At 38.3% G+C, this 60948-nt stretch overlaps 2 pseudogenes; one reads left to right on the forward strand and one right to left on the reverse strand.

Moving 5' to 3' along the window:
• Positions 1–13259, forward strand: part of LOC122136811 — a 30784-nt pseudogene extending 17525 nt beyond the window's left edge.
• A 22122-nt stretch (positions 13260–35381) lies between these two features.
• LOC122136812 lies at positions 35382–49775 on the reverse strand (annotated as a pseudogene).
• Between the last annotated feature and the right edge of the window lie 11173 nt (positions 49776–60948).

Below are 60948 nucleotides of genomic sequence, written 5' to 3' on the forward strand. Positions count from 1 at the left end.
TCTGATTTAAAAATGTCACTTTAATAAATATATTTAAAAATATATGTACTATCAGTTTCCTATTTGTGATATTATTATTATTATTATTATTATTATTATATACAGTAAAATAATAAATATATTATTAATTAATAAACAATGATAATACAGTTGTCTCTGAACATTTAAGCCGAATTCTTTTTCGAAGGGTATTTATATGCACCAAAACTAAAATTGCCATGTTTAAGTAAAAATATGTACCTTAAAGATACTAATATGCATCTTCTTAGATCTAAATGAGGGTACCTTTGCCAGTAATATTTTCTGTAACATTTTTTTTGTGATAAAAGGAGGAAGTTTTGACATGAAAGCTACAAAAAGATGTAACTGTGGATAATCTTAATTTGTCATAATGTCAAGATTTGTTGTGGATTTGTAATGAAGTGTGTGAAAGTTGACTTTGCAGTTGTAAAATGAAGAGCTGGATGAATGTTTTTGGCTCAGCCATCTGGAGAACTAGGGCAACTAATGATTTGATGACTAATGAGAAATGAGTAATGAGAACGTTGAATGGTAATGAGAGGCCTCCCTTTGTTTAACGGTGTGTGATTTGGTTTGCTTTTATGTTGTGTATGCTTTCTTCAGCATTTTCCTCAGAATGTTCATAATTTTTAACTGTCCTTCCCAGTTTGTATAACACCAAAAACAAACAACATGGCTTACAGAAATCCACTTAGAAGAAGTGTAGGCTATAATCATACAACGTCCATTGTATTCACATATCTGTCAATACAGTTTTTTGTTTGTTTTGAGAGACTGAGAGTTGAGTTTTGAAAAATGGTAATCGACAGCATGCTACATATGTTGCGGATAGAGCTTAAAGAAAAATTAACGAGGGCCGTCATATGACGTTGCTAAAAAAATAACATTATTTTGTGTATTTGGTGTAATGAAATGTTTCGAAGCGGTTTAAGGTTCAAAAACCACATTATCTTCCACATACTGTACATTATCGTTTCTCCTCTATGCCCCGCCTTCTGAACTCATCGTTGTTTTTTTTACAAAGCTCATCGTTCTAAAAAGCGAGGTGTGCTCTGATTGGCCAGCTATCCAGTGCATTGTGATTGGCCGAATACCTCAAGCGTGTGACGGAAATGTTACGCCCCTTACCATACTGTGATGAAAAAAACCCATTACAAACGAGGCATTTGTTGCATCTAGTGGGGATATAATTACGGATTATAATGACTTATACTGTGTTTTTATGTGTTGCGTTGCATCGCGCTATGTAAACATAAAACCCATGTCTGCATTTGTGATCGGCAGAAAACAACAAAACAACAAGCGCTACTCTACACTGCTCAAAACTCACGTTTGAGTAGTCAGTGGCAAATCCTTTAAATATGAAAACATACTTACAGGCTATGAGTCAGCATTATTTGTCAGAACACCGGCATTGTAGGATACTCTCACAGGAAACAGTCCTCGTCCACACATCTGAATCTTTGGTTTGAACTGTTCCGGAACAGTGTTGTAAAACTTTAACTTAACCCACAATATGTCAACATTATTTTACTAATCTACAAATATGCTTAACAAGCATCACTTATAATAAGTGGACATGGCATCCCTTGAAGAGCACACTCTGTAAAGCAACTTTCCAAACATAAACAAAACACAGTGGCCCTGTCGACGGGGCTTTAGTTAAAATCGCTGGACATAATGAGTCTTTGGTCATTGTAATATTATAGGTCAAAAAAAGCGAATACCAAATGCACGAGATGCAAAACACTACTGTGGTTACCACTGTGTCAGTCATCCTAGTTTTTTTAGTTCTGTTCTATAACACACGAGAACTGTAATTTTGGAGATTCACCTCCCATATTTAAATGTGGTTGAAACGCTACAGTGGGGTATGTGGCCATTGATTAATTCCTACACACTGGTAATGATATTTTAATGCAACATTTCAGTTCATTACAACCATCAGGCATTGTTTCTCTGCCAGCATAACATCCTTCATTTTAGTTTAACCTTTTCATGCCTTGCCCTTAGCTTGTTTAGATCTAGAAAAATTGCAAACATAAACACATATTCACATCACACAGTAAATCACGCTGTCTCTCTGATGGGTCTTGATGAGTGTCTGTCGATGTTTGTGTGATGCATATGTGTGTTTGCTACTGAGCTAACTGAACACTCTTGTGCTTACGGCTACATCTTCAACGATCTGTAATGACATCCCATAGAGTTCTGCTTCATCTACACACACACACACAAACAGTCTGCACAGCTGGCGAGAGGTGAATCTAGGGACTGGAGGAGGAGAATGTTTTACTGGCAAACATTCAGGTCAGCGTTTCATACAGACACAACAGCTGTTCTTAACTAGCACTACAGATGTAATCACAGTAATAATGTCTCGAAAATAAAACAAAGAAAACAACCGCTGAACGAATTCTGTGGAGACATGTAACACCCATTTGCAAACAAGACAGGAAAATTAATGTTTATTTTGTTTTTGTGTTTTTTTACATGGCGTGCATGTTTTTGGATTGGCAGAGGAGAGTAACCATAAATGAGAAGGACTTGTCAAATTGTTAAATAGAAAAACAGACAAAAAAAAGAGACAACAAGAGTGTTAAGAAAAGAGCACACACACATACAAATACACAGAGGCTGAGATGCAGAGCAGCTGTACAGTAAACACGGTTTCTGGGTGTGTGTGTGTGTGTGTGTGTGTGTGTGTGGTGTGTGTGTGTGTGTGTGTGTGTGTGTGTGGGTGTGGGTTTATTGAGCTATACCTTGGGGGCAAATCTGTCCAGAGAAGGAGCTAAATCTGGTATGAACAAAAATTTGACAATGTCCCTTTGGGCATATGTATGAAATATAATAATAATAATAATACATTATTATTATTATTTCAGACATTATTACATTAAATTTTATTACACTTTTATAAAAATAATTTGACATTTTGTTGTTATTATTACTCTTTGGTTAAAGAGATTTCCCCCTCCAAATGTGTCAAGAAAAAGCACCATATAAATGGCATACATTATTATTATTGTTGTTATTATTATTACATGGAATGCATGGAATACATAATAATACATGGAATGTATTACTATTTGTAATAATTTAAATTCAATTTATATGTAAGGAATGAAAGGAAAATAATTCATACATAAAATAAATTATTATTATTAGATAGATGATTCCAATTAACTTGTATTACCAATTTTTGTTGTTATTATTCTCATCTATCTACTCTCTCTCTCTCTCTCTCTCTCTCTCTCTATGTATAATTATATATATATAATAAAAATGCGTGAATCATATTTTTTGTGAAGGTAAAGGTGTACTTGTTTTTTAGAGTATGGTTAGGGTTTTGGTGATTATTGATGGGGTTTATGTAAAAATAAAACAACTGAAGTCTACGGTATGTTGTCACTTAATAGCTAAGTAAACAAGTTTATTTTAGAAGCTGTTGGTATGGAGAACAGAATAAAAGTGCTTCTGTGTCCCTGTGGGCTAGCACACTCAACTTGGCAACAAATAACAAACAGGCAATATGACGATAGAAACATGCATTTTTTTTTTCATTCCAGTCTGTCTCTCTGAACACTTTTTATTAGTTTCATCTTATCCTTATTTGCACTTCATCTAGGAAATTAGATTTGACCATTCTTTCCTGGCTGTGGTTGACATGACCTGCCAGAGGAATTGTGGGACATGCAGCTCAAAAGGTGGCTCCTGAGGCCAGCCCATAATAACTGATAGCTTTGATCAGTGCCTTCAGACACTCATTGTCACTGTCACACTTCCTCTCTCTCTTTCCCTCCCTATCGCTCTCTGTCTATGCTGGATTTGTTGTCCTCACTCAAGGGAAGGACAGAAGATGAGGAGATGAATGCAAAGTTCAACAGGAGAGACAGAGAGTATGCCCAAATTTTAGACAGTGGCATTTCACAACCCCATTCAAAGTAACTGATTACATAATATGAATTTTCTATTATGTATCCAAAAATATTATGATCTCACCTTGACCATCTTCTCTATTTTCAACAACATAAATGAACTGAAACTGATTGCACTGCCAAACAAATTAGCCAGTATTACACAAAATCAAATTAATATTATGGGTTTAATTTCTGTGATTAATGACAATTAAATCATGCAATTCAGTTGAGAGGTCATGTGACAACAACATGCATGATACTGTACTAATATGCTACTGAAATAGAAATGTATTATCGAAATGTAGTAATAGTTAACTAAAACCATAGAAAAACATTTTGACTGGCTAACTGGAAAAATTTTTTTTAATTAAGATATAAACCTTATTTTATTTCAGCCTGTTTTCCATTTAGTTACTTTTTCCACTTAATGGTTCTATATATCCTATATGTGTTTAAAGTACTATATACTAGAATTACTAAATGTAACTAAAATTAAAAGTTAAAATTAAAAAGGAAAATATAAAAATAATAATGTATTCAAAATATTAATAAAAAATATAATTAGTATCTCAATGATACTAAAATAACACTGGTGATGACCTCATCACTTTGCATTAATGGTGTCCAGTTATTATCTTGGAAATAGAACACATTAAAATTGCACTGAGACATTAAAAATCTCTGGTGTATTATTTTTGGTTCATTTCCATACACTGGAAATGTAAGAAACTCAAGTTGGACACATGTGGGGGGGAAACACGAGCACTTCTGAACAAACACTGAACTGAGCTGAGTTATGACGGGGGCGGTTGTGTTTTTAGAGCTGTCTTACAGAAGCATTTAGTTTTGTTTGCATCGAGTCCTGTTTTTTTTTTTTCCTGTTTATTACTGTGAAGCTGCTTTGAAACAATCTGTATTGCATAAAGCGCTATAGAAATAAAGGTGACTGTACTTGACTAAGCCCTGGGACAAGAGTGGCTTAGAAAATTCACAATGTGTACAGTATACAGTGTACATACTTTATTCTGCAGAAATAGTATGAATGCTAATGTTAAAAATGCTATTCTGAACACAGCCAAAGAGTTAAGAATTTACTGTGCTGGAATTAAACACAACTGGACCTCTCCCTTCCTGTTCATGCACTTCTAGAAACATCAGTCCTTTTGTATCTCTGCACTGCTGCTAGACCCACTGTACATCATTTTGTATGTTACACAGCATTCGCAAGCGCCATTAGCAGTGTTTCCCCTCTTTGAACATCAGCTTTATCGTAATGAAGCCTTTTCATCCTGACCCCTCACTGTGCTTTGTGTTCTGCAGGGTCCTCGTATTATGATAATGTGCGGCCCTCGGGTCGTATCCATTACTGTGATGCTGTGCTCATCCTGCACCCCCCCCCCCCCTTTTTGGATATCAGCAGACCAGAGACGCTGGACAGCATCCCTAAGAAGGTCAGAATCGGCCTCCTCTTATGTCCTTTTTTGTCTTTTCTGCTTATCTTAAAAAAAAGAGAACAGGTCAGTATATACTTGAAACAGTGCATGTGGAATGACCTATAAGCTGTAGTTGTAAACACAACACATACTTGCAGTATTAGTCTCTGGGGTGCGTGTGAAAAGTCACAATGTAATCATTGTCGACTAATAGAAGTATTTGTTGGGGTGGGTTTTAGGCCCTTGTGTGGGTGGGATGGTGGATGCGGCAGGGTGTGTGTGGGGAGTGTGTGAGGCAAAAAAAACCCAACCTAAACACAGATGCCAACAATTATGTTTGATGAGGTGTGGAGGCCGAGTCGCTGAAGGTTTTCAATGATATTTTGGTCTGATTGTGATTTGCATTCTTTTGAGTATATGCTGGTGAGAAAAGATTTTCCGATGATATAGGAAAAAAAAAACGGAAGTGGGCAATATTTTGAATTATTCCATGGTCTGTCTGAATACTGGATTTATTTTTTGGTTCATTTCCATACACTGGAAATGTAAGAATCAAGTTGGGACACATTGTGGGGAAACACGAGCATCCTGGAACAAAACACTGAACTGAGCTGAGCTATGACTATTGTGTTTTTTAGAGCTGTCTTACGTACGCCACGCATGGTTTTGCATCGAGTCCTGTTTATTACCGTGCGTTTGCTTTGAAACAATCTGTATTGCATAAAGCGCTATAGAAATAAAGGTGACTGTACTTGACTAAGCCCTGGGACAAGAGTGGCTTAGAAAATTCACAATGTGTACAGTACAGTGTACATACTTTATTCTGCAGAAATAGTATGAATGCTACTGTTAAAATGCTATTCTTCCCTGAACACAGCCAGCAGGAAGAATTTACCAGGCTGGAATTAAACTGACCTCTCCTCCCGTTCAGGCACTCTTAGAAACATCAGTCTTTTGTATCATCTGCACCGCTGTATGAACCACTGTACATCATTTCTCTTCTGTATGTTACTAATAAAAGCATCTCGCAAGTTTCATTAGCAGTGTTTCCTCCCTCTTTAACATCAGCTTTATCGTAATGAAGCCTTTTCAATCCTGACCCCCTCACGGTGTTTACAGGTGCTGCAGGGTCCCTCAGGATTATGATGATAACGCAAGGCCTCTGGCTGCATCCAGGACTGTAGATGCTGTGCTCATTTACTTTGATATCAGCATGACCAGAGAAGACGCGTGGACAGCATCCCTAATAAGGTCAGAATCTCCTCTTATTTCCCTTTTTTTCTTTTCTCTTATCTTCAAAAAACGAGACAGTGTCAGTATTAGCACTTGAAACAGTGCATGTTGGAATGACCTTATAAGCTGGAGATGTTAAACACACACATATTTCTGCGGTATGATTAGTCTCGCTAGTGAAAACACAAATGTAATTGTTCGCACTCATATAAGTATTTGTTTGTAGGGGTGTTTAGCACTGGGAGTGATGACGGCATTGTGTGGATTTACAACAAAACACAACCTAAACACAGATGCCATCACTGGTGGGTTGATGAGGGTGTGAGACCTACGCGCTGAATGTTTCCCCAATGGGTTTTTTGATTTGAAGTCTTTTGAGTATATGTCTGGTGAGAAAAAGCATTTTCCAGATGATATAGAAAAGAGGGGCACATTATGAATTCATTCCATGGTCTGTCTGAATACTGATCTTGATTACTGGCAGGCATGCAGTAAAAACCGCTAATGCACAGGTAGTTCCAAGTCAGTTTAATCACCGCTCCATATTAATGCACCGCTTTAATTGACGACACAAACACACACACAGAGCGAAAGAGAGAGAGGTAGGAGATCACATTTGCACATAAACTTGCTGTCAATGCTTCCTATCTGTAGCCACAAAATAGCCTTAATACTAGATCGCTATATTATATTAATACATTATAGGTGTAAAATCGTCGTTTTTGAAGTAATGTAGAATTGTCTGTAGAGAGAGATCTCAGCACGCTGCGTAACGCATTACCACAACTATTCTCTCTTCTAGATCGATCAAACGACCATTAATTAATTAATTAATTCAAAATAAAACTGATTTCCACCGTATTATTTATTTTCACCGCTTTATATGGTTTCTGAACTGTTAAATGCACACTTGTTTGTGCCAAAATACCTGTCTTTGCAAGTATCCGTGTAAACATAGTGTAATTTGTGTGTCATGCCTCATTCAGACTCGTCAAATTCAAATCTGATTTTTTGTGCAAATCTGATTGAAATCCAAATGGTGTCAAAAAGTATTCACATTCATTACTCAAGTAGAAGTATATCATACTAGGTAATAAAAAGAGCTTTGTAGAAGTTGAAGTAACAACTCAAGCTTTTACTCAAGTAAAAGTGTAAAAGTACTGGTTTCAAACTACTTAAAGTATAAAAAGTAAAAAGTAATGTAAGGGGAAAAATTCCAGCTAAGAACAAAAGCTTAGGTCGCTACCACTGCCCCACCTCCCTCAAAAAACATTTTTTCTAAAGGCCATAGCCATAATGACTATAATGTTATATTAAATGTTCATGTTGAAAAAATTTTTGATGCACTAGGGTTACCTGTTTCAGCCAGTATATCCCCATTGAAAATGAACGACTTTAGTACAATGCAAATACATTAAAGAACTAGAGATAAGGATGACCAGTTGCCTATAAGTACATTGTAATGGTGCAAAAGTCAAACTTCAGGAGTGCATGTCATCAAAAAACCTTCCAAGCTTAGCTGCAGGAATCTGCTAGGGCAATGGGACAAGAAAATTAAGAAATTTGCTCACAGGCTTAGTAAACAAAGCACCCCTTGTTACATTTAATATATGCAATAAATCTTAAGTGCTGTACACGAATGAATGATTAACCGTGTAATTAATCAAATAATAAAAATGAAAATCGCCTTATTTACCTGATACCTTCTTAATTGATACCTTCCCTGTATCTTCGTCCTACATACCGCCTGCTATAGGGGCTTCTTCAAATGGTTAAAAAACCAAATTCGATTTTTTTACTTGTGTATTATCAAAATTCGAATTATATTATATTAATTTAAATGCATAATTTCAGTTCAGGCTGAAGAGTAGCTTTTTGTTAGATATTCTCCGAGGTCACAAGAGAGGTTTCTATCGAAGCAACATATTACTAAGATAACGCTTACAGAAGCATGAGTATTATGACTATTAAGTGAATAATATTTAAAATAATGTTTATAAACCAATTATACTAAGTTGCTTAAACAATGATAAACAAAACAGCATCATGTTGTGCATGCATAGTTTAAATACAAAGCTGGAAAGCCAATCATTAATAATACATTTTTTATTTAAAAACATGAGAGGTATGGAATGGGGAAACCCACCATAACACCCTCGATATGTTTTTAAAAGTTGAACGAGGGGATAACGAGTTACAAAGTTGGTATAGCCACTTATCACAATACGTCATCGTCAACGCAAACACTATTTTTTCAAACGCCCGCCACCAACTGCCTACAGTAAAATGAATTTTCGGAGGAGCAGAGAAAGCAATCCATTTGATAAATGAGCCAGTAGTGAGAAATAATAACTTTAAGAAATATATATATATTTTTGATAAACGAACCCAACACTGGCTATGTCCCGGCCATGCATACTTAGCCATATGTAGGTGCTGAAGTGGATCAATGACAAACCAATAGGGTGTCGGAATGGCATATGTTTATACTTCTCATCCAACCACAATCAAATCTACACTTCATCCGGATGGCGCATTTATCTGATAGTTTTTTTTTTTTTTTTTTTGAATGAAGACATGCCGGAATGAAACAAATCGAAATGAAATAGGAGTAACGAGGCTATTTTAAAATGTAAGAGTAGAAAGTACAGATAATTTGCGTGAAAATGTAGGGGAGTAGAAGTAAAAAGTCGGCTGAAAAATAATTACTCCAGTAAAGTATAGATACCCTAAATAACTAAACAAATAATTTAACAATACTATACTTACCCCGTTACTTGAAACCCATTCATAAATACATTAATACAAATATCACCAGAAATACACAACAAACTACATAATAAACCAGTTTCGAGCACATCTTGAAAGATGATTCATATGGCGGTTTGAATTTCCTATTCAAATCACATTCTGGAAATCCATTTCAGTCAGATCATATTTAGGGGTGCTTTTTTCATGTTTTCACACCACCATAAAAACATGAAGCACATAGGACATTTCATAGAAAACATGCTGAACGTCTTTGGGTTTTTAAACAAGCTTGTGTTGTTGCAAACTGCAAGTCAAGCAAAAAAGGACAATTTGATCTGGGCAGCTCCTAAAGTGACAGCAGTCTAATATTCCTGCTGTCTGTCATTCATGTTAATCAAACTACAAAAGAGAAACAACAAAAGAGAGAAAATTTCTCACAGCTCTTGACTAAATCACTTTTATTACTTTAATAAGAAGAAATCTATATTTAATTTACACAATGAACAAGTTACACAATGAGAAGAATATGCAGTGTGTTTTTATATAATCAATGTATGTAGCATTATTTATTTGTTCTACTATAATTTTTTGTCCTATTGCTTGTAATTAGTTTCTTATTCGTATTTAATTGCTGACTGTTTACTTGTTTTTAGTGAGCTCAAGTTTTTTTTTATTATTATTATTATTATTTAGGCTAGTATTAGTTTTTTGTGATATTGCTGGTATTCTGAAATTTCTATGGAATCAAAATTGTTGATATTATAAAGACCTTATTTAAAGCAAAAATAACTAGATTGTGATATATATCGTTACCATGAAAAAAAAATTACTTATATTGTGATAAGATTTTGGTCATATCGCCTACTCCTAGTAAGTTTTATAATTTTTTTAAAGAAATTAATGCTTTTATTTAGTAAGCATGCATCAAATTGACCAAAAGTGACAGTGCCATTTTTTAATTTTTTAATTTTTAATTTTTAATTTTTTTTTTTACAATTTTACAAAAGATTTTTATTTCTATTTTTTTCTATTTGAACTTTCTGTTCACCAAATTAAATGTATCACAAATATTACGCAGCACAAAGGTTGCCGACAATGATAACAAAAAATGTGACACTAGAACTGAAAGTAATGATCCTGGAAATTTACCTTTGTATCACAGGAATAAATAACATTTTAAAATACATTAAAATAGAAAAAACAGTTATTTTAAATAGTAATACTATTTCAAAATATTACTGTTTATATTGTATTTTGAATCAAATAAATGTAGCCTTTGTGAGCATGAGTCTTTAAAAAACAACATAAAAAAAAAGTCTTACAGAACCTAAACATTTGAAAAAATATAACTTTTTTTAATTATAAAAAGAGTGATTTAATTTTGATGTAATTATACCAAAATTTCTCCAAAAGCCTTTAATTTGCATCACTGTTCATCTGCTAACCCTTGTTACAGCAGACACACTGAATGTCTTTACACCAATGACTTCAGCATCTCACCTCTGAGGCCACAGAGGCGGAGCTAAAGGCCATTGTGGAATGTTGAGAGGCAGGCGGTGACTTCCGATTGGCCAGTTAATGGTGGCATTTAAGGTTAAAGATCACAGCACTGTCTGATGGATGGCTGAACACATTCAGAACCTGTGAAATGGAGCCATAGCTGAGATAGCTGAACCTTTGCAGGGGCTGGTGAACAACACACATGCACCATTCTCACACACACAAACTGTCTGTATAACTGGCTTTGGATGGTTCTGCATTAGCAGGAATGTTCCTGAAAGGGTCTTACCAGGGTCATTTTAAGCTATGCTGATGTGAAAGGAGATTTAAAGCTGTTGTTGTTTACTACGCTGTTGTATAGCTAATTGGTTAAAAACTGTTGTAAATATTGTGCAATTTGATTTAGATGTACATGAGTGTCGCGTGTTTGTAAGTAATCATACAATTACTGGTCAAATTGCTTCCCTAATTCTCTCTCAGATGTATGCACCAACTACATTATGCACTCATTATGTGCACATAAACAACAAGGAGCAAAAGCAATGTGCCACAGAATCACTGTATCACAGCATAAACAACTATTGCAAGTATCGACTATAAAGTGAAATAAAATATTTAAATGTTACTCCCAAAATTTAGCTATTGCATGCATTGTTAGAAGCTGAGTAAAGAAGGAAGAAAGGAACAGTTGAAACAGTAATATTGCAAAATATTAATACAATTTAAAAGAACAGTTATTTGAATAAAATTTATTCCTGTGGTGGCAAAGCTGAATTTTCAGCATCATTACTCCATTCTTCAGTGTCACATGATCCTTTTGAACGGTAGTGTAGATCAGTAGGCAGGATGGATTGATTTTATCTAACATGACTTACATATGACAGATTCTTTCTTTCCTTCTTTCAGTGGCGCAGGTGGAGGCTCAAGAGTATTGTCCAAATGCAAAGTTGGTGCTGGTTGGCTGTAAGGTTGGATATGAGAAACAGATGTCAGCACCTTACGAGAACTGTCCAAACAGAGACTCATACCTGTCACTCATGAACAGGTGAGCGCTGCATACACACTCTCACACACACACAGGGACTTGAAACATGAAGAGACAAAGAGAGCTTGTGTTAGGAGGACATTAGTGTTTATTCGGCTGCTGCTACACAAACAATGAGAACAACGACCCAAGTACATACCTTTACATAGTCTGGAATCTGCTACAAGTTACCAGTACATATACCTAATAGCTTTCATTTTGAGACAAAAAAGAGGTGTGCAAACTGTAAAATCATTTAAGAGGGCATGTTTTTGGTTGTTTTATTAAGATTAAGAGCCCTGCCTTCATCAATGGCTATATGACAAGGGTACTGTTTTAAAATAGGTTTAGAGTAGGAAGTATAGCATCTTACACATACTGGCAGGTTGGACTGATGGTACAGTTTAGAAAATGTCATGTCAGCTGCTCTTATATTGTTTTGGCGAAACCATTTTTTAAGCGTGGTGCACCAGGCACTAAAAGAATGCTCTATATTACACACAGAAACTGAACGAAGAGAGAGGCAGTAGAAAATGTTCCCTCTATGTACGTCAATGCTCTGAGCGGGTCGAACTCGCTGTAGTCAACATGTCATTATAAAACACATAGTTTCTCTCTATAATTCGCTCCTGCTCTGTAATGAAAAGAATAGACGTCACTTCACATAAAAATGGTGCAATTCTGTGTCCCCTAACCTGTTATTTTTGAAAGCATTAGAGGCACACGATTAAATGTTTGTTGGAGAGGAACCCTATAGGATATGTTCATGTACTTGGCTCAGCGATGGAACCTTTTGGGTTGTTAGAAAAAGAAATTACATTTTAGCAGAGTGGTTCATGTATTATTTGTGCACCCTTTTCGGAAAAAAAACAACTGACATGAACAAAAAGCGCAGAAGGGAGGGGAATGAAAAAAACAGTGAGTGGCGTGTTTATTTTTGCTTTGACATTGGGTCAGCAGCTTTTACTGTAATTCATATGAACACACCAAAAAGAGTTTCCATTAAAGAGCGTGAGAGAGAAAGGAGTGACAAGGAAATTGAGAAATGAGAACATAAATTCGCTCTGATAATTCTGACACAGTACATTTAAGCTGACTTGTTTCTTTCCATCTGTCAGGGGGAGTTTGACGAGCACGCGAGCTGGGTGCAGTTGCGGGTAATATGTGGAATGTTCGATCCCGCTATGGTTGCGTAAACAGTGTTCCGAGGACGTCTTTTCACATCACCACACTGGTGTCCGTCAACGTGACAGAGCCATCCCGAGCCTCAAGAGAAGCGCCTCGCGCCGCGCTCTCAAGCGCATAACTAATCGGGGGCCTCTAAGCTCATACCAATCATCTCAACCCGCCAGTCCTTCACAAGCCGCTACCCCTTGAACCACCAACACGCTCTGACCCTCAGGGAGGACAGAGCCAAGAGGCTGCGACAATCATGTAGACTAAATGCACACACAGTACATCATATGGTTGTTGATGAATATGACTGACTGTAAAAAAAAGACTGTATTTATGGGAGAGTCATAGTGTCCCCCCATATATGGCCCCATGGGAGTGTACAGCTGTGGTGAATACATTATACAGAGGAGTTCTAATTTATTAACTTCAGTTTGCTTTTATTTTTATCATTGTGGTATTGCTTAGCTGACCTAAGTGTCACAAACTGTGTAAAGCAAATGCAAAAAGAATAAAAAAAGGGGTTGGATATTACAGTGTGGTGGACAGCTTCAATTTACCTTTACTGAAAAGACCACTTCTTTTTGTGGGTTTTGTTTTTTCAGTCTCATGCTTAATTTTCTCTCTTGGTCACACTTCTCTAGAGATCACAGATCTGTAGCAACTCATTTGTGTGGAACTAAACCCCTGGAATTCTGGAGTTCTGAGAATCTTTCCCCAGCTTTAGCCATGAGTAGCGTTAGCAGAACAAAGACATCGATGACTTCTGCTGTTCGCTGCTTTACAATGTGTGGACAGCACCATCAGTCCATGCTTCTGTGACGTTACAAAGACTTCATTCACACTATAGTGAAACACCAACGCATGTCTCTGATCTAAGGATAGCCTGTATATATTTTTGTGAGGCAGAATTTCTGAGTTAATGTGAAGAAGTTTTGAGTTTTTTTTAGGTTACATCAAAGGATAGGGAGTTGGGCCAAGCCAAATTTAGAATTCTGTCATTATTTAATCACCCGCATACCCGCATGCCATTTCCAAACCTGTATGACTTTCATCACTGTATGATTAAAGAGCACAAGGACACTTTTTCAGTGTATTTACTTCTGTGAATCCACAAAAGAAGAGTGAAGTCATGCAGGTTTGGAATGACATGGGGGTGAGTAAATGAGTAGATTTTGACAAATTTCAGTGGTGGGGGTAAACTATCCCTTTGAACTCTGTTTATTGCAATAGAAAATAAATTCAAACATGTCATTCATTTGTAAAAACAAGCTCTGTACAGTAACATAGTTTACTCATTTTGAACAATGCAGTGACAATGACAGGTGCCACTGGGGTAAAACATTACACTGTAATACAATATTAAAATACCAGCAGGGCGTGGGTGTCAAAATAGTAGCGCTGAAAGTTTGATACAATGTGGGAGGATTTCGATATAAGCCAAGAGGAGACTGATTTTCCTTTGCTAAAGTAAGGAAACTTTGCTTCTTTTAATCCTGTTTACAAACGTTGGTTTTCACGAGGCTCACCGGTGCATATGCAATGCTGACCTTATACATCATCCTCCCAGAGTTGCTTCTGTGTAGAATTGTTGTCGCAAGCTAGATTAAAGTGATTATTATGTTTTGAATATGGATATTTTTCTTACAAAAATGCATCGATTTGCTACAGGAGGCCTTTGTTCACCCCCCGGAGCTAAGCCGGGGTGAGGTGGTGACACTTTTTTTTTTTTTGTTATAGAAAGCGGCGCTTTTTAAAAATACACTTCTTTGTGGACTGAAGCGCTGCAACACACCCTGCTTGAGTGCCATTAAACCAGCTTGAGAAAAAGAATCAAAGACCAATTTTTTTATATAACTCCGACTGGATTCATCTGAAAAAAGAAAGTCATATATACCTAAAAGTGCCTTGAGGATGAGTATTTATGACTACTTTGTCATTTTTGGGTGAAGCTAACCCTTTAAGGGAGCATAACATTTTCTTGTAAGTGACTTTTTCAGTTCAATAAAGACATGACAGAGAGCTTAGTTTTATGTACTCACATGCTGTGGTGACATCCGTTTTCCTGTGCGTGCGCTCTGGTACTGATGTGTGCGCTTAGAAAACCCATCTATAAGATATGAGGCAACCTTTTAAACTTAATAACGAGCTATTATTAATCAACATAACCCCTTTCCCATTCAGCCCAATAGACCTAAGAATCAAAACCAAACCTGTTTTTTTAGCAAGTACAAAGTATCAGAGGTAGGGCTAATGGCTTTAAGCCCAACGTCCCTATTCTGGAAAATGGGGCGGGGTAGACATCAGCAGCTCAGTTGCATTTAAAGAGACATACACGAAAACCTGTTTCTGCTTCCACTAAAAATAGGCTTTTTCAAAACAATATATTTACAATCTGGGGTATTTTGAGCTGAAGCATCCCAGACACATCCTAGGGACACCTGAAACTTAATATTACATTTTGTAAAAAGGAGCAAAATAGGTCACCTTTACATTTTTCCTTTTTTTTTTTTAATTCTTCTTTTTTTTTCAATATGCACTATTTTCAAGAGATGTAACAAAACCTTCTTAGTACAAAACTTTAAACTGATCACATTGTAACAACCACAGTCATTATTTCAAAACCTTATCTCATGATTTCATTGTAGTTTTCGCATATTTATATTCCAAATAATCAACTGTTTCAAAACACAAGAAGACATTGTGATATGTACATTTGAATTAATCACCAAAACACAACAGTATGATCTTCTTTCAATTTAGTACTTTTAACAATCAGTTCATTCAAGAGTAAGCGATGCAAGATTCACGTTTCAAATCACCTTTGTTGTTAAAATAATTACAGCAATACAGGCAATAATTATCATGTTAGAAAATACACTTACATTACCTAACTTTCATATCTCACATAAAATCAATAATGTTTTTGTAAAAGTATTTATCCAGTGTGTTTATCAAAAGTGTTATGAAGGTATGAGATGGTCAATGCAGTAAATGTCCTCACTGTGCCATATGACTGAATCTTCTAGTTGATTTTTTCAGATGAAGGGTGAGTTAAAGTAATGTGCAGTCTTTGCCATGGTAATGCTTCTATATACGTATCACATGGCATAATGTCATGTAAATGCTGTATTTGATGCCATCTCTCTCCCTTCTTTCTGATACATCTCTGATCAATCTCTGATCAGTTTCCTCTCTCTTGTGTCTTGCTGTGCACTCTATGTATAAGTGAAAACAAAAAAAATCACAATAGCAAAACACAAGTTTTTACCAAGCAATGAGGACACTCCTCAACACACAAACACAACACACCCAACACCCACCCACCACCACCCAAAACCAAAAAAAAACAAAGCAATGTTTTAGGATGATTTTTGTTTGTCAAGTTTTGCTTACTTCTGGGTACCAATTTGTCCCCAAAATATGGTTACAGTAAGTAGGCACACACACACACACACACACTGGTTTTTTGCCTGTCATTATGGTGGCATTCCATAGGAGTAATGGGTTTTATAGTATCTCCCCCTACACTAAATCCCTACTCTTACAAAAAACAACCTTTTTTTTTCCTCATTGGACTCAAGATATTTCAGCTAATTGGCCATCTTTGTGGAGACATTTGTGTCCCCATAAAACAGGCTTTACCTGAACCACCCACAACCGACACCCTATACAAAATAGTGGTTATCCATCTTAGATAAAATCACTTAAAAACTTTAGTGTAAAAAATAATTGTGCATTTTGGTTATCCCTGTTATAAATCCACAGGAGAGGAACGAGTAGTCGCTGGAGTAACTAGAACAAAGTCTTTAACACCCATTTGTGCCAACAATTTTTTGCTGAATGGTGTTCATGCATATAGTCATGTTGATTGTGTCCTATGTGAAACATGTTCAGCATTTTATTTTCCCCAGTTTTTTGTATTTTTCTCCTTGAAAATCAATGATAAGAATGGTGTGGCAAACTATAGTTGCCGAGTGGGCAAATTATGTTGTATTCATACCTGTCAGTGTCAAATTTGTATAGGAAGGGAGGAGCATTTGGCATCTAACTCAAAATAACTGCTTTCAACAGATCAATCTTTATTCATAACTATTATGCCCATTAAAGTAGAAGGACATTCGAACGAAGGACCAAACCCCAAAAAAAGCTGCATCCTATCTTATAATCTCTTGAATACTAACACAACAAATCTTGTTTGTCATTAAAAGTGGTGAATAAAGGTGCAGCCATAAAGCTGCCCCAATGGGTTATTGAGTGTCAAAAAAGGTAAAAAATGAAAAATAAATGAATAAAAATAAGATAGAATGAAAAAATATTACATCTATATAATAAAAAGGTATACCTGAATGAAAAATACATATTTTTTAAAGGCCCATAGTATTCAATGGCTTGACTGTAGTAGGTGGTTTCATATAATAAGGGTGTAACTGTAAACTCATTACTTGTCTGAATTTCAACATTATAATGGGAATTATAAGCTACCTAGATTTATAAAAAGAAGTTTTGGGTCCTTAAGCAATTAGAATGAAACACATCCAAACTGGATGAAGGGGCCTCAATATTTTGTCCCTTACAAGACATAATTTCATAAAAGAAAAAAAAATATATAATCTACAGCAATTAATCCCATGCGTTAGCTCTTTATCTTTCCATTTTTCCTTTTGTGTGACTGACTGAAGTTAGTAAACTGCTGCTGTCACTTGAAAACTGGAAATTCCCACCCCCTAATGCAAAAACAGAAACAGAGATGGGGCAGTAGAGCTGTGGAAAGATTGCTCTCTCATCTCCCTCCTTTTGCAGATTTATTTCCTATCAAATTAAGGTCTACTGTACAGTAGAGATGTCAGTTAATAATAATAATACATTTCATTTATAACGCACTTTATATTGCAACAAATCCCAAAGTGCTACACCAAGCAAAAAATCAAGCAAATGCTCTAACTAAAAAGGTGGGTTTAAAGGCCACATTTAAAAGAAGTCCACGACTGTGGTGTCCTCAGTATGGTCTGGGAGAAAAAAAAAATAAAAATAAATCAAGGTTAAAGGGTTAAGTTATGTTTTAGGTGGGATATTATTAAAGCTAAACCTATTAACACAGTATATACCATTTTCCCCATGATGTTAGTTATATGTATCTCTAGTTTTTCCCACTGGCAACTATAGTTGCCGCTTGTACTTTTAACTAAATATATAAAAAACTATAGATTACGTTTCTTTGAGAGGGTTTGCCTTCACCCATGCTTCCTGGAAGTAGGGGTAGGAACTTGACGGCCTCATGAGACAGGAAGGAAGTGAACACAAAAACACCTTTTTTTTCTTGAAATCCTTTATTTGGTGGTTGTTTTCTTGCATGTCATTGAGAAATAAAACATGAATAAAGCGACATCTAGAAAAACACTTACAAACGGAAATGACAACTATAAACTGCAGCAACTACTAGTTTCCGTGGTGGGCTTAAATTTAATAATCCACAGGAAACAGAGAACAGGGAGGACATTTAACAAGTATACCAACAAACCGACAAATGCAAACTGAAAGGACTGGGGCTCTTTTGTCATACATGATCAAGGGGAAGACACCAGGTGCAAGGAATGACTATCAAAAACGGGAACACAGTACACAATGGGGAGGAAAACCACAACGAAATGATTCCAGGGGGCATGACAATCCCTAAATTGCAAAAAAAAGATCACATTCTATAGAAACTAAAAGAATTCTATTTGAATCTATATCTATAGGTTTGCACCAAATGTGAAAGAAAAAAACATTTATAGAGATGAAAATACATTTTGTGTAGTGAATTTTTGTGATTGCATGATGGTACGTAACACAAAATATGCTGAAAATATGCCTGAACTGTTTGAAAAAAGGTACTACAAAAGAATTATATTGACTTCATAAAAAGAAAAAAAAGTGCTGTATGTTTTACCAACCATAATGAAGATAATTGGCATTGTTTTTAAACTCTCTATGCCTTGCCCCATAGATGTTTCCATTGGTAAGTGTGACTCCACAGAATTGATCAAAAATGAACAATTGGCTCCTATTGGGCTTTAAGGGGGTGTGGAAACAATTAGGATTTCGGTTTCAATGTATTTGACCCTAAATTTATATTGTAGAGGCCATAAGAATATTGGAATTCCAATTGAGAATAAAACCCTAATATCCAACCTCAAAGAGAAGCAACTCAAGAAATCTAGCTTTGTGCAGCATTACAATGTTCTGGATACAACAAACAGGTGGTTATTTCTGAATGCAAATTCTCTTGGAGCCAGGTAGATACATGCAAAAAAACCACTAGGGCTTCATAATCAGAAGATGCAGTCATTGCCAAGGCAACTGTGTACAGCCCTTTGTGACATCACAAACCACAGTCTAGCATGAGGGGGATACTGTTGCCGTGGTTGTCTGGAAGGTCTAAAAGAAGAAGAATTCCCATCTATTTGAACAAACGAGAGAAAGCACATTCGAACACACACACAAACTGAGGTCATGCATCCAAACCCAGTATGGTGGGATGTGTCAGAATTAGTCATGTTTTTGATTCATTTTACATGTTCCGTGTTATTGAACATTGGACACAATCGTGTTCACTTACCGCCTTATGCCTCAGACACACACACACACACACACACACACACACACACACACACACACACACACACACAGAAACATGTGGCATGATGAGCTTCTGACAGCAGCAGGTAGCTGAGGCTGCCAGGAACAGTCATGACCAGCCGAGCCCTACAGCTCAGCTGAGAGTAAGAGGATTAGTCAACATGTGTGTGTGTGTGTGGTGTGTGGTGGGGTGGTGTGTGTCTGACAGTTAGCTCAATCATGCGCTCTCTGAATATTCAAAGACACATGCTTCCTTTCAAAGTCCCTAACACTGTTTTGACACTGGAATGTGAAATTACCCATTTGCTGAGCAAAACAAAAATGATGAACTAAAAAGAAGCATGTAAATGCATACAGTCCTTAAAATTATTCACAAGCCAAAGAAGATGATCAGTGTGTGTCCCCTAGATTGTGTTATGAGATGTATTCATTAGGTTTTTGGCAGTATTATGGGAACCAAATGTCCCTATGAGCATAGTTAAACCTTAAATCAGGAACCAGTTGGGCACACAATGGTCCCTGTAAGAAAAATCACTTCATAAACACATTAAACAATTGTTAATGACAATATAAAAATGCTGATTGATTTGCATCAGGTTTAGGGGAAGTGAAATATAATTAGTTTAGTATATAACGGTAGAAGTCAGTGTAAAGACCCCACTATGATACGAAATCAAATGTGTGAGTGTGTGTGTGGCTGGCAGATCTTGTTGCATGGCACAATGCCCTTTTTGTGTCTGCGGGAAACCAAATGACAGACCAACAGGAATGAATTAGCATTCACATTAGTATTCCAGACTTAAATTTACTGTTTCAACTGAGATTTCACAGGTGCGAACGAAAGGCAGAACAACACAAAACTAAATATGAAATCCTGTGTGACAGTGTGATGTTTCTGTTCATTCGCCATGCTCTGATTGTTTATGAGCGATTGGTTTGCCACATGATTTAAGTTATGCTAACTCCAACCATTCTTGTAAAGCAGTATTTACAAAAAAGTGGTCTGCAAGTTGTTTGACCAACAGTAATAAATTAATAAAGTATAACTGACAAAAACCAGCCATAACTTACAATAAGCAATATCAAAAAAGAAAATGCTGTTCAAAATCAGCAGGACTATAATGTGGTCACAGGTAACCCAGCCAAACAGACTTGCTCATTTTCACACCAGTGTGCGTTTAACAACAGTTTAACAAACAATATTAAGTAACTCACATTTTAGACACAACATTGTCAATTAGTTTGTATATTTGTTGCTCCACCAACAAGACGATCAAGCCACTGGTCTCACTGGTCGCAGTAAGCAGCCTTCTTGAAAGAGTCAATGTAAAATGTAATCTGTTGCATGAATGATTCAATGACTCACGTGCTTATGAAGTCCACTTGTTGGGTTCCTGAATGATTCAGTGTGTTTTGAACGAATCAAATGACAGGATAAAGGAATAAATGATATCACTCATATAGATATCACTCGTAACTTTATAACTCATAACTTATTGTGTTCACATTCATTTATTATCACTGTTAACTTCAAATAACAATGTACATTCCACTTCAAACAGTCCCTAGTCAGCTTATTAGCACGCAGTTTAGGGTTAATTTCAATGAAATAAAAAAACAAACAGACTCAAACTTATGGACTGATACTGTAGATTTTGATTTACTACTTAAAACTTGCAGTCACATTTACCATTAGTTTCAGTGAAGTTTTGTGGGCGAAAACTAGTCAGCTCTAATATAAATCTTGCAATCATGCCTTTGTGTTCACCAAAAGAAACTGCTTGTTTTGAAGGGGGGACTTCTGTTAAAGATGTGCTTCATAATTGCTACATTGTTGAAAATAGCAAAAAAAAAAAAAAAGAGCCAAAATGGTACCAAAACTTGGAGGCACCTTAAGGTAAGTTTCCCTGAACATTGAAGTTTAAAACCGTAATGTGTACTGAGAAAAAAAAAAAGCATCAACCAGCCTAGAAGTAGTTTACTAGTCTAAGGTGGTTTAGCTAGCCTGGTCAGACTGGTAGTTAACTGGCCTCAAGCCAGTCAGCGCTTGGGGACCAGCTGGCTACTAACCAACTCCAGCTTTGTGCCCAACCACCCCCCTAGATAAAACCACAAAAAACAAACAATCTAACCCATTGTAGGCGGGTCTAGCGCGTTTCTTTTTGGCAGAGTTTGTGCATGTTTCACTCGTGACAGATTTTGTGATGACTCGGGATTTTGTCATGACTGACAGTACCTGTTTGTGTTTTTGGTTGGTGATTGACACATAAACACAGAGCGCTGTGGAACACCTCGCTGGTCAGACTGAGCTTCATTGACACTAAGTGAGTCTCTAAGCCGCACTTTGCTCTCTGCATGGTGTCCACAAATACAAGCAAACACACTTACAGAGTAAAATAATATACTGATGAAACACTTCGCTTTGATGTTGCCTAGGAACTTGTAGTACGGCTGGTGGTGTGTGTGTGTGGTGTGTGTGGTGTGTGTGTGTTGTGTGTGCATGCCTTGACATTGGAGTTCAGAAGCTGAATGATGGATAATAGAATTGTTGATGTTTTTTCCCATACGCGTTTTTTGCTGCTTCTGCTGCTTTTTAAGTATGCAAAGAAGGTTTATTGGTGTCACCCAGGAAGAGGCCAAACCTGGTGTAGAAGAGAGATTAAACAAAAGGAGAAAAAGGGACATGAGAGAGAGAGAGAGAAGAACCGAGAGAGAGAGAGAGAGAGAGAGATGAAAATTACGTTTCTGAAGAGTGACATGCACACTTGACATGCACACAACACTGTCGAACATGCACAAACATTCACAAGCAAATATTTAGATGTCCCTCTTCCTCTCAGCCGTGTGCAACTGATTGGTTCACACAGATGCGCTCGCTGTCTCTATCTCTGTTGTGCAAGTGAGCGGTTAAAGCGGTAAGGCGTCAGTGAGATTTTCTAGTCTGTCCACCAGTCTGTCTGACTCCTGAGACCAGTCAGAATTGAGACGGTGTTAAATGCGCTGTTTGATTTTGTCTGATGTAACCAGAGCGAGGTTTATAATACCTGGGGAAAGCGATCAGTTAGCATTATCCTTCAAATCAACGGCAGCTGCTCGACTTGCGCAAATATGCCATCTTTGCCATCTGAGTTTCTATATGCAGTTTTTTATCCAATCAACTGAGCCATAAATGCCATGTGACTATTACTGACTCTGACTCTGAACTCTGAACCTCAGTCTTTTTTACATGACCTATTTGTATATTTATAGTTTGGTACTTTATATTTTATTATCTGTATTTAATGTTCTGTTGCAGTTTCAGTTCTCTGTATGTAGGTACTGTACATGTGGAAGAATTGACAATAAAGCAGACTTGACTTGACTGGTGAATAATACTTAGAAAAATGAAAAATTTATAATAGAACAATGGTTTTGCCCTCATAACAGTGTAGTTGGTTACGCTAACCAGACAAACCTTCAGCTTGATGAAGCACAAAACGTGAGCAATGGCTGTGGTCCCAAATTGCATACTGTCTTGAGTAGGTACTTCTTTGAATAAGAAATTACTTCACAACAACAAAAAGAAGTACATTATGTTTAGTAATGCTGTAATCTGGACGTACTGTATTTGCCATGATTGTCATTGCTCACGTGACCTACCAGCGTCAGTTGCGTCGCATCACTGGCATTCATTCCGAATCCTCTCCCGGGGCCTCATGGGATAGTAAAGTGTCCATCGCATGCACACAACTTCAGAATCACACACCGGAAGTAGTGCGTCAATCTGTTACGTTCTTTTATGACTACTGTTGAATTCAGACAGTTTTTTACTTCTTTTGTCACACACTGTTTTTCACACCTACTAGTAAGGAAGGACGGTGATTTTATCTGATGCAGCCTTTGTCCCGTTTAAAGTTGGTCGGATGAAAAGGAATTAGCAATAGGTCTTTTTTCCCATATCTAAGTGAAACGGATTATCGAAAAAGAAACAAAATGGGTACAGTGGGGTAGCATCTTCCATTATTTATGATGAATGGAGGCAGAAGTTGCTAAGTTTTTCGTGTTCACTGAAAGATGTGAGCTCTTTCACACCTTTTTGATTAAACATTACACAGGATGAAATTAATTTAAAAAATGAACATACGCATGGATGAATCTTTTGACACATATAAGATCAATAACATGCATTTATAAAATTGATATTTTCATTGCATGATGGACTTTAAGTAAGTCATCTTAACATCTGTGCGGCATTCATCTTTCTTTATATCATCTCCCTTTCAGATATTCAGATATTGTTTAACCAAGGCTTGCAAACATATCCATTCTCTTGAATATGGAAAGCTGAACCCATATCAAAACGTGCTAACCATTATTATGTTTTATATTATGTAATTCCATATATTTGCAATTAAATCTGACAACAGTATAACACAAGTTTGCTTCTTAATTCAAATGACTGTATATTATATATATATATTATATATATATTATACTATAATATCCTATATATATATATATATAGTATATAGACTAGATATATATATTTCAAGTTTGTCCAGTGTAGGAACTATAATCCCACAAAACAAAAACAGACTAAGACTTTTTAAATAACAGCCTATTTTAAATTGGAAGGCTTTCCGGGCTTTCATTTTCTTCTATGTCAGCTCGTGGTCTCCTCTTTTCTTCCCCCTCAATATTAGTCTCTTGCTAATTGTTACAGAATCCGAGGCAAGAGTAAACACACACAACAGATTACAGCAAAAATGGACTGCGCACATTGTTGACCCAGCATAATTACTTGGGGGCTGATGGCTAATGTTAATAGCCTACTTATTAACATTTTGCATTTAATTTGCTGCTATCGTTTGCTTTTGCTGACACTGTTAGGAATAGGTTTCATCCAGAGGTGAAAATCTATCATCATTTTCTCATTTGTGTTCCAAACCCGTATGACTTTTATGGAACACAAACTTTAAGAACTGGTTGAGGTTGCTGCTCTTTGAATGAACAATTGAGAATGAAAGGGTGAAAGCTGAAAGGGAACCATTAAAGCTCCAAAATGACCAAAAACGGGCTAATCTAATTTTTGGAAAAAATACAAATATAACAAAAAAACATTTTTGGGTTAGATGTTAATGTAAACTTGTAGCTCATCTAGTATTTACCAGGGTCGTTTGGGGTGAAATAATTTTTGTCCGAACTGAGACAGGTTGAAATGTAATTGGGCAGAATTACCCCCGCCCATCATGGCTTTTCAGCCAATCAGATTCCCTCTGCTAGGTGATTGACGCAGCAGGAGTGCAGACGGTGGTCCCACATCGCCCTGACACCTGCTAGCTTGAACAATATGTCATCCTGTGCCTCTGGAGAGCACAAGAAATCGATTCATTCACGCTTCAGACCTTCCTTCCTCATTTTAATGTTTACTCTCTACGGCTGTTTTCCTGCACCTCCCGCTTCTTGCTCTCTCGCATACACACACACTAACATTTGCCGTAAATCCTCATAGTGGCAAAACACCAGGGAAATTAAAGCAAATCATTCAGCCTTCACACCTAGGCTTGACGCAAGCCCTTAAATCATCACCCATATATCACTGTCTGTTTTGTAAATACAAGCGCACATTGCTCCTTCAAACCTGCACACATAATCAGATTTGCCCGTGCGCAAGCCTCTAATTTCACTCACTCCGGCCTCATGTCTGTTGTTGCCTTCGATTACACCCTTGAGACAAAACAGAAGGAGCAACCAGCATACAGTGTGCAGTATGGTTGCAGCAGGGCTTTAGGCTGAGTTGACACAGCACAACTGCAGTCAGTGGCACCAGCTGTTATAATACAAATGTACTGCTTTATCTTCTGCTTTGGGACAAGAAAAAAAAAAAAAAAACTACAAGGAACATATCAGCCCTCTAAGAAAAGCTGAACAGCTCTTTTTCTTTCCTTTTTCTTCAGTCTTCCTTGCTGATACACAGGAGAAGATGTGCTGCAGTGAAAGGCAGTGGTCGGGTAGGCAGCTTATGCTTTACAGAGCATCTAATCTAACATACTCTTATACTCATACACTTTTTAGCATATAGTTTCCAACTATATCAGACATGGGCAAACATATTTAACCTATATTGTATATAGGCGATATATTGGTTATTAGTTATAAATAAATGATTGGTATTTGTTTATATATTTCTACATTGGTGTTTAGATTTATAAAACATTGAAAAAATTTTGCTATATAGAGTGGGCTGGGCAGGTTAAACGGGCGTTATTATCGCGTTAACGCAGACCTTAATTGATTAACGCCGACAACTAGTAGCTTTAATCCGCATTAACAACCGTTTTTATTAGTATGGAAGTCTGTTGCTCACTGGCTCTGAATACACATCCAGCAACAAACCACCATGAGGTCACAGAGGGGTGCGATGTTTGATCAGTACTTGGCTTGGATGGGTACATAACATGTCTCACCCAATGAAAGAGCATTTGTGGGGGCCTAAACTGCAGGAGCGAGTCCCGATAAATATTATTTAGGTGCTAAGCATCACCCTTCCCCGCAAAACCTACCATTCACTTTTATTTTTAACAGAAAAGATGCAACATGCTCGTAATTCACGACTTCATAAGTGGGAAATATGAAGGTTCGTCGATAGCAACGTTTATGTTAACTTTGTGGTTTTTTATTTTGGATCGGGTCGTTTGGGACGTGGTAAACACCGGCCGTCCTGTCGAGATTGCTTTACAGATCTATCGCTCTTGCTGCTCAGAAATGCTCACAGCAATCATGGCAGCACGTGTCATAAGTTCTGCGCGTTCACGGCGCGGTTAGTGGCTCACACGTCACGTTGAATCTAGATAATAACTGAACCGCCTCTGGAACACCTCTTCAGCCGAGCCAGGGACGGCTCAAACGATACCGGATCGCGATCACACTAGGCCCAGGGGTCCGCCAACCCGGCTCCTGGAGAGCTACTTGTCCGGCAGATTTCAGCTCCAACCCCAATCAACCTACCTGAACCAGCTAATCAAGGTGTTCAGGGCTACTTGATAATTACAGACAGGTGTGTTTGAGCAGGGTTGGAACTGAAGTACTTTAGATGGTAGCTCTCCAGGAGCAGGGTTTGAGAGCCTTGCGACTAGTCAAAAAACCGGGCGTTTGGGGTCACACGTGCTGCGTCGGCACGTAAAGATTGCCTTGTGTGTGTTTATTCCCTCCCATATGACCCACACACACGAGTCTCTACCTGTCCCACACCTGCCACTCGCCCATCAAGTGTTGTCCCACGCCACACTCTGCTGCGTTGGGCCCCTCGATCTCTGCAGATCTCTAAGGTTGTGCCTGTTATATATGTTTTGATATGAGCTCTGGACTCTGAGCAATAAACTCTTCTTTTTCTATAACAAACTATAAAATAGTTTTCTATAAAAACATTAATGTCCTGGCAGTGGTGCAAATATCTTTGGTTTTATGATTTAATTTGATAACATTAATTATAAGGTTTTAGATTTAAATCAAGAAATATTTTAACTGCTAGCGATTGGATGAAATAGGAATACGCTGTAAAAAAAAAAAAGAAGCACCTTATTCGTTAAAAAGTGGTTTAGCAAAGCAAATATTATTACACTTTTGTTGCATTATATAGCAGTACTTTTAAATGCATTTTTATATATTGACATATTTATATAATATATTTTATATATATTTATTTTAAAATGTAATTGTGTAAACTGTAACACTTTCTCTGTTCAAACACACATACACTCACACATACATACAGACATACATGCAACATATATATATAATATATATATATATGATAATATATAGGGGACACACACACACCCCCACAAGTGCCACAGTACTATACTGCATACGCACACTTTTTAAACAATTTTACAGCATAGTCATATTCTATTTCTTTTCTAATACGTAACCTAAATATAAAAAGGGTGAACTTGCAAAAAACCGATAAAGTAAACACTGATGAGGGTTCCCTTAAGAAACAGGCAATTTTCCGCAAACTTCAAGGTCTTGTTGAGCTTTGAGCTAAACTCTGTTATGTCTAACCAAGTCCATTTGATGCCACTAAGATAGTGCAGAACTTTGATGCCGCACGTCAGAGTTTTAAAAGAAAGCGATTAATGTAAAAAAAAAGCCCGATATGGTGAGGCGCACGCGACCAGGGTATTTTGAGCGTGTGGGCGTAGTAATCCTAGTTTGTTGAGAGCAAGCTACGACAAGAGCTAATGGCGCCCTCTCTCTCTAAAATACTAAGCCCATCTCACAACAGTCCTCTATTTCCTACTGCATAACCCCTCAGACTGGAGCTGTTTGTGTCACCACTTCACTTGATGAATTCTATTCACTTATACGGTTCAACAGTTCTCTTCTCATTCGGCATCCTCTCTCTCTCCCTCTCCATTCACGGCATGTCATTGTCCAGGTCTCAGTGGATGAGGTGGCTTGCGGCGATATGTATGTAATCAAACATCCTCTATATAGACTGCTAATAGAGGCACTGTTGTGACACGCACAGAAAACCTAAACAACACACAACAAGGCGGGACACCGCCGGCACACCACCCGCGCCTCAGGGCCGCCACACTTGGAATGTCATGAAATTAACATAATCCTATCCTAGTCACGGGCTCACATTCGCCTCTTTGTTTGCAGTAAATGACTCTAAGCCCTTGACACCATGACTGTAAAACACCCACACACACACAGCCCCCTGCTGTCCAAACAACATCAGACATGGAACTTTCCACTAATCTGACAGAAGAGCGAGCAATGAGATGGGATAGCTGTGATAGAATAAATATTGTCATCCAAAAACCTTTGCCAAACCCCTGCCGTTTTTGCAGATTACACCAAATGATCAGGTTTGGCTGGTTAGCTAGCCCTTGCGGGAAGTAAATATGTTAATTGCTACAACATTTTGGCAGTTCTTTTAAAGGTATCAGGTTTAGGAACACCCATAAAGGGAGAGCCCCTCTTCTTTTCTGCCAGCCGGACTGTGACCTTGAGCGAAGCTGCACTGATGTTATCACTGCACTCTGGTATTGGATATCCCTGGATAAAGACAGTGATCCTCTGGATGAAAAACACTTGTTTGCAATGAAAGATAAGAACGGAAGCTAAGGAAGCTCAGCTCTTTTTTTCTGGTAACACTAGACAGTGCTGAAACAGGCACTTCTGTTTGATTGGTTCCGAGATTTGGGAATATAGCACAGATATAGAAACACACACGACGAAGAGGAAGACAATCTGAAATTTGTCACTCAGGTGAGATGATGTGTCTTTTTAAACTATCACCACACAAAGCATGTTTACTCAGGCAACTAAATGACTAATTGCTATAAACTATTCCAAATTCTAATCTTACCTATGAAAGAAAATTCTCAGAAAAGAAAAAAAAAAAAGTGTTTTAAACCAACTTTTTAGTGAAAGAATTTTTTTGTAGAATATTTAAATATGCACATAATATAGACCTACATAATTCATTTAAATACTATAATAAGATAATATAAATATATATAATACATTACCATTTAAAATATGATTGAATATATTTTTAAATGTAATTATATCTCTGTGATGCCAAGCCTGAATTTTCCAGCATCCTTACTCCCGTCTACAGAGTCACGTGATCCTTCACAATCATTCTTCACTAGCCTGTTTGATGCGCAGTAAACCTTTATTATGATTTATCACATTAACACAGTTCAACAGAACAGCATTTATATTTTGAAATTGAAGATTTGGTGTCAGCTCGTAGCTATGTTCTTTACTATCAGGTGTTTGATTAATTGAACACGTCCTTCTGAAAAAAAGTAATTCCTTTTCTTTTTTTCTTTTTTAAAACTTTACTGCCGACAAACTTTTTGAACGGTAGTGTATGCATAAACATTTTCGTTTTAGTCCTTCTTCAATAATAATCATAGAACCCTGAAACAAAACCGATGCATTTTCATCCCGTCCCTTATTATTTGATGAAGAATATGTTGAAAGGCACATCTCTGCCCCCCTAGCGACTCCGTACTGCTGCTTAGTGCAATAGCTCCAACCGGATTTGTAAATTCACATTCCCCATAGCATTCACGTATAAGTTAAGTTTTCAAAAGAATCCTTTCTAAGGATTTGTCTGAATCACTGAAATGCATCACCGACACTGTCAAGCGAACTTTTTTTTTTCTAGCAGTCACATAGACACTATCGTTATTATTTTGTAAAGTACTTAAACAACAAAATATTCAAAACAAACAACATATAAATGAACATTTGTTCATTGGTCTTCAACAGGGACTCGAAGAATGATATTCCTTGTTTTTTCTATCATTCAATCATTACACGTGGTTTTCCCATTCCTCTATTTGTATGAGGACTAATTCAATCTGTCACCACTCATACAATTGGTTTCACAATCTTAAAAAATGATTTCGCATGTGACATGTCTGTCCTGATGCCGGTGTGACTCAGAGGCTATGCACGTGGGGAAATCACGATAGATCGATGCGCATGTAAGGTCCAACATTTCATTTCAGAGTTAGAAACAACGACCGCCTGATGTTTGTAAGCTGCTACCTTTACTTTTCGCACGCCATGTCATTCCTTAAACGATATTAAAAGAATTTCATACAAATCTATTTTCATAGATAGACAGAATGCAGCCAAAACATGTTTTACCAGTGAGCAGTAAAGTTTAAAGTGAAGAATAGTCCCTAATAAGTGTTGTGACTGGCCCATCTATCTCCTCTAAAACAAAGGCTTGCCGAGTAAAAGTTAATAGTGATTAGTGCAGCACTGGTTGTACGGATTAGGTTAGTGTTGGTTGGCTAAAAAAAAACATGAATAAGATTATCCTCATACTTAGTTTCGGGATCTGAATAAAACAACTCTTAAACCGCTATATTACACTTAAAATCAGACGATCACAGGAACTTGAAGTTGAGCTCTTTTGCGTAAGCACCGGCATAGAATTGCCATTAAAACCTTAGCAACCACATAGCCACATCCGAGCATCCATCGACACACCCTGTCCTCACTGTGAATGGTTTTTGCAACGGCACGCCTACTACGTTACTTTTCACCCCGACAATGCAAATTTTCCTGAAACAAGCCGCAATCCTCTAGGGCCATCCAAGGTTTAGATGAGATTGTTGCTTCATACAGGCACAGATTTGGCGATAAATGTATCTTTGTACAACTGCGCAATTTAGCTTCAACACACGTAATCCCTCTGCAGTGAATGTGTGCCATCAGAATGAGTCCAAACAGCTGATAAAACATCACAATACGTCACCAGTAATCCACACATACCGCCAGTCCAGCAGGTTATCTCTTGTGAAGCGAAAAACTGGTTTGTACAGAAACAAATTCATCGTTAAGAATGTCTTGACCCACTACCAATGTGTGCTTTCGACTTAAATAGTAGTACTGCAAGCCCAGATATAGCTTCTGAATAGGCCTTGTTTCGTTCAAACCTGCAGCTTTTTGGGTTCACATGACTTAAAAATGCATGGGCAGAATGTGTGAATGATCTATAAGACGTGTTGACTATCAGCGTCTGTTTGGACTCTCATTCTGAGTGGCAACCCATTCACGGGCATAGGAGCCAGTAGTGAACAAGTGAGTTTATGTTACATTTCTCCAGATCTTTCCGAATGGTCAGCGACATCACGCTGGCCTGAGGATGAGATCAAGGTTTAAACAATTTGCTTCATTTTTGAGTGAACTTTCCCTTTAAAACAATATACAAACCCATATTATATCTTACTGAAAATCCTTGAGAAATAAATGTTTAAGAATGGCAACTGCAAACCATCTATAAAATCTGTGCATCCCATTTTTAACAACAATTTTACGACTTCGATTTCTTGTGCGGCTCAATCCTATCCTCAGCACTAACTACGCTCATAGTTAAGCGATTTGTGCAGAATAATCCAGCAGAGAGCCGTTAAACTCTCACTCCCCGTTCAGTCGCCAGCGTATCCCGTAATCTTCCTGCTCACTCTAACGTCCCTTTCTCCCTCTGCAAGTCCCTACCGCCTTACTGTCCTCCTTTCATTCGTGCCATCTGCTCCCTCGTTAACCCTTTCTGAAAAACCCATTCAACTTTCACTATTCTCTCGCTCATCGTTCTCTCTCTGTGGTATCTGCGGATTGGTTTCCAGATCTGCTCCCCTACGCTGACGCTCACATTCCACAGCTGGCCACAGCACCGTTTCACCTCGGGCCTTTGCCAAGAGCCGAAGGTAAAAAAAGCAAGTCAAGAAAATAGGGGAAATTTAAGAGCTCAAAGAGAGAGAATGTAGAGATAACAGAGCAAGTTAAAGCGTTTCAATTCCCTGTACTTTCCCTGATTCATCCCTTTTAACCATGAGCTCATCTTAGTGGCTGAGATCAAGGCAAACACCATTGACAGTGAGGGTCAAAACTTCCGTTGTTTGGGTGCCGTTCTGTGCCAGTAATGTGATTATAGAGAAAGATACTGGCTGGGCTTGTGAACAAGCTCATTCTCATGGCAGCTTGTTCATCTGTCTATTTTCGTCCTCCGCTCTTGTTTTTTGGTTCCGCACCACTGAACTTCAAACCTCCCATCGCTAATTCTCATCTGATGTTTAATGAGTATGAGTTATCATTTTCAGCATTGATCCATGGGGGCCCTGGATTCTGACCCAAGAGAACACAAAGTCCAGCTGCACACACATTTTAAAAAACATCATCAAACAAGTCACAAACGAAAACTTTAAAAGCTCACAGTCTTGAAAAAAAAAAAATACTGTTGTGGTGCTTACCATTTGTAGTTTTTGGTGGTGATTGGTGTTCGCTCTCATAGTCTGGAAGCTTTAATGGAATTCAAGTCATGTGTCTTGTTTTGGAGGGGGGGCTTTTGTTCCCTTTTGGCAGTAAAGAATCACTATAGACATAAAGGACATGAAAAAATATGCACATAAACTGGATTTCCATAACTGGGATACAGACAAACAAAAAATAAGGTTCCAACAACTAAGCCATTCCCTACCTCTCCTCTGATATGGTGGCAAGTTGGATTGGTTGACAGACTTAGATGAATTTTAATGGAGTTTTGTTCTTTGTTTGAGTTTGGACGATCATCTGCTGCTGCGCTCTAAGCAGCTCTCTCTCATGTCTCTGAAAAAATAAACACAAAAACAAAACCGCAGCACTTTTTTTTCATAAACGTAAATTCTCTCAGTCGCGTTGCCTGCTCTTGGCAGAATGGTTTTTTCCTAGGTGTTTCCGAACCTATCCAGCCATTAGTCCGCCTTTGTTCGTCTTTACACCCCATGTCTGAGAACGAGAAATGTTTTTTGTCCCGCGTTCTTTGCGAGGGGGCGATGTTTAGTGCGGCTTGTACCGTAGCGCTCTCATAGGCAACCCATGGAGCCGAAGCTCCGCCTACGATACAGATATATCCCTCCCACCACCAGAGCAATCAGAACGATGGCTCCAACCAGGAGCCTGAATCAATACATGGAGATGGTCGACCTTGGCTGGAAGAAAGAGAAGATAAATATTCAAACAAAAACAGCATGGGTGTTCATTTAAAGGGGTCATGATGATGCGATTTCAATTTTTCCTTTCTCTTTGTGAGTGTTACAAGGTTCTTGGTTCGTAAAGAAGATCTGTAAAGTTGCAAAGACTAAAAGTCTCAAATCCAAAGAGATATTTTTTATCAAATGTAAGTTCAACCACACAAACCCCTAACACTGGCTTCTCGTCCGAACACGCCCCCACATGTCTATGTCACTGTGTGGAAGATTTGCATAACGCCGCCCCAAATGTGTCACGGCAAATCGAAAGAAGGCATAACTTTTATTCTTACTGTTTTCTCCGTCGATAGCCGCCGGCATGTTGTGTGAGACGCTGTGTGTTTCATTGTGAAAGCGAAGCGAACTACTTTTGTTTGGTCTTGTCCAAAGAGGACAAAAAAAAAAAATACAGCAAGAAATCAGTGGTAAAGTTGTAATTTACAACACTGTGCCAGAACACAATATTCAGACATGTGGTGCATCAGTCACATTTCTGCGAACAGAAGACAACTCGACTGTTTGTCCTGATCAGTTAGAGTAGCCCTACAATGCCGGTGTCCTGTTTCTATAAAGTGGGCAGTTCCAACTGTTGTCCAAGGACAGTCACTGGTGCCTTCTGGCAGTCACATCCGGTAAGTAAGGTTTCTATATTGAAAGAATTGGTTCACTGACGAGTCAACTTGAATTTGTGAGCAGTGGAGAGTGAGCGCTGGTGGTGTTGTCGGATGTCTCCGATCACAAATGCAGACATGGTTTTATGTGTTACTCATGCGATACAGCAATGCAATGCTAAAAACACAGTATAAGTCATTTTAATCAGTAATTAATGTCCCCACTGGATGCAACAAATGCCTCGTTTATAATAGTTTGTAACTGGTTTGGTTTCGTCGCTCCGGGACACACAGAATCACAGTATGTGAGGGGCGTAACAATTTCCGTCACCACTTGAGGAATTCAGCCAATCACAACGTACTGGATAGCTGGCCAATCATGTACCCCTGCTTATTCAAAACAATGAAGCTTTGAGTTAAAATCGACACGTTTTCAGAAAGGCGGGGCATAGAGGAGAAACAATTATGGTTATAATAATAAAACACATTCCATTACACTGAAACACACAAAATAAGTTGTTTCTTTTTAGCAACATCATATGACCCCGTTGATACGTTTTTGGAAACACAATCACATATTTGAGGTAAAAACTTGTAATAAAAAATGAATAGAACTTTACAATGAAGCACACAGGCTCATACGCTGGGGCTCCTAATGAAAAGCAAAAGAAAGCAGGAAATTGGGGCTCAAATTTGAATTATTATAGATGTAGTACTTCATACAATTCTATGTGGAATTTTCGGTCATACATGCTCCAACTTAGTTTCCCCCTGAGGGCAACTTAGCAAGGGGTTGGGTGGGGGCGGTGCTCATCATGACCATCGGCCATCTTGCACCTGCGTATTTACCACCACGCAAATTTTTAGTGCATTTCTTTAGATTCTTTGGTAATTTTGTTGTGGGGTTTTTTTCAGTTAAGAGTATAGAGGGAGGTTAGAAGATATTAAAATACTGTTAGGGGGTGGGGTGTAGGCTCATATCCTTCAATAACACCTCGGTGAGCAAAGTTCTCTGATTAGAGGGGAAACAGCGGCTGGTTTTAGAAGGTCAGTTGTGGTGCGTTGACGCCAGGTGGTATAGAAGGAAATATATCATAATGTTTCTATATTTTTGTGAAGCGCCATTACCCCGAGGGCGTTTACAGAATGACTCCAGTGCGTTGCGGTTTTGCAGGACCAAGACAAAAGAACCGGCCTCAATCCAGAGCCCGGTTTGCTATGAACCCCAGAAGCCTGCTTATTCTCGGACAGCATGCTCACGATTAGCGTCCTGGCTGCATCCAGTGTACTGTATAACCTACTACTTGACTGTCCTGACCACGTCCAGATGAGCCTTCTGTAGAGTCGACACATATACACACCAGGTCTAGATAAAGGAAATCCAAAACTTCAGGGCAATAAAGGAAACAAGTGTTGGGTCATTAAACTTCTTGCCTTTGGGAGTGAAAATATCATTCCCAAAGCCAGAGCGTCTCGTAGGCCCTGATCGCTAGAACGACAACTCGATATAGTGAATACCCTATACCAAAACTGTTCTCCGTTGTCAGCTAATATTGGACAACATCTTAGACTCCCACTAGAGAAAGAAAAACAAGTTAACTTAATTTAGTCAAATGTGGAATATTAGTGATACTATATCATTATTACTGATTACATAGCATTATATATGTAAGTAATATTGTTCCTTTGGGCTGAATGTTTGTTGTTTATTCCCCATTGTGTAGGACGGTGACCGGTTGTTACACATGCGTAGGGCCTCATGTTTAAATTGTTAGCTCGTGGAGGAGGAACGGGAAGTAGGCAGTGAGTTTCATGAAAGGGAACCCGGACCAATTACCTCCCAGGATGGGGGCATACCACCTGGATCCATCCCACCGGTGTGTCTAGTGTTTTGGGTTTCTCTCGGACACAAAAACACAACGAAGCAAAAGACGATTAGAACACACCTGAAACATTTTGGAAAAAAAAAAAAAAAAAAAAAAAAAACCATCCCCCCCCAAAAACCACAGAGGATCCAAAGAACACAGGTTACATCTAAACTGCCACTGTATGTTTTAGTTTACAGTAACAAGCCATAATGTATAGTATATACACCATTGTGGGTATTGTGACAACTAAACTATTCAAATATATTGTCGAAGTCAAATGTGAACGGAAAAGAAACCATAAAAAATAGAAAAATTCTCTAGTTATGTTTTATACCATCGCTATAATTAGTTTATAAATAATTTTTTAACATAAATTTGGTATCCACTAAAGATTGCATTTTATAGTTACAATAGTGGTGGTGCAAACGATTTAATCCGTTATCTAACATAACAGTTTTTGTTTACATCATATATGTGTGTGTAATGTGTATATTTATTTATGTATATATAAATACACACACATGAAATAATATATTTAAGAGAAATATGGTGTTTATATATCAAATATATTTATATATAATTTGAATTATATGAATAAAAATATATGCATGTAAATACAAATATTTTCAAAATATACACGGTATGTGTGTGTCGTTATATATACATAAAATAAATAAATAATAAATATACACAGTATGCACACATAAACAAAAACTTTTATTTTGGATTAGATTAATCGCGATTAATCATTGCCCAGCACTATTTCAAATAGTTTAGAAAATCTGTGTACCAATAAAATAATGAGTCAGCCTTGGATGCATACTTCATTTGGAAAATCAATGTCAAATAAACGAGCACTAGTAATATAAGAAAAGATTCAGAAAGCATACTTTAACACTTTCTTACCCGTGTTAATTTCACAGATGGGCAGCATTTAATTTCGTATCACACGCAGCCACAGTCCCATTGGCCTTCAACTGGTCATGTGACCACATCCATACATTTGATTAGGTGTGTCCATCCGCCAGTCACTGAATGTGAGCTCCTCTTCACCCAACCACGTGTAGAGTCACCCCCTGGAAATACAAGAAGCTTTTGCTGAAGCTCTGAGCAGTCAGAGGAAGAGACACACAAGTCACACACAATGTCTCACCCCGTCGTTGTGTAGCCCGATCCAGGCGGGTTTGCGGAGCGTGCTGAGGAGGAGGGTGAGGTAGGCGTGCTGCCGAGGATCCCGCACCGCTGCCAGAGTTCCATTGACGGAGTCACACACCTGCACAGCTGTGTACCAGTCCAGAGGCTTCTGCAAGATCCGGTACTGCATGCCATTAAATTCTAATGGGCCATCTAATATTGGGGGAAGAGGGTCTATGCCAGGGGGCAAGGCAGGGTCTGGAAACACATGCACACAGGATATTTTAGTGGTTCAGGGTATATAGTACAATGTAACATTTGTGTGAGCATTGATGTGAATGTGAAGATATTCCTGTACCTTTTTCCCTTCATAACAGATGAAGCCATGTTTCTCTGCATAACACCTGCGAGAAGGCCCACATGCCCATCACACGGGGGGAGGCTCCCATGGGAGAAGCACTATGCAGTTACCTAATGGGGAAACACATATACTCAAGACTGATGGGTGGATGGCTGGATTTATAAATGATAGATAAGGTAGCTGGACAAACACAGAGAGAGAGAGAGAGAGAGACAGCGAGACCGGACAAGTACAGACAGACAGGAGACAGGACCGACAGACAGGCAGACAGACAGATAGACAGACAGACAGATAGACAGTAGATAGCCAGATAGCTAGATAAGACAGACAGATAGATAGATAGATAGATAGATAGATAGCTAGTAGATAGATAGATAGATAGATAGATACATAGATAGATAGAGAATAGATAGATAGATTAGATAGAAGGAAACATACCGGGGCTTTTCATTGTCGGTTGTTCCATGGTTCTCCAGGGGCTCCCAGGTTAGTATAGCCTAAGGAATCCATGTTCAAACCACATGAACTGAGCCTGTGATTCTGAGTAAGCCCCAACCCCACGCATGGAACCTGTTGGGCAGAGAGTCACAAGGAATGCTGAAGAGAGAGAACAATAGATAAAACGCAGAGCTTAGTTCTGTTTCCATCACTTCAAATGGAAATGCTTACCACTAAACAAATTGAGGGCTGTAAGTGCCAGAGATATTGGGGCATGTCAGTCCCAATATTCATTAATCAGTTCTTATACTTTTGCATTTTTTTATTTTTTATATGTAAACTATCAATTTAATGTAAACTAGCTTCCCTTTTGTGGTGTGTGTGTGTGTGTCTGTGTGTGTGTTTGTGTGTGTCTGTGTGTATGGGTTTGATTTACCCTGAACTCGTGGTTTGGGCACTGTTACTATCGTGGCTCTTTGTGTAAGACACGTACATTAGAGGCAGATTCACAAGTGCTACTACTCGACCGCTCTCTTCCTCCAAACCACCATTATAACACTGTTAGAATGAGAGGGGGGGGGACAGAATGCAGAAGATTACTGTTATAAGAAAAATTAAATTATTTCTGTAAAAAAAGTAATTTCATAAATAATAATTGTTACTAGATCTTTAGTTTCGTCCCTTCCAAATGAAAAAAATAATGAAAAAAATGTCAATCCAAATGTAATATCTTCTTCATCAACAAGAAGAAATTTTCCTTTTTTGGCGTGGAAAGTGATCAAGCAATCCTTATTTTTAACATCTCTCCAACAAATCTGTCAAATATAGAATACTTTTCATGATCTAATCAATTCCTGACCGAAACAAGTTCCACCATCTAATATTGCTCAATGCAATATCCCATTCCCACATCGAAATATGTAACATTACAAAAGTAAATTGAAATGTGGAGACTTATTTCCCAATTATTTTAGGTAGGTTTTGCAAGACAAACACCTGCATTTACTTTAGGTCAATGTAATCTTTTATTTCTTTAGAAAAGTTTATATACAGTATATAAAAAAAGAGATGATCCAAAATGGTTTCAAATAATGAGCAAAACTAATTGCCTGACTGACTACTACAAAAAATTGGGGAGACGAAATTTTTTTTTACTACAGTGCAGCCTTGCAAGTGTTAATAATTAAAGCAGACAGTCGGTGGAGTGAGTTTTCACCTTGTGTAGAAAAGGGACTCCACCCGGGGCACCCGCAGGTCATGATAGGGAAGAAGCGGTTGTGGGAGGATGGTTTCCTGTCACATTCACCCTCTTACACACATATGGAAGATCGACGTGACACCTCTGGTCTGACCAGTCACCTGAGAGAACATTAAGGTAATTCAATAAACTCACTGCTGTTGAATCACATATTTCACAAAATAACTAAAATCTGTGCACTCCTTTCTTATATTTATATAAAATGTGCAGTGCATGTCAAATTCAAGGTGAAGATGACATATTTTCTGATTCTATATGAGTGTAAAAGGGACCAACCTTTTGAGGCAGAGATTTGGACACATTTGGGCTCTTTGTTGATTGGTCGAGGCTGTCCTAGTCCCCAGGACACATAATTGAGCACAGAATGATCAGACCACCTTAATCTCCCATCGTTCTTAAAACTGTGCAAGCCAATCCACCACAGGTCATTTTCTTTGCGGGACATCTGGACACAATAAACATGCAATTCTTGGTTAGTACTGCAAACACATTTCATACAGCATTTAGCCTTGGATAAATCTCTTTATGCAAAATATTCATCCCAAAATGAAAGTGACTGTTTACTTTTTAATTTCCATTACCTTCTATCTTCAGTAACACACAAAATTATACTTTTATGATACTTATAAACTCTCAGAGGTAAAGGTACAAAATCTGTCAATGGTGTTGTACCATTTCAAAATGTACTATTTTGTACCTTTTAGGTACTAATATTTCTCCTTAGGTATTGATATCTACCTTTAAGGTAGTAATATGCATAATTTAGTGGTAAATAAGACACAAAAGGTACCACCACAGATTTTGTACCGTACACCTTTTTTATCTTACCTTTTTGGGTGAACTGATTCTTTAACTGCTGTTAAATTAATGTCATTAGCATACCTCTTAGAGGACAGTGTGTTGTTGTGTGCTTACCTTGCGTAAAGTGCTAACCAAAAACTGATTCTCCTTAGGAGAGTGCATGGAGACCAGGGAGGCTTCGAACCAGGAGCAGATCCTCTGAGCCTGGTCCCACGTGGAGCGATGTTCAAACATTTTATATTGTGCCTCCTCAAAATCGACCCACTCTAAACCAGTGTCTACACACACAAATGTATAATAATGTCATATAACTTAGATTCAAAATCATACTCTGCTCACAAACAAACTTGATAAGCTGTTTCTTTTGATAATATTACAGTCTTAAGAGTGCACTGCCACAGACCTTCATGGCTCTCATGTTCCTCTTCCTTCCGCCTTCCCTTTCGGTATTTTGCAGATCCAGTCCAGCTCAGACTCGCAGTATGATGCCAGCCAGTTGGTGTCAGCCATGTTAGCTGCTCCACACTCAGCAGGCCCATAATTCCCCCTGCCAAAGTTCTGATAGGACACCTGAAAGAGAAAAAGACTTTATATGTTAGAATCACTGATAAAGCTACTATGTGGGTACAATATTAAAGAAATGGAAGCAGAAAACAATACTATGTTAATGATTCTCTACCAAGGGGCCAGGGACCACTAGGAGGCATCAGCATACTTACGAAGTGCCCTCAAGATTACTTAAAATGATTTAAAATTAGACAAAACAAGCAATAAAACCTTTAAACCTTCATCATTAAAAAACGTCATCGTGATCTTGATTTACCCCTTCAAAAACCCCTGTTTTTATCTTTGAAGAGCCAGGATTCTCATGGTCTTGGAAAACCTGGATATATATGAGAAATCCTGATTTTAATAGTTCTAGACCTGGAAAATTCATAAAAATAAACCCAGTAGGCTCATTTTAATAATGAATATACATTTTAGCAGTATTGCAAAGGCTCTAAAATATTTGATTTTTAACATATTGAATATTTTTAATAAATGAATATTTTTTTTAAACATTTAGCTCCTACTAGTTTTGGAACCCTGAAATGTAATTATTTTAATTACAATTGTTATTATAATTGTTTTTTTTTTTTTTTTGATACTGTTACTATAGCTATAATAACTATAGTAGGACAGCCCATAGATTAAAATATGTTTTGCATCTTAAAAATATTAATATGGAGGCCTTGGAGTCAAAAAGATTGACAACATCTGCTCTTTAGATGTCTAGTACAGTGTTTTGTCTTATATATGCCCTTAGCCCCATGGATAAAGTTCCGAAATGTGCTCCTCTTTAATCATACTGGATATTATTGATCATCATGAATGATTATTAAAATAGCCATCAATGTTATTAGAATATACACATACATGCTGGTCTAGTACAATGAAATAAAAAATAAAAAAAAAGAACAGTATTTTAAGAACTCACAGCTGATCCGGCACTCCATGTCCAACTGTCACTATTCCTGCGGGAAATTCCGATCCACAACCAGTGCTGCTCATGATCCTCCACCTCTCCTGCCCACACAGCCAATCAGAAAGCAGAGCGGTTAGACACTGCTATACTTTTAACAGGCCCCCATGATGCATTCGAATCATAAACTTATCTTACACTGAACAAACATAACCTCAAAATATTCTGACTAGGGGTATTTGAGTGTAAAAAAAGGAAATTTGATTCATTTTCACATAAATCAAGCCCCAATACATTACAAACACACACAGTGTTGCTTTAGGACTGGATTTTAGACACTTACCCGAAGGCCTCATGGAGGATCTGGAAGACATAGGTCTCTTCCTCTGGCGTGCTGAAGCTGGCGAGCTGAGCTCCATGTTTCTGGCAGAACTTGTGAGCTTGAATCCAAGTCAGTCTCTTCTCCAGTGCACCTGCATGAAAAACCTACAAAAGCACAGCAATGAGCAGACCACACACAATCCAATACAAACAAACACACAGACACCACACAAGGATTGTGTATGAATTTGTTCACTTCTTGCATTGAATGGACACACTCACAGGACGCTGAACTGGATTTGTAATGGAATAACAGGAAGAATTCTAACTCAGAAGTAAAAACTTTTGTGGTTATTAATTTTGTGATGAATTTGCAATCATTCATTATGACTATTTATTCTCTGATATGTAAAATTTCATTACTGTCAAAAACTATTTATACAGCCATCAAAGAAAAAAAAATTGTTTTAATGCATCATTTGCCTTCTTGAACATCAGTGAATGTTTGCAGCTTTTGTAAAAAAGATGGATCTCAAAATTTCCAGCCACAGCTGGAAAGGAGTCAAATATGCAGAAGATGCTGGAAAACCAAAGAATGTGCAGGAGCTGGAGGATTTTGCTCATGAACAGCTATCATAAAACATTAAATCAGTCATGGATCATCCAGGTAACAACAGAGTATTAAGAATCAAAGGTATGTAAACTTTTGAACGGGGTAATTTTTTATTAAATTCAGCAATTATTTTGTTTTTTTGGATTATATGTAAACATCTGTTATGTGAAGTAGCTTATCCATGAAAGTACTAAATAAAAAAATAAAATGCATTTTTTATGATCCTTCTCATTTTGTTAAAATTATTAAAATTTTCATTGATTCTGCAAGGGGTATGCAAACTTTTGAGCAGAACTACTACAGCCATCTGGGAAAACATAATGTTTTTCTTTTACCAGTTTTAGAAAATGAAGGTTAATAATTACTAAATATAATATATGAGTCTATAGGTGAGATTTCTACCATGTTTAATTATAATGTTTAAATTGTTAATACAGAAAGTCACGTTGTTAATTTTTATAATATTTTCATGCCTAACAGCAGATTAGAGCTGGGCGATAATATAGTTTACATTTTGCAACGATACAAGCAATCAAGCAGTTAAGATTTGTTATATGGTATAGTATTTATCACTCTATGTGAGTATACTGTGAATAAAGTAGATAAAGTTGGATATAATATAAATAATATATACCTAACTTAATTTTAAAAGGCTGGGTGTTACTGTATGTATGTGTATAAATCTGGATATAATATATATTCAACTTTATATACAGAGCTGGGTAATAATATGATTTACATTTTGCAACAATATTTCTTACATTTAAAGTTACAGTTCTGCAAATTCAACTCAAATTTTAATTTAGAAAGCATTTAAATTTTGAATGGCGCACAACTCTGATAGACACACCTTGTAGCAGTAGCGGAACTTATTGGTGCTTTTCCATCCCGATGGGCATGATCCTGTTAGGGAGGGCGTGGGCTGAGGAACAGGGGGGCTGGGGATGAGAGAGTCCTGATTCTGTTTGCATATGTATTTGGAGCGGACACTGGCACAGTCTTTCACCTCCCACAGACCCATGGCCTGCCCTGCCACCATCACCACACAACCTCCCTTTATCTTTGCTGCAACACCACAAGAAAAAAGGCAGGTTCAACCTCTGCATGTTATGGCTGAGCACCAAATGATAAAGGGAATGATCAACAGAAACAAATTATTCAGGTGCACACATGGTTTCTATACCTGGCTGGTCTCTGTTCCAGTTGGTGTATGTGAGCTCCTCTCCGGTTATCCAGCGGAACGTGCCGGTGCTGTTCTCATTATACAGTCCGAGCCAGAACTGATCGGCAGATCGTCCAAACACCAGGCTGCTCACAAAGGCCTGCTCAAACCTGGAAACACGCACATATGCACCTCATAAGTTACTTCATAATTCAATGATTTCGGCAAAGAGCATTACAAGCTGAATACAAATCCAGTCCATGTTGCTAGGCTTGTGTCCAGTACCTGTTATTAATAATGACGAGTGTGGCATTGTTGCTAGCGCACATTCCTTTTGCATCATTAAAGGTTAGAGATTCTTCTCCAACCTTGAAGCAGGAAGGACTGTGCCATCTCCAACCCTGAAAAAAATTATAAGAGGGAGAGAGAAAGTGTGCTGTGTTACAATGCATTCTGATATTCTTGCTTGAAAAATAATGCATTGGTAATATATGTTTCTGAAGAGTTCGGCATATTTTGTAGAATAGTTATTTTTTTTTTGCTAAATGTTAAATGTACAGTGACAACTGTAAAGCATTTGGAAATTTGCTTGAAATGTTATTTATTTACTTTTATTTATTTTCTTAATAAATGCATGAACACCAGCATAAACCAATCTGGACTAGAATTTATACTGGTCTAAAAACTGGTTCTGTCAGTATAGGTGAATTTACCCTTTATGTATAAACTATATGAATTAGATCCAAAGGCAGAACAATTAAATCGACAGGCACAAAACATGCAAACACATGCACGCATTCACACACGGACACCCACATTTTAAGGAATGTCTCTAAATTACACGTCAGCACTAGGCAAGAGTAGAGCAGTAACTTGACCTGTCTGCCGGCTGTCTGCTCTACTGTTTAAGACATTACAGAGAGTCAGATGTGTTCTCTCATTGTCTGACGATGACAAACTCATTATGACTCCAAATTTAGCAGCCTGTTCCAAAAATGAAGATTAAATTGTTAAAACTAGATTTTCACTTGCAGAAAGGGCTACAATGCAGCAAAAGAACAGTGTTAAAAAACTAATAAAAATTATTGTAATTTGTAAATCAAATTTTGCCAGAAAAAAGAGGGGGGAGATTAATAATAATATGCAATGTACATACAGTATAGTTCAAAGGTTTTTAACATGATTCTGACAGTTCTACAGGGATAAAATCTGCTGAAAAAAATCCACTCTGCATTAACACTTAACACTGACACAAAACCTCTTAAGAACATGTCTGGCTATTTCATAAAATTATACTTTTGTCATTATTATTATTAGTTTTTGCAGTATTTTCTTGACAATTAAGCTCATTCTATCTACATCACCATTTGAAAGTGAGATTTGTTTCATGTTCTTGAAAGAAGATTTTATTCTTCACTTAGTCTGTATTTATTTGATCAAAACCACAGTAAAAACAGCAATATTTTGAAACAATAAAAAAAAACAGTTTTCTATTTGAATATATTTTAAAATGTAATTTATTCCTGTGATAATAAAGCTACATTTTCAGCATCATTATTCCATATGACCGGTCTTCAGTGTCACATGATCTTTCAGAAATCATAATATGCTGACTTGCTGCTCAAGATTTTTTTTTATCAGTATTGTGCTAATTAATAGCTTTGTTGAAAATGTAATTTTGGCGTCTTCAGACTATTCTTGCTCTAATATAAAGAACAGCATTTATTTTAAATAAATCTTTCATACTTTAAACTGTATTATTTATATATTACTGTCTATTGATGAGATGAATGCATACCTTGCTGAATAGACGTAATTAAATTAAAAGTAATTAAAAGTCTGACTGACAGGAAAATTGTGACGAAAATTACAAGTAATATATACGTATTTAAAAGACACTTGAAGAAGTAGATGATGTGCGCATTATATTACTTTTTACTATTTAATTCTTTTACTATTTTTACTCTCTCCTCATTGTAATTTAAAACAAATTATCAACCCTACTATTCCAGTTTGGACCAAATAACTTATCAACTTGTGTGGCTAGATGAACAAAAAATGGTTCTATTAGCCCCTTCTTTCAGTGTCGAGCGACCTTTTTATTTTTTTTGTAATTTATTTTTTTGCTTGGTGGTCGAATAGCACAGGGGGTGGGAAAGACAAAAAAAAACGAAAAAAAAAAACAAAAAACAACAAAAAAACAGCAAGACCTACATTACTTCTTATTTGAAGCAACCCCCCATCATTAGCAACCACCCGAAAGCACGCCGAGCAACAAGCTAAAACATGAGAACTCCATACAATCAGAGATCAGAACACCTTTACACCCAAAACCAGCAACATCATGGCAACCCAAAGCACCCTGGCTTTGGGGGGGGGGGGGCATAGATGAGACGAAGTTTTCTTTAGGAAAAAGTAACTCAGGCAAGCAGACTGTTTTTAAGGCTTTAGGGTATTCCACTAGTAGCCTCTGACCTCTGACCTAGGCGATGGCATCACAGGGTCACAGCTCCTTATTTAGACGAATGCTTATTACCAGGGTCACAGGCAATGGGGTGGGTAACAACAACATCTCATTTCAAACAAAAAAGAAACGGTTTCATGTAGAGCTGACTTGCTGTAGAATCTGGAGAATTGGGGTGCACGGATATATGACATACGTAAGGCAATAAGAATGAAAGGGAACCAATTATTGCAATGTTTGTTTCGGTGTGCTTGCTATAGAGTAACCTTGGTCTATGACCTCAAAACTTTTTGTCCGCGGTTAGCAAACAGTTCTGAGTTCTGAATAACATAGTGTGTGTGAGTCAGGACCTCCTCTGGTTTAGTGTATGGCTTTTGGTCCAGGCTCCTGGGTATACTGACCACCTTATCTGCGAGTTTTTAAAGCAATGACCACATCAGCGAATGTGAATAGAGAGCTTTATTTGCGAGAGGGAAGGGGAAAGCGGCAACAGAAAGTTATGTGCGCGAGGGGGGGAGAAACTCCAGCGATAACAGAAGTAACAAACAGAAAAATGCAGGAGCTGCATACACAAAACAAAAGAAGGGCGTAATTAAGGGATTAAAAATAATGCACAAGGAACGAATGACAACGATGATATGAAACATAAGGAGGGAAGGCAACAGAGTTGAAAACCACGAGTGATTTACCCTGTTTGCCCAGGCCGTGTCCCTCCTATCCAGTTCGGTACAGACTTCTGTGCTGGTTTTCTTACCAGATCGAGGGCCGCGAGTATTACAATGGGGCTATCACTCCAGAGGCCCTCCTACAAACACACACACACATACTGTAATGAGGGGTTATCATTATGGGAGCTGCCATAAATTTAGACCTTTTAGGAACACTGTCCTTAATTACAAAGTATATAAAGGAGAGCAGAAGAGTTGTTCATATCTCAAGTACCTTCATTCTGACCAGTTTGAAAAGGGTTTAAAGGTTTGCTACAAACACATACTTGGCATTAACTGCACTGTACCTTTAACTCAGTCCTCACAAAACCTCCTCAAAAACAGGTCTGGCTATTTTCACCCTGTAATTATAACTTTTGCCAAATTATGTTTTATACGTTTTATTAATGTATTTTTTTGCACTATATTTTCTTGACAAGCTTTGTTCTACAGTATTGGTTTAAAAGTGTGGGGTTTTTGACTTGGCCTTAAAGTCCCTTATGATTATTTTAACAAGTCTGTGTTTTATTTTCAAAATCCATTAGTAAAGTACACATACTGTAAAATATTTCAATTTAAAAACAACTGTGTTGTTTCTATTTTTGTGTATTATTTTGAATGAAATTTATTCCTGTGAGGGACAAAGTTACTACACGTCTTCAGTGGCATCATGATCCTGCAGAAATCATTCTAACATTGTAGATTGATACTCACGAAACATTCTTATTATATCAATGTTGAAAACAGTTGTGCTGTCTTCACATTTTGTGCTGACCGATGAGACATTCAATTTCAGGATTCTTTGAGGCATAGAAAGTCTAAAAGAAAATACATTTATTTAAACAAATAGAAATCTTTGGTAAAATTATAACTGTTTTACTGACATTTTTCAATCAATTTTTTAATGTGAATAAATACACAAATTTATTAAAAAATTTCATGCTGAATTTCTCCTCTTCTATGGCTTGGTGTTCTAAAGTTGCTGTCCAATAAACCGGTAAAAAGATTTTTATGGCCTCCTTAACAACTTGTTTTTGTTTTCCTCTTGTGTTCTGTGCTTTGAATAAAAGTGTCCTGCCAAATGCATAAATGTAAATTATTGATATCTCAAAATGAATAATTATCACAAACCACATGTGTACTATTAAAAACAGAAAAGAGCTATGATCCCAAACTTACTGCACGAATATATTTATAGGCATATATATTTATATTTTACTACTCACAGGCCCACAGATGGTGATGACACAATCCTCATTTTACATTTCGAATAAATGTTGGGTTCAAATGGATGCAAGTTAAGGTGAAGAGATAGATGACTGGAGTGCGATCCGTCCATTCAAAGTTCATCTGCATTGTCTGTATTCATGTTAGACCAATCCATAACTCCTCTATATCTAAAAGACAGGACGACGAAAACATTGCAGAGGATGTTGCCAAATGTCTGACTTGTTGCCAGAGAAAATATCGTGAATTTCAGTTTACTTTTACCCCATTAGCAAATGGCTGTTATTTTTAAAATTGAATGAGGTTTATGCGCCAGTAAAGAAAAAAGCAGTTTCGTTTTTCACTGGGGAGAAAGAACAAAAATACTGAAGCAAAGCAAACAAGTTTCTGTACCATTGAATTTGCATGTGGAACCTTTCTTCATATGCTTAGTGATGATGATTTCAAGCTCTGGGAGGGGGTGTGTGGATGCTAACAGAACGTTAGCCATCATACTGTTGGACACTGTGTTTTTTTGTGGGCGGAGAGAGAGAGCTCAGTCCATGTTTGTTCTGAGTTCAGCCTATAGGCAGCCCGCCCTGGAAGTTTTGCCAGCCTACATCACACTGGTACCCGACCAGTACTCCGCCCATCTCTCCCAGGCAGTCTGTTTCACACACAGACACAGGTGAGATCCTCAAGAGCCCTCCTGACTGAACCAGACTCTTTCAGGTACATCAGCAGAAGTCTACAAAAAGCTTAAAATTCTCGGCTTGCTGGATGAAAAACAATGCAATTTATGGGGCAAGATACTCAAATGCAATGGTCTGTGTAACGACAAGCGTTTACCTCTGAAATAAATCCAAGTCATATTTAATCATTTTAAAGTTATAAGTGGTTAAGCCAGAGTGGGATAACAATGCTCTGTACATTTATATGTTAACCACAAGCCAAAAATGTGCACACACCACTTCCACAACATACCTGGGTGTAAGGGGGGGTTCGAGTGTGCAATGTGGGCTTCGTTTCTTCTTGCAAATGTAAGGCAGAGCATCACTGAGCAAGTTCCCGGTACGTTGGCCAGCCGCCCTGAGAAAAATTCGGTGCCGAATCACTCCACAGTTCCGTTGTCCTCCTCGTCATAGCTTGGCATTTCTACAACACACACCTCCGTGAGATAAATCAGATAAAATACGTCCGTCCTAAAAGCAAATGAGCTCTAAGAACACTGACGGGTCTTAATGTAAAAATAGTTGTTTTTAGATGTAAGAAGAAAAGGACTGGCTTATGAGTTTGATCACTGGTCATAATCAGAGGGCATATAATGCAAAATCAACAAATGATAAATACGTGAATAAATAAATAATAATATAAATGTGAATCAGCAGTTTAATAAATAAATAAATCAAATGGATATAGAAGTAATTTACAAAAAAGGCAGGGACATTGATCAGCCGCTGATAATAATTTAACTTGCTTATGTGAGATGAAGAAAGAAAGAAAATTATGAAGAGAGCTAAAAGACACATTAAATTCAAATTAAACAGCTGTCATTATACAAAAATATGACTGCAGACTGCTCCAGTTGTCTAGAATTAAATTATTATGAATTCAATTAGCCGAAAGCGTAAAGTTAGCTAAAGTTTATAAATTTGGTACCGGTTTTTTGCCTAAATTTTTTCTAATATACAGTATAGACTGATTCAGATGTCCACGTGGGTCGTGGTTTGTCCAGATGAGACTGGGGGCTGTACTGGAATCGTGTCCTGCACCGTTTCCCAGTTTAGATATGTGAGAGGGGCGGAGGGAGGTCATCCCACTGCCAGCCTCCATTGAGATCTAAATCATTCCGGCCCAACCACAGGTTGACGCTGTTACCCAGTTAGCAAGCCTACAAGACCCCACTACACTTCATAAACAAATTCCAACCTGAGGTTTAAACAAAAACGAGAGCAGAAAGTTCGGTCTAGTTCGTTCTGCATTTACCAGAATCCTTTTCATTTTAATCCCTTTGCAGAAACAAATTTTAATGTGTTAATTACCATGTTTAATGCTTAATGAATTGTACACCATGTTTAATATCCCTCCATCTCTCACCGTTGATAAAGATTTGTTCTTCGCCTTTAGTGCTGCTGAGCAGGGCTGCTTCCCTGCTGTTTGGCATGCTGGGCCGTGACTTCACTCCAGGACAGCGTGGCTCAACACCCACCCCATCGAATAGTTAACTGGTAAAAGTTATCCATCAAAGGGTTTAGGTCCCCAAAACGTACTCACAAGTGAGTCCCTTTGGACAGACGAGTAGATATGCATTTTAGTGAGCTGAAAGTGTGCTCTATGATGTACAGATATTTTCACATTCTATCTTCCAGACAGTGATGTAAGAATGTTCTGAATATTTAACAGAGGTCATTTCTATGAGTGACTGTGAGCAGCATCAGCTGGATTCACTCCCCTCTTTCATGGGCAGAAGCCCCAGCGTTGGTCCCCGTTCCATAATCATGAGTAGTGGGCACACCCAGTGGAAAGCTCATCCCTCCCTGCCCACGCGGGTGCAGCTGTGGACACCATGGCCATCATACAGGAACGGGGAAGTGCCAGAGTAGCATGTGGCTGGCCGTCGAGAGAGAGTTCCTTTGGTGTTGTGTATGATTCTATTAGATAAGAAGGACTAAGACGCAGAGAAACATATAAGGCCATAACTTCTAGAAGGAATTCAGATTACCAGGAAAGACAGATCATGCTAAATACAAAGTCTTAAACATGGTATACAAACATCCTGCAAATTAATAAATGTAAATGTAAGAGAGGAGAGGGACCGTAGTGTTATCCATGAAGAAACAAAACAGATGTACATTTTATTGCTGTCTACGGCTTGCGTATGTAGTTGGGGGGGGTTTGTTTTAGTATCAAGTAGTCCATTCTCACCCATCAAAGCAGTTTATCTCAGACTCGGTAACAATGTAAACCTGGCAGTTTATGGTGATAAAAAACTACGTTTTCATTTGGTCAGACGTGTTGGACGGACATAAGGAAACAAAATGTCAAACTGACTGACCGACAACAACAGACAGGACAGACCGCAGACCGACAGGCAAGACAGACAACGACAGACACAGACCATACAGACAGACAGACAGACAACAAAGACATACACAGCACAAACAAGACCAGACAAGCAACAGACAGACAGACAGACAGAGCAGACAGACAGACTAGACAACAGACAGACAGACAGAAGCAGACAGCACAGACAGAACAGACGCAGACAGACAGACAGCAGACAGATCAGACAGACCCCAACCAGACATACAAGACAGACAGACAGACAGACAGACCACAGACAGACAGGACAGACGACAGACAGACAGAACAGACGAGCAGCACAGACAGACAACAGACACATACAGCCAGAACAGCAGTACAGAACAGACATACAGAACAACAGACAGAACAGACAGACAGACGCATACAGACAGACAGACTAACGACAGACAGACAGACATACAGACAGACAGACAGACAGACAGACGACAGACAGATCACCGACAGAACAGACAGACATACAGACAGACAGGACAAGACTACGACATCCAGACGACGACAGACAGACAAAGACAGACAGACAGCATACAGGTACAGAACAGACAGACAGCACGACGAGATACAGACAGACAGACAGGACAGACAGACAGAGCAGACCAGACAGGACGACAGACAGCAGACACCCGACAGACAGAATAGACAACAGACAGACCAGACAGACACGACGGCAGACGAGACGACAACAGACAGTACATACAACAGACAGACAGACAGTCAGACAGACAGACAGCCAGACAGACATACATACATACATACATACAGCACAAGCAGACAGACAGACATAGACGACACGACAGACAGACAAGCAGACATAGATCGCATGCCGACAGACAGACGATTGTAACAGACAGACAGCAATACCCATACAATACTAGAATCCATACATATCAGACATACATACATGACAGACAGACATACAGACAATACAGACATACAGACAGACAGACGAGACAGCACATCATACATACAGTACATACAGACGACGACAGACAGCCAGACAGCATACACACGCCCCAGAAAGACCTCCAGACAGACGACAAGACCAGACATAAGACATACATACAGAACAGACCACAGATATGAACAGACAACCCGACATACAGACATACAGTACACGACAGCAGATATACAGTTACAGGACATCAACAGGATCTTTTTTACGGGGGGGGGGGGGGGACATAGATAGACATACAGACAGACGACAGGACAGGACAGACGACGGCAGACATGAACACCAGCAGCAGAACAGACAGACAGACGAACGAAAGACATACATACATACATAATACATACGGTACAGCACAGATGACCAGACGACAGACGACAGACAGCAGACAGGACAGACAGACAGCCAGACGACAGAAGACAGCAGACAGACAGACAGGTAGACAGGGTAGGTAGATAGCAATAGCTATGACTAGTACTGATAGATATGATAGATAGTAGATACGATAGATAGGATAGATAGATCGACAGCATAGACGACAGACTGCCAGAGCCATAGAATAGTAGTACAGATAGATTAGTGTAGCTAGGTGAAGATAGAACTTAGATAGATAGAGTCTGCTGCTGCCATACTGATGCTAGCATCTGATCCGACAGCTAGATAGTAGGAATGGTGATCCACCGTGCCTCTGACACGCCTGGACTCTAGTAGCTCCTGTCTGTATTCCCAGTGTTCTCAAACCAGGGTAAGACGCGACCTCTCGTTGCTTCAGCGCATACCTCCTTCTAAACACGCTCGCCTCCTTTTGACCGCCAGACAGACCGCTAGGTGAGTGACAGCGTATAAGATCTACGACTCTACTCGCTTTCGGATGAGTCACCTGGATCGCTTGGATCGATTTCGGAAATATCATCGCTGTTGCTTTTTTTTTTTCGCTTACAGACATTAGCTCTCAGTCTATATAGACTACGAGCAAACCGCTCGAAAGTGGGTTTTTTTTTTGTGCGGGGAGTTTTGCAAGGACAGAACGTCGGTGTGCTAGACTTAAGGACAATAACTCGAGAATCAAGGAGATTAACATGTAGGTCCCCTTCTCTTGAAGAAAACAGTGAGCAGTACAGTCAGGACTGGAAGCGAGGTGTATCGTAGTTGGGCTTACTCTTCTGCCTGCTTGACTGTAGTTCAGAAGCCTCGCATGGGAAAGTAGGACACATGACAACATCCAAAAGACTCACTCTCGCTGAACTTCGAAGCCATGTATATCGCCGTAGGTCATTACTGTGCATGCGCCCCCCCCCCCCCAATCCACACCACACACACACACCACGTGTCACAAAAAAAAATCACAGCAAAAATCTAATTAGTCGTGTCGTAGGATTCGTACTCGTCAGTTCCTATCATGCTGACGTGGCCAACTTTCTGTCAGTCGGTACTCAACTACCTCTTCTCGCAGAAGCCGAGCCCTCGCCTAGACTGAGACATGAAACAACATGATGCCAATTGACTCGAGACATAGAAGAAGTTTTTAGGCTGAAAGCAGGAGATTTATGTAGGAAAAACAGAGAGTACATGTCAGACTGGGGAGAGAGGGAACTCTGTGTAGTTGTGTTACTCTTCTGTGCCTGATTAATGCTGTAGTTCAGAGCTGTGGTTCAAAAGTAGAAGCACATACACACATAACAAAAATTAAAGCTTCACCTCCCTCAGCTGAACTTCAGAACTTACGCAGTTTCATTCTTGTATGCGCAAACACACAACACACACACACACACACACACACACACACACACACACACACACACAAAAAAGCATAAAAACAACTCTGTGTTGGCACATATCAGTGGCAACTTTCTGTCAGGAACTCTCCAGAAGCGACTCTCAGACTGAGACCATTTGATGCAAAACAGTAAAAGGTAAGAGAAATACTAAAGAGGAAAGAAGAGGGATGAATATCATGGCTGTGGAATTTCAGTCAGGATTGCTTGCCTGAAATGCCAGTTTGAACAGTTCCCATGGTTTTAATTGAAATTGCCATTTCCACCTAATGATTCTGTTTCCTAACGAATCTGTGAACAGTAAATTCTGATAGTTCTTAATCATTTTTTTTTTTCAACACGTTGCTCACACAACAAAATAATTTACTTGGCAATTTATCTTTACTTTTTCAATTCTGAAATTGTCAAAACATTATTTTGACAAAAACACAACACAATTCCGTATGGTACCACACAAAAATGTTCAACAAGGAAAGTATCCCTGATTTATTTTAAATACCAAACACAACCCAATAAAATTGCCCACTTACTAATTTCACTCCAGTCTGCCTAGCACACTAAACACTCACATGTACAAACACTCATTGCTTTACCCACACCAATCATGGCTGTTAGAATAGGCTTAACATCTACACAACTACACATGGCATGATATATTTTCCTTGGTCTTTCTTTTTAATCTAATGTTGTATTCCCAACAACATATGCTTACAGTAAAAAAAACAAAGTTTGGTTCTTTCATCTGCTTTTTTGTGTTTGGCCGGCTAATTTTTCAACACCGCTATGCCGATTACTTTGCAATCTTGTACACAGAAAGGTATAGGAGCTCAGGAAAGAGAGCTTTAAGGTTTTGTAATATATTATATAAGCAAAAATATAAAATGATGCAACATAAGACATGTTTTGATTTTGAGATTGTGTTTGTGATCTTTGTGATGTCAGTGCTTCATTTTGCAAGAGATTGTCGAGGCATTTCACATTTTTGTGTTAATTCTTTGGATTGGTGGTGGTACAGTTTTGAAATGTGTGGCAGAGCAGGTAATGCAAGCAAGCCGGTAATCCCCAAGGAACTATGTATCCTACACAAAAAATGCTATAAAAATAATGTCCCAAGTGAAATATTTTAAATATTATACAATTATGAGTTAAATAAAATATTGTACTCCAATTATTTACTGTATGTTTAGAAGATGTGTATACCAAAGAATTTTTGTTAATCAAAATGTTATTTTGTTGTAACTAAATTCGTTAAGGAGTGGGTAGATATTTAATTTACACAGAGAAGTACATTCAGCGGATGAAAGAAAATATTTTAATGCATCGAAAGATGATTCGAATGGTATATAGCTTTATATGATACCGGTATTTTTTTAAAGCCATGATTCTTTGTCCTCTATGTGGATAGTATATATGTATAACTATGCATATCATATAAATATAACCAATCAGCTTTATATCCACTTCATACGCATAGAGATCGTCCTAAGCTAGTACCCAAAAACGTAGTCGCCGGTCACCTAAATGATGAACATTTATCTGTACAGCCCTACTGACCCGACGTGTTCAACGTAGTTGTACGATTTCAGAACAGCCTAGAGTCTCCGAGTATATACGACGTGTTCTATCTTCGCCCTTCAGAGGCGAGTGCTGTCCCATTCCAGCAATAAATCATGCATTATACCGGCTGAGGGTAGCAGCGACATGTGTGGACTAGCACCCCTGTGCTGTTACATCCTTGGATTTGTGTACACACAGACGCTTATACACCGTGCGACAAGCGTGCTCAGATCCTAAGGTAATGTCTCTATGCACCAAAGCTACGAGCCCCGCGATTGTATAACAGTCTCCAACATGCATACAGGTCGAGTGTACCGCAGACGGCATATTTTACAATGGCTCCTAGCACGACACATGCACATTTCTAGAGTTTTGAGGCCAGCATGTCTGACCCCCCATCGGCACCCCTCTATCATGCTACGCCACTTGTATCTCTGTGACGTTCCAAAAATGTTCGTTCGGGCGTGTTACTGTACGACACTCTACAAGTCCGTCTTAGATTTACACTAAGATCTCTATAGATCCAATCACGATAATAGTCACAAGCTCACTGAATCGAGCTCGGATGAAAGATGTTGGCACTGGAGTATAGAGAATCATCACAGAATAAAGTAGTGTGTAATAACGCATGACTCCCCCCCCCCCCCAAGAGTCATTTGCCACCCAGTTTCATGAGTCGACGACTTATGTGTCGTCTATGCATTGGTGCCTTTTTTTGCATGCGATGTCTCATGTGTCGACACTGCCGCCACTAAAAGCCCTTGTTACATGTGCGACACTTGGCAGAGAGCACGAATTCAGTTTACTTGCTAAACCTGAGAGGTTTCTGAGCTTTACTCTCGAGGGAGCCCCGATTCACACATTTGCAATGCTCAGAAAGGTTGTAAGTAAGTCGATAAAATAGTCCATGTGACATGAGGGTGAGTAATTAATGACAGAATTTTCATTTTGGGGTTGAACCATCACTTTAAGTCTTAATTACACATAAACAAAATAAATCATGAGGTGGAGAAGGATTCATTCAGAAGAATTGCCTTCATAAGTTGTCATTTGTTCATGAATCGAGACTATAGTGGTCTTGCTGTATGCTTGTTTTTGCATGCCCCAACCAGCAAGAAGACACTAGGCACGCTACGATAGAAAGAGGTTGTTGAATTATTCTCTTTGTATTATGTTGTGGCACTCCTAGGAATCCCATCAAATGTAATGCATCTTACCACCAGAGCCCGAAAAAATCACTTTGCATTTAGCATTCATTAGCATTCAAAGCACACCCGCAAATCATAGTGCATAACAGTGCAGGAAACACTCTCAAGAGTATTTTTGTACATTGCTCTATCAACATTAGGCAGATAAGAATGCAAAACATTCAAGGAAACGTTAACATAACCAAAACATCATGAAATTTTTACAAATGTAATGGATCTTAGCCCTACATATAAAAACCACAATGTCCATCAGTAATGTTAAATAAATGAAACCTAGTTCATTCTGAAAGAATCTTCCTGAGCATTACAAAAAAGTCCTCAGGTCATTGTGGAATATCTATAACCACAAATTAACTACTTTTGGAGCGATGACTGTCTGTGATTTCAGAAATAAATGTAGTCACTTATGAGCCACCAGATTGGTCTGATGGTGGCGGACTCTACCCAGAGCTTTCTTGAGCGGGACGACTGGGGACTCAGGCACTATATACAAACACTCGCCAGACTTTTTAATTGGCTTCTTTTTTGGTGAGTAGCCAAATCAGCGAGACAAATTTAGAGTTGCCCTTGGCAAAAAACATACCACAACGCGGAAAACCCTAGACTAAATATCACACTGAGGTCCAAAAGGACATGTGGCCTATTTTAAACATCCTTTACTCTGTTACGGACTACCTTCCTTGCCTTCTTTTCTTTCTTTTCTTTCTTTATCATTTATTTCTCTTTCTTTCTTTCTTTCTTTTAATCAATCTTTTCTTGATCCTTTTCTCATTATCATTTATTTCCCTATTTTCAATAACACTAGTGCATCAATGAGGGGTAAAATGGGGGGGAATAAATAAATATCAGTGTGACAGCAAGTTAAAACAAAAACAAGTGGCAGGACCCTTCAAAAGTTTGTTTCCTTCTTTTGTTTTCTTTTTTCTTTTTTTTTTAATTAATGCTTTTATTCAGCAAAGACTCATTAAATTGATCACAAGTGAGAAAGTAAAGCACATAATAATGTTACAAAATATTTCTATTTCAAATAAATGCTGCTGTTGCTCTTCTGAACTTTTCTAGCCCAGCATGGAATCCGTAAAATAATGCATCATGGTTTCCGCAGAAATATTAAGCAGCACACAACTGTTTTCAATAAACACTGTTTTTGCTGGTACAGTATTATGATGATAATAAAAAATAAGTTGCCAGCTTTGGTGAGTGCGCTGACAAGACTTCCTTTTCCAAAAAACATTAAAAAATCATTACCAACCCCAAAAATTTTGAAAGGTAATGTATATTAAACATCAAATAAATGCTGACTGGATGCAATTCCCAGTGGACTGGCAAATTACTGATATTGTGTAATTGTGAGAGAAAGAGTGAAAGAAACAACAACTTTTAATGTGCTGACCTCGGTATGACTTGGCCGCAAAGATCTTGATTGTCATGGACTCGCCACAGAGACTTTTGGGAAGGGGATCTTGCAGGAGGGGAGCGCGGCAGCCGAGACATTGCCGGTGTTGAGGTAGCCCCTAATTTTGCGGGAGGGCAGCAGCAAGTAATTTTCACGTATCTCCAAGATCTTGCTGCAGGTCTCAGGTCCCACCGCAGGACATCATCGCGGAGGCTCGTCTGTTGTCAGTCGCAGCGAAACACGCCCAGTGGCTAGACTTTCTCCCCAAATGTGCTTCATGTATGCCTGTGATGAAACTTGTACCCAGGCAGCCGGCTAGGAGGAGGAGCCAAATGTTGAAGAGCCGCCCCCGCGGGGTCACCCATTTCACAGCTGGACAGCTGGGGTCACCTGTCCAGCAGGAGGGAGAGATGTAGAGTTGAATCACACTGGTTCGCGATCTCATCGATGCTTCGACCCCCAGTAGGCACGGTCCCTGTGCTCGGCTATGTCTTACGTATGGAAAAACGCGCCCCAAAAGTGCATCCTTAGATTCATCGATAAGTCCTGTAGGTTGTCATCCCTTTTCCATAACTGTTATGTGCTGCCTGTTCCAGAAAAGACATGAGAGATGACGAGACGCAGCTGGAGAGAGAGAACCAGGCAAGCTTATTGTACCTAGACACTGACAGTAGTGCTACAAAGATATCCTGATAATCGTGAAATCATACAATATGGAAGGAAAATCAGATGTTTGATTTCCAGCCTAAGATATTGTATCAAAGGTTTTTATAAAATGCGCTTCTTAACCCCACATTGACACTTAAACCTAAACAAGGACTGATACCTACAGGGACACAATTTCCATTGCACGGACCAAAACTGCGCTTTTTGAGGCTCCGCCTATTTTCAATCCTAGTATAATATTATTACCCTTGACCAGGTAAATAAGAAGCAAACTCCTTTTGATTTCATCTCTTCACCACCACCTCGATTAATAGGTTACAACAAAAACAAGACGTCTTATATCACTTCAACACTAGCAAAAGCACAAAGTCCGCCTTCAAAACATATCCCACCACATAACGCGTGCCATGCTGCTTTGACTTTTGCCTTGCTCAATTTGTAAAACATGTGCTTGTATTTAATTACCAGGTAAATAAAAAATCAAATAAATAAAAAAAGAAAAATAAAGGTAATTGTTGAGGGGAAATACCGCAGTTTCATGTTATCATATTCTGTATGTGTTGGCCCTTTCATAATGCTTGTGCTGTCTCTCTCTATGGTAAAAATATTAGCCCCTGCCAGTTGGAAACTTTTCATCTAACGTTTTTTTTTTTTTTTTTTTTTTTTTTTTTATCTTCGGGGCACTGCTTTGGTTTTGGAAGCACACAACATTAGGTCTCTGACTGCTAAATAAGATAGTAATTTACAAAAACCAAAGAGAGAAAGCCCGACAGGCAAACTGTGCCCTGATTTTGCATGCTAGACATTTGGCCCCAATTATTCTCTCTTCTGTGGTGAGCACACACAATTTATCCCGACGTTTCATACATAGCTGCACCCATCAGTGCGCTTGTGGATGCGTCTCTCTTTGTCTTCTATATACACATTATTAATTTATTTATTTATTTAAAGAATTTCTCCTTAGGATGCTCAATATTCGCCAAGGACTGCAATTTTTGTTATCAAAGATTAACCCCCGTGGTCTAAAACATTCATCCTGCTAATATTGTGTCATCACTTTTATTAAATACAAGCTTAACAATAACGTACTTTTCTCTAATTTGACCTATATTTGTTAAAATTTAAGTTCTACAATTGTACTGTGATATGCAAAGTCATGAATGCATCTTCTGCATAATTACTATGTTACCTTGACAGGACCAGTCTTCAGCTGATATCACAACATCCTTCAGAAAAATCATTATTGATACTCTGTATGATGATGCTGACTTTCCCTGTTTTTGAAAACATGTGCTCACTTAATATTTTAGATGGGGGGGGAACAAGAAACTGCGTGCCTCCCTTAATTATTTTCTCATGATTCATCCACTAGATTGATTATCAATTTACTCACATAACATAGATACCGTACTATGTCCTGTTCATGGTACACTATCCTATAAATGTCCTCCACTACTTACAATTGCATTACTCTGCATGACAAATGTACTATAACTATATGCATCCTCTTCTCTGAATTAAATATATGTAAAGCATAGGACTGACGCAGTCAAAATCGTTAATATATCGTAATAAGCAACAAAGCAAAATAAATAAACTACTGCATAATGATACTGCATGGCACCTTATTAGCTACATTTTATTGATAACGTGACTGAAGGACTGATGATATCTGTAGACATCAGGGATGAGTGTAGGGCTTTGTAAACATATGTTATTGGTCTGTGTAGACTAGGTTCACGATGATTTGTAGCAGAGCAGGCAGGTACAAATTGGCAAACATTATACGAGTCCTGCATTGTCTAAATTAATTACTGCGTCGTCCAAAACTTTACAACAAGTGTCACTTGAGTTTTCCCCCCCCCCCCCCCATCTCAGTATCTATCACGAGTACATTTGGTTGTTTTAGCCTCGTTTTACTGTACTGAGACACACATTATTGCTTCATCTTATTCCCCCAAATTTCCTGATTGTCATGCACACTTCACACTTTCACATTCAATCCATCTTTAGAAAAAATACACACTACTAAAGCTGCTACCATGATCTACTCACAGTACAGTAGATCTTTGACTACATATATTGTTATGTGACTTATACTATGGATTGTTTAGTTGTTCTCGGGAGAAGGACATAGAAAGGAGAGGCTTAGAGGAGAGTGCAACATAAAAGCAAAAGCGAGCCGGCAGAAGAGGTGCCAAACCCGCTGCAGCCATCGATCCTCCATAACACCAGTCGCATTTCCCTCGATAGTTATTATCAGACTTGCGATATAGCCACTTTACTAGCCTATTCACGTGCTCAACATATCGTTTCATTCTGTCTCTCTCAGCTAGTTCGTGCACCCTCTCATCTATCGGTGCAGGGAGGGAATGCAAGGTTACAACCTACAACGTCGAGAGAAAAGAAAAATCAGAAGCGAAAGAAACAAGAGACCGAGAAAAAAAAGAGCCTGAAGAAAGAGACCGAGACCGAGAAACACAGCTGTGTGTGTTTCCAAACGAGTACTTCTAAAAGCAGGGAAATGGGAAATGGGATCAACTCCAAAAACAAACCTCGGACCTTCTCCTACTTTGAAAACAAAATCAGTTTAGACAAGCAGAGTTAGACTGTTGGAGACCCTGCGGAGACTTTTCTGAACATCAATGACATACTCAAGGGGTGACATACATAATTTCCATAAGGTA

The sequence above is a fragment of the Cyprinus carpio genome, chromosome B3, assembly GCF_018340385.1.
Source record: "Cyprinus carpio isolate SPL01 chromosome B3, ASM1834038v1, whole genome shotgun sequence".
In the NCBI taxonomy this organism is placed as follows: domain Eukaryota; kingdom Metazoa; phylum Chordata; class Actinopteri; order Cypriniformes; family Cyprinidae; genus Cyprinus; species Cyprinus carpio.